This window comes from Arachis stenosperma, chromosome 5 (assembly GCF_014773155.1).
Source record: "Arachis stenosperma cultivar V10309 chromosome 5, arast.V10309.gnm1.PFL2, whole genome shotgun sequence".
NCBI lineage: Eukaryota > Viridiplantae > Streptophyta > Magnoliopsida > Fabales > Fabaceae > Arachis > Arachis stenosperma.
Window position 1 is genome coordinate 33,503,865 of NC_080381.1, and position 72,089 is coordinate 33,575,953.

The 72,089-nt window shown below is 34.9% G+C and overlaps 2 protein-coding genes, 1 non-coding gene and 1 pseudogene across 8 annotated transcripts; 1 reads left to right on the forward strand and 3 right to left on the reverse strand.

Annotated features, from left to right (window-relative positions):
• Positions 1-3,249: 3,249 nt before the first annotated feature.
• Positions 3,250-4,029, reverse strand: LOC130980670 (E3 ubiquitin-protein ligase AIRP2-like; annotated as a pseudogene).
• Positions 4,030-11,798: 7,769 nt separating this feature from the next.
• LOC130982695 (uncharacterized) lies at positions 11,799-23,848 on the reverse strand. 3 transcript variants are annotated; one of them, XR_009087193.1, is made up of 5 exons: positions 23,632-23,848; positions 20,953-21,008; positions 18,049-18,280; positions 17,779-17,900; positions 11,799-12,222 (listed from the first exon to the last, which is right to left on the reverse strand). XR_009087193.1 is itself a non-coding variant. In XM_057906756.1 (4 exons), exons 2-4 carry the CDS (start codon positions 18,264-18,266, stop codon positions 12,071-12,073), a joined length of 492 nt encoding a protein of 163 aa, XP_057762739.1. In that variant the 5' UTR covers positions 18,267-18,280; positions 23,632-23,848; the 3' UTR covers positions 11,799-12,070. The 3 variants fall into 3 exon arrangements, 2 of the variants coding, with proteins under 2 accessions (XP_057762739.1, XP_057762738.1); XM_057906756.1 differs by lacking the exon at positions 20,953-21,008; XM_057906755.1 differs by lacking the exon at positions 23,632-23,848 and having other exon boundaries at positions 20,953-21,103.
• A 9,456-nt stretch (positions 23,849-33,304) lies between these two features.
• Positions 33,305-37,732, forward strand: LOC130982331 (uncharacterized). 4 transcript variants are annotated; one of them, XM_057906301.1, is made up of 12 exons: positions 33,305-33,560; positions 33,944-34,042; positions 34,274-34,330; positions 34,417-34,467; positions 34,584-34,632; positions 34,940-35,039; positions 35,519-35,604; positions 35,849-35,913; positions 36,376-36,451; positions 36,819-36,892; positions 37,027-37,151; positions 37,403-37,729. In XM_057906301.1, exons 1-7 carry the CDS (start codon positions 33,372-33,374, stop codon positions 35,541-35,543), a joined length of 570 nt encoding a protein of 189 aa, XP_057762284.1. In that variant the 5' UTR covers positions 33,305-33,371; the 3' UTR covers positions 35,544-35,604; positions 35,849-35,913; positions 36,376-36,451; positions 36,819-36,892; positions 37,027-37,151; positions 37,403-37,729. The 4 variants fall into 4 exon arrangements, 2 of the variants coding, with proteins under 2 accessions (XP_057762284.1, XP_057762283.1); XM_057906300.1 differs by having other exon boundaries at positions 35,536-35,604; positions 37,403-37,724; XR_009087123.1 differs by lacking the exon at positions 34,584-34,632 and having other exon boundaries at positions 33,443-33,560; positions 34,137-34,330; positions 35,536-35,604; positions 37,403-37,731.
• A 22,419-nt stretch (positions 37,733-60,151) lies between these two features.
• On the reverse strand, positions 60,152-60,259 carry LOC130983471 (small nucleolar RNA R71). The gene has a single exon (XR_009087458.1). It is a non-coding gene; the product is annotated as a small nucleolar RNA R71 (small nucleolar RNA).
• Between the last annotated feature and the right edge of the window lie 11,830 nt (positions 60,260-72,089).

A 72,089-nucleotide genomic window follows, 5' to 3' on the forward strand; every position in this document is an offset into this window, starting at 1 on the left:
ATTCTCTAATATAAAGATTCAAGACAAAATAAATAATCCTCATTGATGAGTTTGGAAAACTCCAAATTAGTATTTGTGATGAGCAAACATTATTAAAATAATTAATTACAAAATTATTAATTTGATTTTCATTTAACATATGTTAATTAATAATTTTGTTTTGCAGGATTTTATATGGGCCGAAAATAAAACAAAAAATCATTGCAAGCCCAAGTGATCTATAAGTACATTCAGCATTGATGCAAAAATGTTTTATTTGTTGTGGCTGAATTATTATTCTTGTTATTGGGCCAGATTGAGTTTCTGTTACTACAAGCCCAATTGAAAGTTTTCCTATTTGTTCAATAATTGATCCAAAAAATCCATCAGAAAAGCAAATGTTGCTAGTTGGGCCAAAATGAAATCTATTGCTACCAAACCCAACATAAATGAATGATTCCATGCTTTATCCGAATCCATGAAGCAAAGAAAAAGCCTCAATGCTTCCAACGGATTCACTCTTGGAAGGATTTGAAATTTAATTTACTAGCATGGGGAACATGAGAGAGAACTTGACTTTGATTTGATGGGAATCATTATGATTAATGCTACACGCTAAACCACTAGGGAAGTAAAAGCAACCCTTCAATATGTTACATTTCATTTAATTGCTTTTACTTTAATTTCACATTCTCTCTCATCTCTTTCTTCTTCTTTCTTCGGTCATTAACCAGGAAGCCATGGAAGCTACTTGGAGCTACCGAAAGGAAGGGAAAGCAAGCCTAAAGACCATCGAGTTGATGGCACGAAAAAGAAAAAGAAAAGTATGCTGTGGCTGAGATTATCACCTAATATGGTAAGATTTGGTGAGGTAATCTCGGATCCTTCATACTCAAAAAGAAGGAAGAAGATTCGGCCAGCAAGGGAGATTCTTGAAGCATGGCTTGTCTTTGATTCTGCTCAACCACCACAGGAAGTAGCTAGAGTGGCGAAGTGATGGTTGAGGCAGAGATTGAAGCAGATGAAGTCATCATCATCATGAAGCATCAAGGGCCAGAAATCCATCTTGGAGAGCAAGCCAAGAATGGAGAGCTCGGATTGATGAAGAGTGATGATCAAGGAAGAACTAGAGGTAATTGCATGTTGGGTTTTGCAAGGGTATCTCTTCTCTCTCTATGTGGCCGAACCGGTTCTGTTTCTTGAAGGAGGAAGAAGTTGGTTTGGGTGTTGGCTTCAAGTGTGGAGGCTTCCCTCTTCTTTAAAAAGAGAGAACAGCCACTGTTTGGAGCAAGGAGTAAGATTTGAGAGTGCAAGGCACAGAGTTCTCAGAGCTACCTGAGCTAACAGATTTCTCTTCTCCTTCAATGTTTTCTGTTTAATATCTTTCTGTTTAATTTTGTCATGTCTTGAGTCTCATGAAAAAAGGCAAACAGTGAGGTTTGTATAAAAAAGCCATAGAGCGGAAAAAGGCAGAGAGTGCAAAATTAAAAGAAAAAGCCATAGATGTCTTAGAGTTCCTTTGTACATCTGTGTTGTGTTTCATGATTCTGTGGGAATCCCCTTGTAAGTTGGGTTAGCACTTTACAATTTGTAATCTGGATGATTATAGTGAAATTCCATCATTGTTGTGATGGGGACTGGATGTAGGCTGCACTGCACTTAGCAGCTGAACCAGGATATATCTGGGTGTAATCTTCTCTCTCTTCCTACTTCAATTCTATTTTTACTGTTCAGATGAAAAATCAAAAATGTCTCGTGTCAAGTGACGAGATAAAATGAAAATGTCTCGTGACTAGGAACGAGCTAAAACAGAAAAGTTTCCTCTAAGTCCAGCAAATATTAGCAAGCAAAAAAAAGGGGGCTAAGATTCAAGCCCCCCCTTCTCTTAGCCACTAAAACCATCACTCATTAATTAACTAAATCATTTCGTTTCAAATTCTTTCTACAGTTTTTCTTTTCCAATCACTATAGCTATCAGTATACATTATCATAACTACCCTTCTCATTTTCTATGCATTATTACAAGAACAAAATAATAATAATAATGTTGACTATCTTAATTATATTTTCATCTTCTTTCAGTCATCATAAATATTCTCTGAAAACAATTTAAAAATGATGAATAAGAATGAAAAATCACCCTCTTCCATTTCCTACACACAAAAAAAAAAGAAGTGGTTTGATTATGATTATGCGTGCAGCGTGCATATTACTAGTAACTTACATATACATTAACTAATTAATTAATCAGAAAAGAATAATTTAGTACCTAATGATTATGCAGCACTGTGATTTGTCATAAGAAGGTATATGAGACAATGGAAAGTGAGTGTTGTTAATTGATAGAAGCTGGCGTGAGTAGGTAACAACATTCATGATGATTATGAACTGTACTGATCATGCGTTAGACAAAGGTGAAATTACATATTAGCACCTGACAAATCACAAAGCAAAAAAAAAGAAAAAGTTAAAGTTAGAATTAGACAAAGAGGTTTGGAACCGAAAGCAAAAACCAAGAAAAGCATCAGAGTTTAAAAAAATTAATTAAAATAAAATAAAATAATCACTAATCAGCTAATTATAAATTAAAATAGAGATATTTTGCATATATTCTGATGTATTAATCATGATGCTAAATTCACAAACAATATGGTAGAGAGGAGTTTGTACAAGAATTCAACTTACTAAGCCTCTTAAAGAAACAAATAAATGAGCTACTATAACTGCAGCAACATAAACTAAAGAGATTTAATGGGGAAAAAACTCTGAAAAAAGCTGAAAAGAAATATGACATAAACTGATAAAAAAAACATTATGGCGACAAATGATTAAGGGGGAAGAAACAATGATTAGCTTCTTATGTATAGAAAAGGGGAAAAATTCCGTGTTTATTAACACAAAAATAAACTTAAAAATTCCCCCAAATTAACATTATTGACATGGAACAAGCTAAACAGCAATAGCCAGCCATGAATAAAAGGCATGAACAGCAGCAATAATCTAAGACAAAGTAGGATGATCATGAAAGAGAAAAGAAACAGGAAGAGCATGCATAATGAACAAAGAAACAGGGATAGACTGGTTTCATTGACTCACATTCGAGAGTGCCGCCACACCAATGTTTTTTATGATGGATAATGGATATCTAAAATTGAAGACAATGTTTTTGATGAATCATCTAAGAACATATTGCAAACAACTTAATTAAGCACCAATATTACAGTCAATATTGCTTTTCATTGCCTTCTTTCTCATAACAATATTCTAGTGCTAATCAACAATTAAGCATGAAAGCACCCTAAACACTGCCAAATAACATTCAACTGCAAAAATATAATATATTGATGGAGAAGCACAAAGAATCATGAAGCAGTAGCAACCAAGAAAAAGTGAGTACCATTCACGGTAACATTTCAGGCATATAGCATGGATGCAGTTAGGCAACACAATTTTACTATTCACTTCCATGCATATTCCACATTCTTCTTCTCTTTCAATGTCTATATCAGAATGTTGTTGATGATCCTCATCGTCTCTTTTTTTATACCTCTCCATACAAGCAGCCTTCTGTTTCTTATCCTCTGAATCTGTAACCCTTTTCTAAAGTTGTAACAAAGACTGATAAATTACCGCTGATCAATGCAAAAACTCAACAAATCATCCAAATTAACTGACACAATGATGCAAAACAACTTATCATACAACAAAATAGAGGAACAAATACCATAGAATTCTCTAATGCTAGCTTTCCTTTCATGAGTAGACATGGTAGTTGTTCCATCCACATATACCTGCACCATGAGAAACATTTTTCAGCCTATCCCAATTTCTCAGCTCAATATGAAAAATCCCAATAACTAATCAATGTCTGTACCTTGTAAATTAGGATTCTTAACAAGCCAAGTGCTCCAAAGAATCCGATGACGAAGGAACTGCCATCTCATCCATGCCTCCTTCTCGTCTCAACTGCTCCCCTGAGCACAGGCACTGCATCATGTTCTTCAAACTCTTCCTCTTCTTCCTCCTCCCCTGACTATTTCCATTTCCCATGCTTTCTCAACTCATCCAATAACTTTCCACAAGCCACAACCGTTGAACCACGGTCATATGATTTAAGATTTAGGGTTTAGGATTTTGGATTTAGGGTTTATGGTTTATGGTTTATGTTTTTGAGTTTTGTGTTTAGAGTTTTGGGTTTAGGGTTTAGATTTTATGGCTTAGAGTTTAGGGTTTTTGGTTTATGGTTTAAGATTTAGGGTTTAGGATTTGGTGTTTAAGATTTAGCATTTGGGTTTGGGGTTTGGGGTTTAGGGTTTAGGGTTTTGTGTTTATGGTTTAAGGATTTAGGTTTAGGGTTTTGGGTTTAGTGTTTAGGGTTTAGGGTTTATGGTTTATTGTTTAGGGTTTAGGATTTAGATTTTATGATTTTGGGTTTATTTTTTAGGGTTCAGGATTTAGGGTTTTAGGTTTAGGGTGTAGGGTTTAGGGTTTAGGTTTTATGGCTTAGGGTTTAGGGTTTATGGTTTAGGGTTTATGGTTTAGGGTTTAGTGGTTAAGGTTTATTGTTTAGGGTTTAGGGTTTATGGTTTTGGGTTTGTGGTTTAGGATTTAGGGTTTATGGTTTGTGTTTTACAGTTTTATGTTTGTAGGGTGGTGTTTAGGGTTTAGGGTTTAGGGTTTCAGGTTTTAGGGTTTATGGTTTAGGGTTTAGGGTTTATGGTTTAGGGTTTAGGGTTTATGGTTTTGGGTCTATGGTGTAGGATTTTGGGTTTTGTGTTTGGGGTTTAGAGTTTAGGGTTTAGGTTTTATGGCTTAGAGGTTAGGGTTTTTGGTTTATGGGTTAGGGATTAGGGTTTAGGGTTTAGTATTTATGGTTTAGGGTTTATGGTTTATGGTTTAGAGTTTAGGATTTTGGGTTTAGATTTTATGGTTTAGGGTGTAGGATTTATGGTTTATGATTTATGGTTTAGGGTTTAGGGTTTAGGATTTATGGTTTATGGGTTAGGGTTTATGGTTTAGGGCTTAGAGTTTATGGTTTATAGTTTAGGGTTTAGGGTTTAGGGTTTAGGGTTTGGTGTTTATGGGTTAGGGTTTAGGGTTTATGATTTTGGGTTTTGGGTTTAGGATTTATTGTTTAGGGTTTAGTGTTTGGTGTTTATGGGTTAGGGTTTAAGGTTTATAAGTTGGGGTTCAGGGTTTGTGTTTAGGGTTTAGGGTTTAGGGTTTATGCCTTAGGGTTTATGGGTTGGGGTTTAGGGTTTGTGTTTTAGGGTTTGGCGTTTGTGGGTTGGGGTTTAAGGTTTAGGGTTTATGGTTTATGGTTTGTTCTTTAGGGTTTAGGGTTTGGGGTTTTGAGTTTTAAGGTTTATGGTTTAGGTTTTATTGTTAGGTTTTAGGGTTTAGGGTGTATGTTGTGTGGTTTAGGGTTTATGCATTAGTGTTTATGGTGTAAGGTTTAGTATTTAGGGTTTATGGTTTAGGGTTTATGGTTTAGGGTTTAAGGTTTACGGTTTAAGGTTTATGGTTTAATGTATAGGGTTTAGAGATTTGGTTTACAGTTTATGGTTTAGGGTTTAGGGTCTAAAGTTTTGGGTTTAGGGTTTAAGTTTTATGGTTTAGGGCTTAGGGTTTATGGTTTATGGTTTATGGTTTAGGGATTAGGGTTTTGGGTTTAGGTTTTAAGGCTTTGGGTTTATGGTTTAGGATTTATGGTTTAAGAATTAGGGTTTAGGGTTTTGGGTTTTGGGTTTATGGTTTATGGTTTAGGGTTTAAGGATTAGGATTTATGGTTTTGGATTTATGATTTAGGGTTCAGGGTTTACTGTTTTGGGTTTAGGGTTTAGGGTTTAGGTTTTATGGTTTAGGGTTTAAGGTTTACGGTTTATGGCTTAGGGATTAGGGTTTGGTGTTTTTGGGTTGTGGTTTAGGGTTTAGGCCTTAGGGTTTATGGTTTAGGGTTTGTCGATTAGGGTTTAGGGTTTCGGGTTTCTATTTTAGGGTTTTGTGTTTGTGGGATAGTGTTTAGGGTTTAGGGTTTGGGGTTTCAGATTTAGGGTTTAGGATTTTTGGTTTATGGTTGAAGGTTTAGGATTTAAGGTTTAGGGTTTAGGGTTTATGGTTTATGGTTTAACATTTAGGGTTTAGGGATTTGGGTTTAGGGTTTAGAGTTAAAGGTTTATGGTTTAGGGTTTAGGGTTTAGGGTTTAGGGTTTTAGGGTTAGGGTTTAGGGTTTATGGTTTGGGATTTAGGGTTTAGGCCTTAAGGTTTATGGTTTAGGGTTTGTGGTCTAGGGTTTAGGGTTTATCGTTGGGGTTTGGTGTTTAGGCCTTAGGGTTTATGGTTTAGGGTTTGTGTGGTCTAGGGTTTAGGGTTTTTGTTTTAGGGTTTTGTGTTTGTGGGGTAGTGTGTAGGGTTAGGGTGTTGGGTTTTGGGTTTAAGGTTTAGGGTTTAGGGTTTGTGGGTTTATGGTTTAGAGTTTGTGATTTATGGTTAAGAGTTTAGGGTTTAGGTTCTATGGTTTAGGGTAAAGAGATTATGGTTTATGATTTAGGGTTTAGGGTTTAGGGCTTTGGGTTTATGGTTTAAGGTTTACGGTTTAAGGATTAGGGTTTTGGGTTTTGGGTTTAGGGTTTATGGTTTATGGTTTAGGGTTTATGGATTAGGATTTATGGTTTTGGGTTTATGATTTAGGGTTCAGAGTTTAAGGTTTTGGGTTTATGGTTTAGGGTTTACGGTTTAGGTTTTATGGTTTAAGGTTTAAGGTTTACAGTTTATGGCTTAGGGTTTAGGGTTTGGTGTTTTTGGGTTGTAGTTTAGGGTTTAGGCCTTAGGGTTTATGGTTTAGGGTTTGTGGATTAGAGTTTAGGGTTTATGGTTTCTGTTTTATGGTATTGTGTTTGTAGGGTGTTGTTTAGGGTTTAGGGTTTAGTGTTTCGGGTTTAGGGTTTAGGGTTTAGGGTTTAAGGTTTAGGGTTTAGGGTTTTTGGTTTATGTTTTAAGGTTTAGGATCTAAGGTTTTAGGTTCAGGGTTTACTATTTATGGTTTAGGGTTTAGGATTTATGGTTTATGGTTTAATGTTTAGGGTTTAAAGATTTGGGTTTAGGTTTAAGGTTAAAGGTTTAGGGTTTAGGGTTTAGGGTTTAGGGTTAGGGTTTAGGGTTTATGGTTTGGGGTTTAAGGTTTAGGCCTTAAGGTTTATGGTTTAGGGTTTGTGGTCTAAGGTTTAGGGTTTATCGTTGGGGTTTGGTGTTTAGGCCATAGAGTTTATGGTTTAGAGTTTGTGGTCTAAGGTTTAGGGTTTGTGTTGAGAATTGGGTACATACTCATGTATTAAATGTTTAAACCATATGCATTGATACTTTTGTATATATTTTATTTTGAAAAAAAAAAGAAAAAAGGAAAAAAGAAGGAAAAAAAGAAAGTAATAAAAAGGAGACAAAATACCCCAAAGTAAAGTAATAAGAATAATGCATATGGGATGTGAATTGAAAAGAATACATGAGTGTTTGAAAAAATGAATAATGGATAGCTACTTTTGCATTAAAATTGTATAGGTTGTTATGTGTGTTAGGTGAGAGATTACGTTAATCAAAGATTCAAATTTCAAGCTCACTTGACCATATGCATCCTTCCCTTTACCCTAGCCCCATTCCAACCTTGAAAAAGTCCTCATGATACTTACATGCATGATTAGTGCATATTATGTACCCTTTTTAGTACTATTTTCTTAGTATTTTTTAGTAGATTTTATCAAGTTTTATTATGTTTTAGTGCAAAAATCATATTTTAGATGCTATTTTGAGTTTTTGTGTTTTTCTTATGATTTTAGGTGATTTTTGGGTGAAATTGGCAAGTTTTGGCAAAGTCTGATTCAGAGGCAAAGAAAGGATAGCAAATGCTATCAAATCCTGACCTCCATGCATTCCAACGAGCATATCTTAAGCTACAGAGGTTCAATTGATAAGTTCTCAACGGTGTTGGAAAGCTAACTTTCAGGGCTTTCTAGTAATATATAATAGTTTATATTTTTCTTTTGGAATCACTGCCCAAAACGGGTGTTGAACGCCCACCTCTAAAGTTCAACGCTCAAGAAGGACCAGCCTCCAAGTTGAACACCCAAGACTGGAGTTCAACGCCCAAAGAGGAGCAAGTCCAGCGTTGAACGCCTAAGACTAGAGTTCAACACCACCCAGGGAGCAAGGAAACAGCACACTCACCCTTCTAATAGGCGTTCAACGCCCAGAAGCCTAAGTTGAAAGCCAAGCATATGAAGCACATGACTAAAATGGGCCCAAACTGGATTTTAGCACTTCTTAGCTTATTTTATTTTCTTTTTGTAATTTTAATTTAGAACAATATCTTTTAGGTTTAATCTTAGAGCTTTTTACTATAAATAAGGGACTTCCTTCCTCCTGAGGATCATGCCTCCTAGGAGGGGAGAAGCACAGGCACATTACACTACACCTTCTTATCTATTTTCTTTGTAAAGCATGAGCAACTAAACCTCCTAAGTTAAGGATAAGAGCTCTGCTCATTCCCATGGATTAATATTATTACTTTTCTACTCTAATATATGTTTGATTCCATTCTATGATATATTGTTGTTCTTCATCTTTATGAATCTAGGGTGAAACGAGAGTATGACCCCTTATTCTACATGAGCTCTTGCGAAGCCTTAGCCAGATTGTATTGAGCTACAGCTTGAGAATACATTACAGGTTCCAATAAGTTATCTGGGTTAATTGGGATACGTGACATGAAATCTCGTTAGTCATGGGTAATTGAGATCTCTATGGCATTAAGGCTAGAATAATGAGCATCATTCTCCGATCCGGAAGATCTGACCTTGTTTGTGCCATTTTGAGTAGGATCACTAGAGATTGAATTGTGTGAACTTCACCCTCGTTCATATTGAATGACCATTAGCACCGGCGTTTGATGTGGATCAGAGGAGATTAATGACCACTAGTCCCGACGTTAATCACTTACATCCTTGCCATTGAATGAATCACTCATTGTTAAAGTAGTCAGTAAGAAGTATTAATCCATAAAGATAAGCATCTCCAAGACCTTAACTGATTTCCCATTATTGTTTCTACACCAATTCAGTATTACTTTCTTTAATATTCTGTTTTATGCGCCTACAACAACCACTACCTGTTCTATTCGCCTGACTAAGGCCAGCAAGATAACTATTGCTTGCTCAATCCAATAATCCTCATGGGATCGACCCTCACTCACTTGAGGTATTACTTGGATGACCCGGTGCACTTGCCGGTTCAGTTGTGTGAGTTCAAATTTCACGCACTAATGCGTGCATTGAATAATTGTGGATTGTTAGAAGAAAAAAAATGTTAGAAAGTATGATTAGAAGAGAATTGAGTGAATCAACCCTAAACACTTGAGCGACTAGAGTGTCTATACGGTGAGGGGTTCGATTGCTCAATTCTATGTTTTCACCGGTTATTTCTAATCTTGCAAGTTGTAAATTCTTTTCAACAACTCTAATCAATTGTTGGATTTGACTTGGTTGTGATTGCTTTAGCCTTATGTTCATATATGTATTCTTAGAAATAGATTTATTTTGACCAAGTAGTTGCATGCATTTAGATAGATTGCATCTAGATAACTTGCATTGAATCAATATTATTTAATACCCTTTCTTTGTCTTTCTTTGGTTTAGCATGAGGACATGCTAATGTTTAAGTGTGGGGAGATTGATAAACCACAATTTTATGGTTTATCTTGTATTGAATTTGGTGGATTTTATCAACTTTTCTACATTTATTCATTAAAATAGCATAATTTTGTGAATCTCTCCTAATTTGTGCTTAAGAGTGAAAACATGCTTTTTAGGCCTTTAATTCACTTTAATTCCATTCGATACCTTAATGTGTTTGTTTAGTGATTTCAGGCTAAGAAGGAAAAGATTGGATTGAAGAAACGAAGAAAAAGCATGTAAAAGTGGAGAATTCATGAAGAAATGAAGTTTTGGAAATCTACCCAGTTGAGCGTACGCGTGACCTGAGATTTCGCCATGTTGCGTGTATGCATGTCTTCTGTGTACGCATGACACAAATCATGTGATTTAATTAAAGAAAATGTGGCTGGTGATTTCTATACTCCTTAAGGCCAAATCCAACTCATTTCTGAAGTATTTGAGGCTAAATTCAAGAAAGAACACGAGAGAGTAATGAGGTTTAGTTAGAAACATGTTTTAGGTTATATTCTAGAGAGAAAAGCTCTTTCTTCTCTCTAGAATTAGGGTAGGTTTAGTTAATTACCTCTTAGATTTAGGTTTTGATCATGTCTTAATTTAATTTTCCTTACAATTTCTTGTTATTACATCCTTGTTCCATTAGTTTTATTTGTTATTTCCTTTATTTTGTTGCTTTTATGCTTATGAGCTCTTGTTAATCTTGATTTCTGTTAATGTAATTTGATGTCTTTATGTTTATTGATATTTAATTGAGTTGTTATTATTGTTTTCTTGCATGTGGTAGTTGTAGATTTTATTACTCTTGCAATTTTACCATGCTTTTCATTTTATGCCTTCCAAGTATTTGATAAAATGTTTGGTTTGATTTTAGAGTAGATTTTAGCACTCTTGCCTTGAGATTGAGGACTTAGGTTCCTTGATGTCATTGATGTCTAGTGTGATAGGTAATTTAGGGTTGTTAGTTAGTTAGGATCAATTATGTCCACTTGACTTAATCCTCCGATGTTAGAAGATGACTAATTAGAATTAACCCTTTATAATTACCATGTTGTGGTCAATGATCTAGGATAGGAAACCTTGACTCTTAATCCTTGCCATGAGTGTCTTTTAGTATTTATAGTTCCTTAGTTGTAGCTATACTTTCTTGTTCATCACACTAAAAACCCCCAAAATTCCCATAACCGATAATATACACACTTCCCTGTAATTCCCTTGAGAGATGACCCGAGATTTAAATACTCTCAATTTTTATTAGTTTAACTTAAGTGACAAACAAATTAAACTTTGATTGAGAGTTGTTTTCAGTATGGATCTATACTTCAATAGAATTATTTTGTGAAAATTCTAAACCGACGATTTTTCTATATCAACCTGCAAAGACAAGGCCGACTAGAAAGTATAATACAACTCAGAAGTATACAAAATAGAACCTATTTTTCCATAAATCAACCTCTAAGAGGAATATAAAAGTATGTGTTCAAAAGTGGAGAATGTAAATACACTAAGTACAAAATGTAAAATCTAAAGGAGTATTCGCTTTCTATAGAGAGTTTGGCACGCTCAACGAGGCACTTCACGTTCTGTATTGAAAAATAAAATCCGACAACGGGTAAGAACCCGAAGGTTCTTAGTAGGATAATAATTTCAAATAGAGACTATGTAAAAAAGATATGAACCCGTTAATCAATGCTAAACTCCAAATCATTCAAGGTTCAAGCCTAAGGTCTTTCTAATCCAAATAGGTTTAAGTTACTAAGTCTCAGCTCTGATCAATTATTTATAATCTCAGCTCTTTCCAACACTAAACTATTAATTCTCTCAATATCATTATTGTTCATTATTCTATCTCAGCCCTTTTGGTCTTATCAGTTTCTAACAATTATTATTAATAACATTCAGTCTCAATGGTATCAATTATTATCATTAGTTTCAACAATCTTATTACAAGTCATCACTCATACTAGTACTTTCAATTTCTCAACCCAGAGTAAGTGAGGTGAATCACAATCCTTGCATCTACCCAGGGACTTCCAATCTTAACCCGGAGCAAGTGGGGCAAACCACAATCCTTGCACCTACCCAGGCAATTTAAATACTAATCAATACTCATTTCCATCACCCAATCATTCCATCATTAACATTTCATCAAATACAGCCCTCAGCATCAACATTGCCAGTATAAGGGATCTCTCAACTGTTCAAACACATACAAAATAATACAAGAAATATACAAATAGAGAGAACAGATAAAGTAGGTAGCTCAATTAGCATATAGATACAATTATTCAACAAGGCAAGCCAAATACAAGATGCGCACCCAACCAATACACACAAATACAGATGATGCATGCTTGTCCTACTGGCCATGAGCTCACACATCGGTTATGTTGCCAGATTGTGCAGAATTAGAATGTCCACAATTGAACCGGCAAGTGCACCGGGTTGTACCAAGTAATACCTCAAGTGCGTGAAGGTCGATCCCACGAGGATTGATAGACCAAGCAACAATGGTTGATTGATTCACTTATTCAAACAAGAAAAAAATGGTGTTTTGAGAGTTTAATTGTATTAAACAGTAAATTCAAAGAATTAGAAAGCAAACAGTAAACTTAGTGTGAAATCTACGTGAGAGAATAGTTAAGGTTTCAGAGTTGTTTATTTTTCGGATTTCTATTTCTTACCAACTATTTTAATCATGCAAGATTCAATTCATGGCAAACTGTAATTGACTAAACCCTAATTCCTTAGTGATTTAGTCTCCACTAACCTAGTTAATTGCCAATTCCTTGGTCGCTTAATTTCAATTAGAGATTTAAGCTCAATTCTAGTTTAGTAGCCACAAAAACCCTAATTACCCAAATATAAGAGGATTATATGTCACGTATCCCGTTAAGTCCAGATAATTAGTGATTTAGGAGAAATTATTTTCAAGATTTTGTCCAAGTAAATTATTTTTCCAAGGTTTAACAAGAACAGACATAGAAAAAAGGTTATCTTCTAATATACCCTAATCCCTAGGATGAAGAACAAAAGCAAATTCTTGAAAATTGAAATCAATACATTAATTAAAATAGAATGACAATAGTATTAATCCATAGAATAAACAGAGCTCCTAACCTTAACAGTGGAGGTTTAGTTACTCATGGTTCAGAGAGAAAACTAGGGTTCTCAAAAGTGTAAATTGTAGAATGAGGTGCGTAAGAGAGAAGAGAGCCCGAATGGATAAATCTTTTTCCTTTTATATCTAACCTAATTAATGTAAAATATATTTTCTAAAACTAAATAATATCTTTTCTTATAGTAAATAAAATAAATTTTTAATCAAAATCCCTAAAGGATCACGTTGCTGGCCTCTCTTGAGACGTGGGGACCACCCTTGATTCTGAAGTTGGTGTCAAACTTGGGAAAGACCAAGTTTGGCGCCACCTTGTCCGCAAGTGACTGTCATTCATATGTTGATCCCGATGCCAAACTTGGAATTCCCAAGTTTGGCGCCACCATACCAGCAACGAGTGGAGACTTTGTGATGATCATGGCGCCAAACTTGGAGATTGTCAAGTTTGGCGCCACCCCTTGGATTGCTCAGGTTCCGTTTATACCTTCTGAACTCTGTCAAATCCGTCCGAATGCTACCTAAAATAAACCAAATTGCACACAATTCGAAGTAGCATTCATAGTGGCTAAAAATACCTAAATCTTGATTAAACTTAACAATTTCAAATGCAATTTCAAATCTCCGTCGCTGTTCTCTCTTCTCTGTGCCTGCCATCGGTGCTGATCTTCATCGCTGCCCATCACCGTTCATCGCCGCCCATCATCGTTGGTGGTCACCACCCGTCGCCACTGGTGGTTGACGTCGCTCATCGCCACAGTTCCCTTTCTTTATGTTTCATAGTTACATACATTCCCTATTTTTCCTTCGTTGTTTGTTTAGTTCATCGTCTCCTTCTCTTCCTTCAAAAACCTTTCTTCCTCCAATTTTTTCCGTTCAGTTCAGTTCACTATGTTAACTTCCAAACCAGCCCCTGATTCTAATATCCCTGCACCTGTCCCTGTGTCTCTGCTGGTCATGCTGCTGGCACTGCTCCTGCTCATCCTGCAGTTGCTATCCATTCCAGTAGAATTGAAGCAATGGGGTAAATGAGCCTACAGCAAATAATAGGAGAAGTGATGAGCGGATAATTTATACGCTTTTTGGCATTGTTTTTAGTATGTTTTTAGTATGTTTTAGTTAGTTTTTATTATATTTTTATTAGTTTTTAGTTAAAATTCACTTTTCTGGACTTTACTATGAGTTTGTGTGTTTTTCTGTGATTTCAGGTATTTTCTGGCTGAAATTAAGGGACCTGAGCAAAAATCTGATTCAGAGGCTGAAAAGGACTGCAGATGCTATTGGATTCTGACCTCCCTGCACTCGAAGTGGATTTTCTGGAGCTACAGAAGCCCAATTGGCACGCTCTCAACTGCTTTGGAAAGTAGACATCTTGGGCTTTCCAGCAATGTATAATAGTCCATACTTTGCCTGAGATTTGATGGCCCAAACTGGCGTTCGAAATTAGCTCAAAACTGCCCGGCGTTAAACGCCGAAACTGGCACAAGAATGGGAGTTAAACGCCCAAACTGGCACAAAAGCTGGCGTTTAACTCCAAGAAAAGTCTCTACACATGAAAGCTTCAATGCTCAGTCCAAGCACACACCAAGTGGGCCCGGAAGTGGATTTTTATGTAATTTACTCATCTTTGTAAACCCTAGGCTACTAGTTCTCTACAAATAGGACATTTTGCTATTGTATTTTCATCTTTGGATCTTTGATCATCTTTAGATCTTTGAATCTTGAGATCACTTTAGATCTTTTGATCATATTTGGACGTCTAGTTCTTAGATCATTGGGGGACTGGCCTCTCGGCCATGCCTAGACCTTTTTCTTATGTATTTTCAACGGTGGAGTTTCTATACACCATAGATTAAGGTGTGGAGCTCTGCTGTACCTCGAATATTAATGCAATTACTATTGTTCTTCTATTCAATTCATCTTGTTCTTGTTCTAAGATATCACTTGTTCCTCAACTTGATGAATGTGATGATCCGTGACACTCATCATCATTCTCACCTATGAACGTGTGCCTGACAACCACCTCCGTGATGATTAGCCATGCTGTGACAGAGTGCGTTGAATATTTTCACTGAGAGGACGGGACTGTAGCCACTGACAACGGTGATGCCCAACATACAGCTTGCCATGGTAAGGAGTAAGAAGGATTGGATGAAGACAGTAGGAAAGCAGAGAGACGGAAGGGACAAAGCATCTCCATACGCTTATCTGAAATTCTCACCAATGAATTACATAAGTATCTCTATCTTTATTTTATGCTTTATTCTTATATCATCCATAACCATTTGAATTTTCCTGACTGAGATTTACAAGGTGACCATAGCTTGCTTCATACCAACAATCTCCGTGGGATCGACCCTTACTCGCGTAAGGTTTATTACTTGGACGACCCAGTGCACTTACTGGTTAGTTGTGCGAAGTTGCGATAAAGAGTTGAGATTGCAATTGAGCGTACCATGTTGATGGCGCCATTGATGATCACAATTTCGTGCACCAAGAAGGCAACAAAATAGAAAAAAGGAAACAACCTACAGCTCCAAAGGGTGGACCAAGTTGACGAGAGCTAGAATTTAGATGGTTTATTTCATCATTCTTTAGTTTAAAGACATGATGAGACAATGGCTTTGGTCTTTCTTTTAAGTTTTTAGTTTTTATGTTCTATGTCTTACGTTTATTTGTTGAATTTTCTATTATATTTGCTACCTTAATTGGATGTCTTATGACTAGAAAAATGATTACATAGATTATATTTTATAATTTATTATATTTGCAATTTTTTTGCATGTTGTTTTGTGCATATATATGCATTTTTTAGGTAATCCGCCATTTCCGCCATTTTTCGCAACGCTAATTATGGTGGGTTTTTGGCTCACCACCATGAGCCACCATCTGTAATAAAAAACTATGAACGCCATTGAAATGGCGAAAATGGCGGGGGGTTTTGGATTTTTTGAAAAAAAAAATTGGGGGTAATTGGATAATTTAGGAAACCCTAAGTGATACCTGTAACCCTAATTAGCCTCTGTTATCCAAAAACTTCTCTTCCTCTCTTATTCATGTCAAAAACGGCTCTCCATCTTTGTTCTATCTTCACTGTGCCTGTCGTCGGCACCGATCTTCACTGCTGCCCGTCGCCGTCCATCATCGCTGATGGTCGCCACCCGTCGCCGCTGGTGGTTGCCGCCGCTCATCATGACAATTTCCTCTCTTTTTGTTTCATAGTTACATACATACCCTTTTTTTCTTTGTTGTTCATTCAGTTCATCGTCTCCTTCTCTTCCCTTATAAACCTCTCTTCCTCCAATTTTCTCCGTTCAGTTCAGTTCACTATGTCAAATTCCATACCAGTCCTTGATTCTAATACCCCTGCATCTGTCCCTGCCCCTGTCCCTGCCTCTATCTCTGCTGGTCATGCTGCTAGCACTGCTCCTGCTCATCCTGCAACTACTGTCTGTTCCAGTAGAATTGAAGCTATGGGGGGAGGGGAATGAGCCTACGGCAAATACTAGGAGAAGACAACAAAGTAAAAAAAGAAAACAACCTACAGCTCCAAACGGTGGACCAAGTTGATGAGAGCTAGAATTTAGATGGTTTATTTCATCATTCTTTAGTTTAAAGACATGATAAGACAACGGCTTTAGTCTTTCTTTTAAGTTTTAGTTTTTATGTTCTATGTCTTATGTTTATTTGTTGAATTTTCTATTATATTTGCTACCTTAATTGGATGTCTTATGACTAGAAAAATGATTATATAGATTAGATTTTATAGTTTATTATATTTGCAATTTTTCTACATGTTTTTTTTGCATATATATGCATTTTTTAGGTAATCTGCCATTTCTGCCATTTTTGCAACGCCAAATCTGGAAAATTTTTTGCTCACCACCTTGAGCCGCCATCCATAATAAAAAACTATGAACGCCATTGAAATGCCAGAAATGGCGGGGGTTTTCAGATTTTTTGAAAAAAAATTGAGGGTAATTGGATAATTTAGGAAACCCTAAGTGATAACTATAACCCTAATTAGCCTATGTTATTCAAAAACTTCTCTTCCTCTCTTATTCATGTCAAAAATGACTTTCCGTCTCTGTTTTCTCTTCTCTGTGTCTACCATTGGCGCCGATCTTCACCGCTGCCCGTCGCCGCCCATCGTCGCTGGTGGTCGCCACCCGTCGCCGCTGGTGGTTGCCGCCGCTCATCACTACAGTTCCCTCTCTTTCTGTTTCGTAGTTACATACATACCCTTTTTTTCGTTGTTTGTTCATTTCATCGTCTCCTTCTCTTCCTTCATAAACCTCTCTTCCTCCAATTTTTTCTGTTTAGTTCAGTTCACTATGTCAACTTCCAGACCAACCCTTGATTCTAATACCCCTGCACCTGTCCATGCCCCTGTCCCTGCCTCTGCCTCTGCTGGTCATGCTGCTGGCACTGCTCCTGCTCAAACTGCAACTGCTGTCTGTTCCAGTAGAATTGAAGCAATTGGGGGGAGGGGGGAATGAGCTTACGACAAATACTAAGAAAAGACAATAAAATAGAAAAAGGAAACAACTTGCAGCTCCAAAGAGTGGACCAAGTTGATAAAAGCTAGAATTTAGATAGTTTATTTTATCATTCTTTAGTTTAAAGACATAATGAGACAATGACTTTGGTCTTTCTTTTAAATTTTTTATTTTTATGTTCTATGTCTTATGTTTATTTGCTGAATTTTTTATTATATGTGTTGCATTAATTTAATATCTTATGACTAAAAAAATGATTATATTAATTAGATTTTATAGTTTATTATATTTACAATTTTGCATATATATATATATTCAAGATTTCGTATGAGTGAGAAGGACTAATCGAAAATTTGATCACAAAATTGAATTTCTATTCAGAATAATAAAAAATAACGAGAGTTTTAAAGTAGCTATTCTAAAACTATCCTAATTAACAAAGTTGAGTTGATCTAATGGTTAACTTACTAGTCCACTTAAGCAAGTGTTGGGGTTCAAATTCCGCTTTGTGCATGCAACAACCCATTGACCAGCGGTAAACTCTTAAATAGAGATCAGTACCGTGATAGATTAATTCTTGATCTGCCGAGCTGGAAATACCGTGAGAAACCGAAAAATAAAAAATAAATAATGTGATTAAAAAAATTAAGTTGAATTTATAAAATGTCAAAAAGAAATTTAAGTATTAAATTTAAAATTTAAAATTTTAAAAATCTTTTAAAAACAATAAATTGATACCTGCGACAAGTGTCTATTAAGATTACGTTCTTTTCTTGAATCCAGGTCAAGACTTTGTGCATAAATTCTGTATATTCACCGCACAAGTCACAATCCTTTTCTGCGAGTTCTTCTGAATTGAGAAGATTATCTAGCAAATCTTGAAGGAAAAACCATATCCGCTCGTTTGAATTGTCTTTTATGTGATAACGAACTTCCATAGCTCTGGTAGCCGCCATGGCACAACAAGATCCTACGTTCAAAAACCAAATATTATTCAATATGCATGCATAACATATTTAAATCTAAATGTTCTATATTAAGTCCATAATTTTCTTTGAATAATAAATTAATTAACAACTACTGTATTAATAAGCATGTTAGTCAACACTATAAACTTAGTTATATTCTAGTTAGCTTAATTGGATTTTAAACGTGTATATAAACTAATGTTCTACAGTTAATTTAGAGTGATTAACTACTGATAAAAATTTAATTTTTGTTTTCTCTTTTTTTTTTTTTAATTTCTGTCACTTTTGTTATGAAATTGTTAACTCATAGTAAAACACAGTTATTCAAATATATGCATTTTTATTAAATTCATAATCAAGAAACTAAACTTTTAATTATAAAACTAAAATTAGTTAAAGCACTATAAGACCTAGAAAACTTGTTAGCTAATTAAATTGGACCGGATGAGTCGCCAAAAAAAAATTGGACCGATGGATTATTAATGGGTAGGTTTAGATTAAATTGTGTGCGCCCCAAGAGCCCAATGCTCACTCACATACACACATCTAAACCCTAAATACACTAATTAAACGTATGCCCAATTTGAATAAATAATTTATATAAGTTTTTTTTTAAGAAGAATTTAGAGTATAAGGATTTTTATTAAAAGCAACTTATAAATAAATTATTTTATATTTAAATTTTTAGTTATAAAAGTATTTATTTTAAAGTTGTAGCGTTTGGGATAAATAACTCAAAAAAATACAATTCTTTTACACAAGAAAATAGATATTAAAATAACGATGATAACAAATATTTTTCAATATTAAATATTAATTTTACATAACCTAATCACTAAAATTACAATCAATTAGGCAATTGATTCTTTATTTATTCTCTTATTAGTTCCATTTTTTCTAATGCTTTCAGCATTTAGTTCTTCCCACGTAATATCATTAGAAACTGATTCTTCTACTTTACCTCACCGATAACGGTGTTGTTATATGTGGTGAATAGTAACAAAATTCTAATTCACAATAATCTTAATGGCAATGCCAAAGAAATTATTGTGTAATTAGTATTTGATGTTTTATTGTGTATGATATCGTAGGTGTAGATAAAAAAATAAATATAAAATGTGTGTCAATGTATATTTTGTTGCTGTTTTTCATTTTTTCCTCCTATTGAAACTTCCTCCTCATTTATAGGTCAATAATTTGCTATAATTAACTATAAAAAATAATAGTAAGCTATATAAAAATAAAATCACATATAAAAAAATAAAATTAAAACTGAGATTTTATACCACTTAAAATGTTAAATACAAATTTAATAATAAAAATAGAATAGTATAATAAAAAAATAAAATACCTGAAAAGAATATATACAGTAAGTAGTTTACATAGAACATGATCTAAAAATAGTGGTGGAGAGTCAATAATTTCACCAGATGAATCATTATATAAAAATGATGATCTTTAAAATTGTGTCAAACACACATATTGTAATTCTTCATAATTAAAAAAAAAACTTCTGTTACTCTTCAAACGGACTCGTAATCTCCTCTAAAGACACACATCAGCTCCTAAGAGAGGATGGCACTGCATATTGTATCAGAATAAGTAGGGGCGGAGTTTAGTTCAGACAAGGGGGCCATGGCCCCCAAATTTTTTATAAAAAAATTAGTAGTACTTTTTCAAAAGATAAAAAATAGTTCAATTGGCTTAAATACTTTGCTATAACTTAAAGTATCCAATAAATTCAATAAGCAATATTCTTTCTATCTTGAAGTTTAAATATAAAAAATTAGATATTTTTATTTATTTAATTTAATATTATTTTATATTTTACTATTTATTTAATTTAATTTTTTGTATGATAAAAAAATAGAATATTCAATAAATATTAATATTATTGTATTTGTATAAATTGATAAAAAAAATTCAATAAATATTATAAATTTTAATATTTATTCTTCTAATTTCTTCTTTACATATTTTACAGGATATATATTCAATTTTTTATATAAAATAATAATAAAAAATTAAATTGATACATTTTTTAAGAGGAAGGCTAATATTTAAGAAGAAGAACATATAAATTTTATAATATCAAAACATGTAGATAGTTCTTCTATTTTAATGAATCACGAACAAAGTGAGATACAACCTTCAAAAATTTAAAAAGTTACATCTGATGAGTTTGACCTTAATTTTTTGAAACGAGACCCTGGAAAATAGCTTTAAATTTGGCAATATCACCTAAACCAAAGAGACAAGGTTAGACAGGCTTATTTTAAATGGGTCCATATTAAAAGCATCTTGACAATTATCCTCTATTTAGCTTTTTCAAATTTTATTTCAAGTTCCGTCACTATCCATAAGAATTGTTACTTAAATTATACTTTATATATTATGTACTTTGTATGTACTCTCATTCAAAAATAATTATAATAATAAATCTATTATTGATAAAAAAAAATAATTTAAATAACAAGAACGGTTATATATAATGCTTATTGAGATGTTATTTTTAAATGGAGATAGCTATACATAAGACCATTTGTTAAAAGTTTTTGGGTTCTGTAGGTGACTAACACTCGAGTTTATGGTGAATATTATAGACATTATCATGTACATTTGATTATACTAAAATATAATAAGAATATAAAAACTAAAAAAGTTTTAAACTTACCACAATCTTCTTTGAGTTCTGATTCCTGTTAACTTGTGGTGAGTCCTCCAGATAGTCTTAATAAGAGGTTGAAATCAAAAGTAATAATTAAACAGAAAACTTTTAAATCTTTTAATATAGCATAACATTGTAGCTTAAAAAATGTTAAATAATGTTTATTGACTATTAACAGCAAGTCGGTTATAAATATTATCTCAAATATTTCTAAAATCGGTGTATTTTTCTTTTTTGATCCCATAGTATTGAAATAGTACTACACAAAAAGTAGAAGAAGATAGAAGAAAATAGTTTAGTATATTAACAAACTAATATATATTGAAAATTGTAAAGCATTGACATCATTTTTATCAATTATTAATTAAAATATAATTTTTGTTTCAAATATAAAAACACATTATACTAACTATTTTCATTAAAAATAAACTCAAACCAAGAGGTCATATTCGTCAATTTAATGGGAATTTTGAAACTTTAAATAATAGTATAACCAAATTAATGAATTATGTATATAAGTTTTTTTATTATTCATATTTTTATTATTCATATTTTTTTATATGTGATTACAAGATTTTTACGAATATATAGACTAAGAATACGTTAAGAGTACGTTCGTTATGGAATAATATCCTAATAGATTATACTGATTTTTTTTAATTCTCTTTAATATTTTTTTAATTTTGTTCCCTAATTGTAATATTCTAATAAAATAATTTTTGAACATGTTAAACAATTTTTAATCAAGTCACCAAAAAAATAATTTTTAAACAAGCTAACAGACTCAACAACTCAAGAAAAGAAAAATCAATCTTATAATTTTCAAGAAATCGCTGGAAATGTTAAATTAACAAATTGCTAATCAATCAAAAGGGTCAAAACTCAAAAGGGGACTAAAAAATTCCATTAACAAACTTAAAACAACAAAAATTTAGAAAATAAGAACAGAAGAGACTCCCAATTTAAATCCATTGAAGAACTAGTAGAAGAATGGTTACCAGCGAAGAGAAGACCGGGGAGCAGTAGAATCGTTTGCATAGAGTTAATGTCGGAGGTAAGGGCAAAGTCCAAGCGTTCACAACGGCTACGAGAATAGGGCTGAGTCGATCGGGTTCGACGAAGTGTATGTTTTGATTAGAGTTTGCAAAAATAAGATTTTGTATAAAATTGATTTTAAAAACTTAAATTTTGATAAAAGTGAGTTGGTATTAACGTGATTTATGTTTTGTAATTTTGTATCAAAATGGATTATACTAAAATAAATATTGTTTAGATTATATCATTTAAAATTATATTTAAACAAAAATTATTAAAAAAGACATGAATTTATATAATTTAAATCTATATTATTTTAACACTTTTTTACTATAATTACTTTTGAAAAGAATTTAAATTTATGTGTTGAGATTTAGTACTTTTTTTAATTATAATTTGTTAGTACTCTTCTTTAGTACTCTTTTTGTATTTAATTATATCTTTCTAATAAAATTTATATTATAAAAATTAATAATAATAAATAAAATATATATTAATTTAAGAATACATAGTAAAAAATATACAAAGTCAAATAAAAAATAAAGTTCTATAAAAAATACGTATTAATAAAAATGATTAAAAAAATATATGAATAATGAATACTAAAAATTCTATTAAAAAATACTACATAAGGCAGCGTAGACATTAAATTTGTGTACCTCCAATTTGGTAAGAGACTAAGACACAACTTGTGAGACATTAATTTTTTACTCTTTTACCTTTATTGAAATTTTAAAATTTGTCCTCTTATCTCCCCAAACCTTTTTTTTTTCTCTTCCTCTTTTAGATTCAATAACTAAATTTATCTTTCTATTTTCTTCAAAAAAATTATACATTTAATTTTTATTTATTTAAATTTTGATTAATCTTTGATAAATTTTTAGCTTTAGTTTTTTTATTTTTTTCAATATATATATATATATATATATATATATATATTTAATATTTGAATGATAATTTAAGATGATATTAGAAGAAATAAAAAATACTAAAAGAAATAAAATTCAATGGTGATGACATGTAGTGTTTGGGATAATGAATGTACAGTAATAATAGTAAAACTTGTGGTAGAATGAAGGGTAATTCAGTCTTTTTAAAATATGTATGTCTTGTTCTTTATTTTTACCAAACACAATACATAGACACAAATATTTTATATCCATGTCTTTAATGTCTATGTCTTTGTGTCTATGTCTCATCATATACATCAACCAAATGGAGCCTAAGTAAACATAAAAAATTCTAAACAAAAATATCCATACTATTAATAAAAAATATATAAAAAATTGATAAAATTAAAAATTAACCAAGAGTAGTAATAATAATATTAAAAAATATTTGTTTGTAAAGCATAATCATGAAAAAAATTCAAGAACTCTAATAATTATTTTTGGTAATTTTTATTGTAGATGAAATTAAATGGCAAAATTAATAAAATATCAAATAATTTTTTAATTTATGAAGTGAATGTAAAAGCCAAAAGACAAAAGTTACAATTTATTATTTCTGATGAACTGGGATTCAAATCTGTTTAAGAAAAATAGCCAAACAAAAATAACAGCGTTCAAGAAAATTGAACGTACTTTTTGTTTTTGTGCTTCCAACGTATTTACCAAACCAGAAGAAAAAAATATGCAGCCAGGGACTCACCAAAAAGAATCAAGCAGACGATACGGTGAGAGGAAGAATCAAGAAGACGATGAACGGAGAGGCTAAGAATTTAGAAGAGAACGGCGTCTGAACCACAGCAACAGATTTGGTCAGACGGGACACCGGTGACTGGGACAGAGTGCGTCACTGTCTGTCAGTGAAGATGAGAGAGTTTGAAACTAGAGAGAGAGAAAGAGCGAGAGCGAGACCGAGAGCAACCTTGGTGCGAGTGAAATCAGGGTTCTGGAGTTAAACGACGTCATTTGGGATTTATTTAAAAAAAAAATTTTATTTTTTTCTAAGATTTTGTAAAATTTAAAAAAATATTTCTAAAACTAATTTGATTTGTCAATTAAATTTTTTTTCCATTATATTTTTGTTTCTAGGTGTATTTGAAACGAATTAAGCATAAAATAGACTTTGAGAAGTAGACCGAAGACCATGGTGAAAGTATTTAAAGCACCACCACAAGAAATTATCGAAATAGCTATTGATTGGTGGTTGCTAAAACCTTGATCGCTAATTAGAAAATAGCGATCAACTCCGGTTGTTAACTGTTAGCGACCGATTTTCAACCAATGCAACCAAACTAGTACCAAATAATACTAGTTGCTAAATCGGTCGGTCATTAAATGGCAACCGATTTTTTGGTCGATAAAAGAATCAATCGCTAAATAGCAATCAATTTTTCGATCGCTCAATTGATCATTGATGTTTGATCTAAAAATGTAAAATCAGTCGCTGTTACTAATTTTCTAATTATAATTTTTTACTAATTTCACATATAATACTATTAAAATTTAGTTTTCATAAATAATTATATTTTAACAAAATATAAAAAAAATCAAATATAGAACAATTTTTTAAATAAATACAAAAATAGTCAAATATCTATATAAAAATTAAAAAAATAATTAAATTAACCCCTTCATCCTTCCAAATCAGCTCCATAACCTCAAATTGGTAATTTAATCTTCTTTCAAGTTGTAGAATCTAAAAAGAAATAGCCCAAGTAAATAAGCAAAAATATTTTGAATAGTCAAACTATAAGAAAAAATAACAAAAAAATTGTTAAAAAAATATAAATTTAAAAAAAATTATAATAAAAAAACATTACAATATATCCTGTTATAAAAAAATTTTATAACAAAAATAAAATTATTACAATACAAAATAATATTTTATAATAAATATCTTTAATATAGAAATTAGAATTTGTTAAAAAAATAGTAATAAATTTTTATCTTTAAAATACTTTTCACAATAATATAATTTTTTTCTATTTTAAAATTTTGTTACAAAATATAACGTGATTTTGTATATTTTTTTATTCCTTTAGTTACAAAAGGATAATATTTATTTTGCAACAATTTTTTTTAATACAAATTACATAATAATTTACCAAATTTTATTTTTTTTAATTAATTGATATATTAATTTAATCAACATTTATATAATATATAATAACATAGATAATTCAAAGATGTTTCATTTAACTAAGATTTTTAAAACAAAATAACATTAAAGTTAGTTCTATAAGTTCAACTACAATACAAAAGTTCTACATGGATTAATATCTCCACGAATCAAAATATTCTTGAGTCTTGTAACTAACATGTTGTCATCATTTTGCCATTCCTAAAAATATGAAAAACCAAACCAAAAATTAGAAACATAAAATTACATTCATTACAATTTTTCTCATTCACTTTTACTCAAAATTTTTAGAAAAATTCAGCAGAAATTTACCTAAAATTTGGATATTTTTACTGTCTACGATTTCATAAATAATCCATTCATTATTTATTTCTCAATTATTACACAATTAAATTTATCAAACTAAATAATAAAATATTTATCATTTCTCAACCATAACACAACTAAAATATAATAAATAGATCCATATGCGATTAGAATAGACATCAGAATATACTTGCATTAAATTTTATTTTGATCAAAGGAGCTATTGTTCATGTCAATTAGCTATTAGTTATGCTTCATAAGTTCCAAACTTGGGCACTTTAAACAAGATCATGGCATTCACCACATCTAGGAGGTATATTCCAATTTCCCATAATATGAAATCACACATTACACAACATAATAACTAACAAAAGTCATGGCACAATGAAGTTCAACAAAAAAAATTACAACACAATAATTAAAGTCATGAAAAGTTCAATAGTCAACCCAACGAAAGATAAAAACTAATTTAAACTATGTCCAAACATAATCAAAAATCAATTAAATCCCCTTACCAATTAGTGAATTAGTGAAGATGAGTTAAAGAAAATTATATTTTATTCAACATTAAACACAAATTTTTTCACTATCAAAACAAAACTCAACAATAATGGCAGCATATTAGTTTCTCACTAGAAAATTTAGTACTTCTTCTGATGAGGTGAATGAATTCCAGCTAATGACACACAAGCTTAAAACAAAGTTAGTTACATAAATACAAAGCAAGAAATGAATAAACCAACCACAACCAAAATAGTGGTGAAAATAACACTTGTGTTGGTGTATGTTAATGATATAATCATTATAGGAGATTCTGAAATTCAGGTAAAATAAGTGATTAAAAAGTTGAATGCAAAATTTGCACTCAAAGACATTGGCAATTTTCATTATTTTCTTGGAATTCAGGTGGCTAGAACAAGTGATGGAGGATTGTTTCTCTCTCAACAGAAATATATCAATGAGGTATTGAAGAAAGCAAATATGGAAGGTTGCTCAAGTTGTCACACTTCTCTGCGCTCAACAGTAAAATTGTCAGCCTTCAATGATTCCAATTTTGGTGATCCTCAGCTTTACAGGTCAATTATTGGCAGCCTGTAATATCTAATAATGACCAGACCTGAGATCTCATACAGTGTACATATGATGTCACAGTTTATACAAGCCCTCTAGACACCCACTGAAAAATAGTGAAGAGAATACTCAGATACTTCAGTGGTACAATAAATCATGGGCTGCACTTGAAGAAAGCCAACTCTATCGAAATCACAGCCTACAGTGACTTAGATTGGGCTGGAGACCCTGATGATAGGAAGTCTACAAGTGGGTATTGTGTATTCATTGGTTTAAATATGGTTTTCTGGGCTTCAAGGAAGTAGACAGTAGTAGCAAGATCAAGCACGAAAGCTGAAACTAGGAGTATGACAGACTTGGTAGCTGAGTTAATTTGGGTGAAAAATTTAATGTCTGAGCTATAATTTCTATCAAAAGAGGCACCCATGGTCTACAGTGATAACTTAAGTGCAGTCCTACTTACTGCCAACCTAATCCTGCATTCAAAATCCAAACATTTTGAAATAGACCTTCATTTTGTTAGGAATCGTGTAAATAACAAAGATATTAGAGTAAGTCACATTTCAGGAATCATGCAAATGGATGATGTTCTAACAAAAGCTGTGTCCTCTGAGAATTTTCTTCGCTTCAGGGGTAAATTGAATATTGAGGAGCTTGACAATACAACTGAAGAATTGAAGGAAAGAGACAATAATCAGCAGAAACAGCAGAACAAATAAGTAGAGATGATGATTAAAGCAAGATAACACAAGAAAAAGGTGACAGTAAAGATCATAATAGGAGTGTTTAAGTTTAAGTAACTGCATTTACTTGAGTTAGTTAAAATGTAACTACTGAGCTCTGTTTCAGTTAACCTTGCACTCCAAATAATTAGTCAGCTATAATAATTTGTTAAGCTGCTAAACTGCTGTTAGAATTGGTTAGTGCTGGAATATTCTAGTGGCTGGTACTCTAAGTTACAACTATAAGTAGCAACACTCACTACTATAGTAATCACTTTTCAGAATACACAATTACTGATTCACATTTCTTACTCTCTTCTTCTTCTATTCTCTAGTCTTCTTCTTCAATTCTCTGAACCTTCAACCTAAGTTATTGATACCTTTTAAAATTAATTTAATTCAATTACTAATATTATGACATATAATAAGGGTAAATTACCCTTTAAAACGAGAAGGATATGGTAGAATTCACTTAAAAATTATTTTTATTTTTCTAACAGGGACAACCGAATGCCAACTATTAGAATATATAAAACGATGCATTATTCATGCAAATCAAACTTGGTCTTCTGGATATCTCACATACACTATAAAGGTTGACTTATATCACAGCAAGTGTGTTCTCAGTCTTTCCTCTTCAGCTTCCTCTCAGTTAATCTTTTGAAACTAATATTTAAGTTGGGTTTCGTTACTAAAGTTTCCATTGGTGACAAAATCTGGATACCGATTGTTCAATTAGAACCAGATAAAAAATTTCAGATATACGGAGATCTCCGTCGTATTGTTAATTTACCTTAAGATGCCGAGATATATCATCATGCACCATATATATATAATTCATTGTCTCCAATTATACATGGGCCATTTCTAGTATGTCTATATATTACTGTAATTTTGATAATTATAATATTTTAAAAAGAGTTATGAAAATTAAAATAATAATTTTTATTATTTAATAACATTTTTAAAAAAATATTACCAAAAAAAAAATTATTAAAATATAATAAAAATATAATTTTAATTATAATCATGCTTGCATAATTATTGTAATTATTATAAGTATAAACATACAAAAATCCACCAAGATATATAAAATCAGACTCGTTTATTTTCTCCGAAAATTCTGACAACATTGGATAATAATAATATGCATGATTGATCAAGTAAAATAACTACGTAAAATAATAAGTTGAAATATAAGATGCTGCATGTGGTGTCATTGTATAGTTTGAGCCGACTGTGTCGAAAAATCTTCGGAAAGAAATCGTGTTAGTGATATTCTGTTGAAAGTGTGATCCATGGAGATAAAAAGACGCATGAACACAGCATGTGAAAAGATAAAAACAGATGTGTAATACGTTATTTTTCATATCCATATTAGGCATTTTTTGATCAGTTGGCGCAGACTGAGGACCAAATAAGCCTAAGCACAAGGCCAGCTACCCACTTGTGTGTATATATATAAAATAAGAGTACCATTTAAAAAGAATTTTTAGAATTTTTAATAATTTTTATTTATTTAAAAAAAAAAAGAAAATTCATGTAAAATTTGTTAGTGATATTGTCTAAGATACCATTTTTTTAAGGTTTAAATTAATAGAAAAAATAAAATAAATAATTATATCTTTAATATAAAATAAAGGATATATATATATATATATATATATATATATATATATATATATATATATATATATATATAAAGGTATTTATTTTTGATACAATGATAAATTCATACGTATTGATACAATAAAAATGTCGACAAATTAAAACACGACACATAAATTATATTTTCTACGTTAGTAATTTATTTATTTTTTTAAATATATATTATATCAGTACTTTTATTAAACTACCTTTATACTTTATTAAACTTAAAAAATATTTTTTATTTAATTTTATATAAAGACTTAAATATTTTTTTATATTAGACAAAAACTATCCTAATCTTTTTAATTTAGTCAAAATTCAATTAATTTTAATTTGAAATTTTAAAATTTGAAACAATTTAAAAATCAAAAGTTCAAAACAAAAACATATATAAAAAATAAAAAAATAAAAAAAAGTGTTTGATCTAAGATTAGAGTTCAGCGTTCTTCTTCTCTGGTCAAAGAAGAAGAAGAACTCAGTTCCTCCACGTCGTTTTCTCGAATAGCTCAAGTAGTGTTGTTGAATTTCACCTTGTGAATAATGATGAATCTGTCACTGATTTTAATTTTGAGTAAGGATCAGAAGGCGTGATGGTATCGAGATGGCTGTTCGGTTGGTTTTCGTCGCATATACAACCTATCTTGTCAATGGTGTTGTAGGTGGATTTGTTGCTGGTGCAACTGTTTTGGGTTACAAAGGTAATTTTTTGCTCAAAACTATTTATCTCTGTTAGACCATAACTTGCATATGTTAAATCTATATTTTAAAATCTCACGTATGGAACAAGGTCGCTGATTTGTCGATAAAAATAGTGAACAAAACTCAATGGTGCCTTGATGGATTTTACCTATAATCTAATTAGATATGATAGTGAAGTATCAGGTGCACTACTGTATCAAAATTCAAAAAATGCATGGAAAATTTGAAGGAAGTTAATCAAGGTGCTTGAAAATACCTCATTAAGTTTGAGCCAGAAACATGGGTAAAGGCTTACTTCTCACATGATCCAAAAGTAGATAACCTCACAAATAATATGCGTGAGGTCTTTAATGCAAAGATCGTGAACTACAGATGCAAGCCTATTCTAACTATGTGTGAAGAAATCAGGTGTTATCTAATGACGAGGATGGTGAACCGCAAGCGAGTACTAAATAACCATCCTAGCAAGCTAGTACCAGTTCAACAAAAGAGGATGAAAAAGCTCATCAAAATTAGCACTAAATGGATGGCGAAATGAATTGGTGCAACGAACAGAAGAGGTTTGAGGTGAGCTGCAAAGCAACTAAAATGGATGTAGATCTTATTAAGCATACTTGCTGATGCAACAGATAGCAATTGATTGGTACCTATTGTAGTTACTTTTATCAATCGTAAACCATTTCATTATTTTCCTTTGTTATCATAGTCTTATTTTTCTTCATTATTTCAGGCATGTCTTGCATACATGTACTTTTTGTCATTAGGAAAAGACGTGATTTGCCACAAGATTATGTGCACCCCTGACTATGTATAAAGTCAATACGAAGGACATATACACATTGCATTAAACACGTATCAAGTGCAGAATTTTGACCAAGATCTGAATTCTCATAGTTAGATCCACCCATAATCAAAAAACCAATTGGACGGCCTAAGGTTCACAATAGACAGAAGGATCCAGTTGAGCCATTCATGCGAGGAGACAAATTGAAGAAATCATTCTTTGTCTTACAGCAAGTGTGGTGAAAAAGACCACAACTACAAAACTTGTAAAAGAGCTCCTTTGAATCTCAATTGGAAGTCAAATATAAAGAAGCCTAAGAAGAAGGGAGCTAGCACTTCCCAATCACTAGTGATGCTTCCATTGTCACAATCAGCTCCCCCACCAGATGTCAGTTCACTTTAAGGATTATAACTTTTTTTGTGTCTATATCATAAATACTTAGGGATTAATCTGTCTTAGTATAATATAAATTAGGGATTATTTTGTCTAAATAAAATATACAATAGGTAATAATCTGTTACACTTCTATGCCCAAGATACTTCTAACAGCCAACTAGGCAGCTCAACAAACCAGCAACAGCCTACTGTAATGATGCATTGTTTTTCATTGTCATTGTTTGATAAATTTATTAATTAAATTGTCGTAACATGAATTGTTTTGTCATGTCTTGGTGTCTCTAATCCAGGTTCTAAATGTGGCTGTCCCAAGTTCTTTAAATGTTGCACTAGATCTAACAATAACAACAAGGACCACACTTTTGATAGTACCACCAAGGCCAACAGTTACTCAATCCAAGCCACTAGCCCTCACATCAACCCCTCCATTTAAACCTCCAAAAAAATCTCCATCCATGGTTAATGACAAAATTCAGCCAAAACAATCAAAGTTCATACCAAAGTCAGAAAGTTCTTAGGTCACCAGCTCCACTTGCCCAAGATCTAATCCCATTTAACACACAGCATGCAACACAAAGTCAAGATACTCTACCAACAACATTACAAAGTGCATCAACATCCAAGGAGACATTAGCAGCTGCAAGCACTGCTACAACCAGGTTGTTCAAGTTCATTCCCAACCCACCATCCAAGAAGACAAAGGATTAAAGAGTTGTGCCTTTATGTTGTTTTGGACTAAATGTGTGTTTTTGTAATAGTTTATGACAAATTTCAGATACAATTGCCTTTTTTGTTACATGTTTTGTGTTACTGATTTTTTGTCATAGTAAACTTATTAATGGTAACATGCCATATACATATATACATTACTGGCAAATTGGTTTTCTTTTTTTTTTTTTATCAGTTTTAGATTTGGATGTTTAATCACAACTTTAATGTCAGTTCTTGAATGTTTGTTTAGTTGTTGTTTTGTCAATTTTAATTTCATACATACATTACAACATACAGGCTATCAATGATACAGGGTATTTAAATCATTTATACAAATGGCATATTTCATTTGTCTTGGAAAAAGTCAACACATTTATCTTGTTCAATCATTGATCAATTACTACACTTTATGATGGTTTCAGTGGCTAAGAGAAGGGGGGTTGAATCTTAGCCCATTTTTCACTTAATAACACTTGCTGGTCTTTGACACAACTTCTGGAGACTTTTTGATTTTTGTCTCATACACAGCCACGAGACTTTTGCTTTTTATCTCGTGGCCTGGCACGAGATATTTTTCAGTTTTATCTACTGTGCAGCAGAAACAGAAATGGAGTAGAAGAGAGAGAAAATTACACCCAGATATATCCTGGTTCAGCTGCTAAGTGCAGTGCAACCTATATCCAGTCTCCACCATAACAATGATGAAATTTCACTATAATCATCTTTGATTACAAACACCAATTTTTCCTAGGAACTACCCTTCCTATCCACAACAAGTCCATAATCTAAACCCCAATCCTGAACTTGACTTGGTCACTGCCAAGCTTTAAACTACTAAGTGCTAACCCAACTTGCAAGGGGATTCCCACAGAATCATGAAACACAATACAGATGTACAAAGGAACTCTAAGGACATCTATGGCTTTTTTCTTTTAATTTTGCACTCTCTGCCTTTTTTCGCTCTATGACTTTTTCTTACAAACCTCACTGTTTGCCTTTTTCCATGAGAGTCAAGACAGACAAAATTAAACAGAAAAATACAAAACAGAATACATTGAAGGAGAAGAACTTCTGTTAGCTTAGGTAGCTATGTGAACAGTGTGCCTTGCACTCTCACTCCTTGCTTCAAGCCCTGGCTGTTTTTCCTATTTATAGAGGGAGAAGCCTCCACGGTTGAAACCAAAAGAACCAAGCTAATCTTCTTCTTCTTCATGCAAACCGGTTCGGCCAGAGAGAGAGAGAGAGGAGAAGTAACTGAATGCAATAACCAACATGCAATTACCTCTGGTTCTTCCTTGGTCACCAATAATCATCAATCCGAGCCTTCCAACTTGCCTTGCACTCCAAGATGGACTCCTAGCCCTTGATGCTTCATGATGATAACAGCTGCATCTGCTCCATCCTCTGCCTCTTCCATCACGTAGCCACTGTAGCTACCTCCTGTGGTGTTTGAGCAGAATCAGAGACAAGCCATCCCTCCAAGGATCTTCTTCCTCTGACCGAGATCTTCTCTTCTATTTTTGGTATAGAGAGATTGAGCTTACTTCACCAAATCTTACCTCCTTTGGTGAAGATCTCAGCCCCAACATACTTTTTATTTTCTTTTTCTTGCCATCATTACAATGGTCTTGTAACTTACTTCTCCTTCTTTTCGGTGTCTAGCCATAGCTTCCATGCTTTCACTGTGTTGATATGACCGAATGAAGAAGAGAAGTGAGAGAGAAGAAAGAGATGTTATCACTACAAAATTTTTATTAATTGGTGGAAGTTTTATAATGGAAGTTTTTAAAAACATCCACAACATCATTTATTTGTAGCAATTTACAAAATCTCCCTAAATAAAAATCTCAACATTTACACAAAATTAAAACACCCACACATCTGAAGTCCACCTAAACACTCAAAGCCCATACCAAAATAAAATGTTGGCTTAGTTTCAAGTGAGGGGAGAGTGAGCAAGACCTATGAATGAAAACCCTAAATTGCAGCATCATCGTCGCCGTCGCCGTCGCCGTCCCCGCTTCTCCGTCATCGCCATAGCCACAGCCACAGCCATTCATCTCCTTGCCGCTAGTGCCAATGCCACAATGTGCTTCGACAATCTCTTTTTCCGTTATCTCTTTCGTCAACTCATCTCCTCAGGCCGCGACGTGGTAATTTTTGAGATCTCCTTCTGCGTTCTTTTGTGCATTCATTCAGATTTGCATTTCTTCTACATTCTTCCGTCGAAGCTTTTTTGTGACTTGTGATTTCCACATTAATTTAGTTTGATTGACTACTTCTTTGATTTCGGATTTGACTTGTTACTTTTGCGATTATTCAGTAACTTGATGGCAATGCAATTAGTAATGTTATTTTTGCTTATTAATTTCGCGACAAAATTTTTGATATAGTGCAAGGAATTTTTGCTAATTTTTAAATTTTGATTTCGCGACACCCTTTTATTTTGATACTAATGTATATATTTGAAATCCTGATAAATTGATTTTATTTAGAAACATCTATGTTGCTTACTCTATATTTTTTTTTCATATAGATTTCTCAGGCAAGAAAATTTGATATCGAGAAAACAAAGCTAATGTGTGTTAACATGCTCAAGTTGAGGAAGGAATTTGGTTCAGACATTATTGTAGAGGTATTGCTTTGAATTCGTTAGATATGTCATATTATCATGATGGAAGGAACTGTGAGTGGAATCGCAACTGCCGAAGCTGAAATGGCTGGTAAAGGTGCAGCTGATGCTGTTGCTGCAGGGGCTGAAGCTATTGTGGCTTCGCCCAAAACGAGTGATAGTCCCAGTTTGAGCAAGTTGTTTAGCGGTAATTTGTTGGAGAAATTTACTTTGGACAACTCCACATACTCGCAGGCGCAAATCAGAGCTACTTTCTACCTAAAATTCGAGAATGAGAAGTTAGATCAAGAGGTTTGATCATGTGCTTTGTAAACAATTCAATGTACGTTTAGTTCTGAAAATATTGCTTATATTATAGTTGTTCTATTTGCCTGTAGATAAGGATAAGAATGATTAAGATGGTAGCTAAAGGTTTGGCTACGTTAGAGGTATGTTTGTTGTGCTTTAAATTTTTGTGTTGGTTGAAAAATTGTTGAATGGTGTGATTTTTATGATTTTATTGATTTTCATTGGTGGAGTTAATCTTGTTGTCCTGCATGTGCAGGTTTTTCTCAAACACTCTGGTTCTCTTTTTATGTATGCGGGTCATGAAGGTGGAGCTTATGCAAAAAATAGTTTTGGAAAATATGTATCTTTGTGACATATTATGTATATTTTGAAATTTTTTTGTTTCCTTATTTACCTTATGTTCGTTGTTTTTTTCTTGAATAGTAGTCATGCAGCAACGTGGATAATGGTCATGCCTTAGGGCATGATAGTTTTCATTCATAAATAAATAAATTTACTAGGAGTACATTCCATTGGCCTCCACTTCTCCCTCTACTCATATCCCTTTGTTATGCTTTCTTTATGCGGTTAATATTTTTATTTATGGTTTATTGCTCTTTTCCATTGTTGCAGATATACTGTTGTTGGTGTATTTATACTTAGGCGGATGTTTCGCGAGGCTTGGGGAGCTGCGGCTTCTAAAAAACAAACTGAATTTAATGATTTTCTTGAGGTAATTTTAGAAATTAGTATAAAATTGAATAGCATCTGGGCTTTGTGGTAGTGGCAAACATGTTTGGAAATGCAATGATTATCAAGCATGGAATTAGAAAGAAAATGCAATATTCTTCCCCCCACCCCCTTTTTCAGTTTTTACATTTTTCTTGAGTTTATTCCATTAAAACATTTCCATGGATGCTTAATTTATTAGATTAAGAATTCTTGTATTTTCTGTTCCAAACATTGGGCCACTTTGTGCAAATTAAGAGCTTTTTATCTGAAAAAATTCATGCTGCATGTCCTTGTGTAATTTGTACTGTTTGAGCATAGATACCTTAGTTTGATATTGTTAATTGCTAACTATCTGCTGAACCCACTTTGCTCTTTCATTTTTGGGTAGTATATATACTAATTTACAATTGTTTGCAGAATTAATTATGCAGTGATTTACTAATGATTTGCGTACAAATAATGTGATGGTCTTTGATTTAGGGTGTGTTGTTGTATAGGACTTTGATTTCAAGGAAATCAATGAAGTGATAATCCTTCCTTGAGCCTTAGACTACAACAAAATTCATGTGAGTATGAAGAACTTTACCTTACATCTTCTTGTATTTGTCATAAAAAGTAGGTACAACCTGGTAACTAAAACTTGTGATTTATCCGCAGGTTCTTGGTAACTAATATGATACTAAATTGCTTGAAAAATGGCTTTTTTTAATTCTTGCTCGACTTTTGTACATCTTCAAATCGTAATCGAATAAAAGGAAACCGAAAAAATAATAAGGTGTATGTTGTCATGTTTACTCGTATGCAATGCAGTTACGTCATGAGAGGATTGATGAAAGAATGAAGGCTTGCAGGAATTAGTTTTCAGCATCAATAAGGTTAGTGGTTTTAATTTCTATGCATTGGTATTACAAATTTTATAACTTGAATATCCTTGGTTTGCTTAGATATTGTGAATCTATGTTGTTGTAGACAGACAGAAACATTTATAGCCATAGGTTTTAAGCATATTGAAGAAGGTGAGAAATTAGCGGTTGGCTTTTGATACCTTGTCCAATTGTACAAGATGAAATTGAACCCCTAACCTAACATTAAGTCTCAAATAGATCATGCTAGCTATGTTTAAGCATAAAATTTTCATTTTTTTTCTAAATAAGTCAAATATGAGTAAATTTGAATATTATCTCTTTACTCATGTTGAACCTCCTTGTTAATTATGTGTGCTTCGCCGCTAATTACTCTTGATTGTAGCGCACAATGGTATATGTATATATATAGGCTTGAAGAGATATGATTCTAGTTCTAACAGACTAATAAATCAAACAATTTTGTTGAATCAGGATGAGCCCCCAAGTGAAAGGAAGATTGCCAAATTGTGTTAATATGCTGCAAAAGAATCCTTTTCGGATTCCAAAGGTATCTTTTCTTTTTCATTTCATTCATATAGAAGTTTGAGAAAGGCGGGAAGGGGAATAATATGAATATCCTTCAATTAATTGAATCTGTTGCTGAAGTTCATGAAATCTACTTTTCTTGCTAGATAGCTCTCATAGTGTGAAAATTTCTTGTCTTGTATAGTGTGAAAATTGGAATTGTCTCTCATAGTGTATAGTGTCATGTTATATGCTGCTAATTTTGTTGTTAAAGCTCAGTTAAAGCTTGATCTTTGATGATAGTCTTAAGGTACTTTGGTCATGTGTAATGCCCTTTTATGACAATCAATATATATATAAACAAATTTGTATATCTTCAGTTAATTAAAGAATTTGTGTTTTATTGTCAGTTTGTGATCCAGTGATGGGTGACGAAGGAAAATTTTATGTTCCTCAAGAGCTAATATCAGTTTATTGTGAAAAGGTAAAACTGTTTAGCAAAGATGTTTCTGCAGGTGCTCATGTGCAAATAATATATACAATGCATCAAGTTTAAAGAATATAAATCTTTTAAAGAATATAAATCTTTTAGTTCAATTATTTATAATTTGGAAACAGGCACGACAAGCCTATCTTATTGGCAATAAAGCCCTAGCAAAGGAACTTAATGCTAAAGGGCAAGTGCACAACATGCATATAAAAGCAGCTCATGGAAAAGCTCAGGAATCTATTTATCGCCAGAGGTTTGTTATTCCTAAATACTTTCATATCTCCTTTATTCATACTAGTTTTCATTAAAATGGGGACACATATGATGTCACATTGAAATGTCTTGCTTGCCCCCCCAGAGCCTGTTTATACTGATGAGAAAGTTTAAGAGCTGGCTCTAATCTTATCCCATTTAAACTTGGTTTTACTTATTTATTCTGTTTATGTATCTATACGAATATGTCAATTTTACTTGTATATTTATTCATTGTGTTTATTATTGTAGGATTCAATCTGAAGATGATGGCCGAAAAGCTTGTAATTTTCTTCATGAGGCTGGACCATCAAAGGTTTATCTTTATATTTGTCCATGAAAAAGCTCCTATTTAGACAAGTGTTACAACTATGCATATTTTATTATTTACGGTATAGTTCAGTTTTTGATAAGTTTGATTGTTATGTATGTATGAATGTTAAAGCTTTTGTGAAGCCAAATTTGGATTGAGTTCAGCTTCTATTAAGTATTAATCAATGTTTTGCCTTTCTTATGTGATTATCGAAGTATCTCTCTATTCTTTTATATAGTTAATTAGAACAATACCATATGGAATTATGATTAGAACTATTGACATTGAGAATTTTTTATATATAGATTTATGTTTTATATTAAGGAATTGTTATAAAAGATTTAGTTTTTAAATTTTGATATTAAAAAATAAATTTTTAATTTGAGAATATGTAAATGAAATAAGATTAATGAATAATTTGAAATTAAAAATAAATAAATAATTATAGGGTTTGCGGAGGTTTAAAAGTCTCACAAAATAGTTATTTTTTTAAATTAAAAAATCAATTTGTGGGGGTTTTAAACTGTCACAAAAGTGATTTAAAACTCCCACAAAAGTGTAATATAAAACCCCCCATTAAACACATACAAAACCCCCACTGAATAGACTGTGGAGGTTTCTAAAAATCTCCACAAAAGACCTCGTGGCACCTCAAATATTGGGAGTTTTAGAAACCTCCACAAACCATTTGATGGGGGTTATAAACCTCCACAAATAGAAAAAAAACCTCCACAAATAAATAAAAATCTTGTAGTGTATGAACCATAATCAATGCAACAAAGAGAGAGAATAAGAGTAAATTAATTTTCCCACTCCCTTTGCTTTAGGTAGCGTGTAACACTTAGTGCTGTCCAATCAATCCCTTTTTCTCTTTCCTATTTCCAATGTCTGCATTAACTTCACTTGATAAAATTTGACTTCCACCATATGGTAAGAATGAGATCCGTTAGAAGCATGCAACATAATTAAAGGAATGGGTTTTATTAAGTTAAAGAAATGCATTGTGCCCCCATCTTCTTTGGTTTCGGACTAGCCTCTTTGTTGGGCTTTTAATTTGGTTTTCTGGCCCGATTTCATAACAAAATATTCAGCCACAAGGATCAAAATAATTTTATATCAATGCTGATCATTTTTAATCAAATTGGGCTTGCTGTATATTTCTTTTCTTTTTGGCCCAGAACAAAATTCTGTATAACAAAATTATTTAAATTAGCATATATCAAATTAATAATTTTGCAATTTATTGTTTTAATAATATTTGATCATCATCAAATTAAATTAGAATTTTCCAAACTCATCACTTTAAAACAACTACACTCAAGATAATTAAAACAACACAGATGCACCATCTTATTGGTTTTTTTATCTCTAAAGCAACAATTCTCTTATCCAAACATGTGATCATATTTCTCATGTCTTAGCTTATTTTTTATGATGCTCTTTGTAACACCCTAACTACCAAAGCTCACGCTTCCGGCTGCGCAACTCTGATAGCTCGGACATTACGACGACACTTATACTAATTAATACTAAAATATGAGCTTGTTTAAAGCTTTAAACCGCAACACCGCTCCCAAAAATACTTTCGTTCGACAAAGAACATCCATAGATACCATACAACTTACAAAAACTCTTAGAAGATACATCCATATATATACATATATATACATAAGTAATATTACAAACATTAACCAATACAATTCCTATCCCTCTTACAGAATATATCAAGATAAAGGCGAGGGTACAATAAATAATAACTAAGGTCATACAGAGCATCACAACAATAACTAAATAAATTCTTCGTAACTTCTGCGCCCATATCCTGAAAGGGGAAAAAATGTAAGGGGTGAGAACATCATCCTCGAAAGGGTTCTCAGTAGAGGGTTTTTGGGAATTACTGTAATAGGATACATGAAGATAAACCATACCAGTGATTATTAACCATCTTATGCCTCTTTTCAAAACAACAGTTTACAATAAAAGTAAAGTCAGAAATCTTTTCTGAAAGAGGAACCGTTCAATTCTCAAAACATCAAAGCATTCCAAAGGGTCTATCTATACTGAGCCAAAATAACCTTTCATATCTTATTCCAAACCAGAACCACAAAACCGAAATCAACCATCGGTCCATTTCATTCAACCACGGCCCTAGGCCCAAACAATCCAACCACAATCAATCCACCACAATCCAACATAGTTCCAGAAGCAAACACAAGTAGGAAGATGCAAACACAAACAAACAGTTATTGCAAGTAGAACAATTAGCAGTTAATCACATAGGCAAACCAAGTACAATATGCATACCCAAACAATGTCACATAGATGCATATGATGCATGCCTGTCCCTAGTGGCTGATGATATCATCTGTCGGTTACCAAGCCAACCCGACGTGTCCGGTAGCTAACCCGGATACAGTCTCTCTGTTGCGCATTATTATCATTAGAGGGTATCTGCGCCCTGTCGCCATTAGAGGGTATATGCGCCCTGTCGCCATTAGAGGGTATATGCGCCCTGTCGCCATTAGAGGGTATCGGTGCCCTGTCACCCTTACAACCAGAGAGAAAACACAAGCATACTCTCTTACAACTTTCATCTCAGCCATTCGGCTTAATTTCACGAATCATTCAATTGCATACATGCACATATATTCAACCATGGATCACCATCCATCTCAGCCATCCGGCTCACGGTTCAATCCAGAACCAACCAATTTATCAATAAATACAGCCCTTCGGCTTAAATTCATAATTCATAGCCAGCCACACGGCTTATAACTCATTCGGCAATCAGCCATAAATCAATATCACACACAGCCATTCCGGCCCATAACAAAAACAGTACTTCCATCATTCAACATCATCAAATTCATAAAACCGGCATTTAAGCCATAACTCACTTTTCTCAAGCCATTTCACTTTGAAATCAAATTTTTAACTCTTTTCAGCCTTGGCTTTAAAGATCTCATTTCTCAAATCATCTCAGGCTCATAAGCCAAATTTACTCAAAGTGATTTCTCTTTTAAAACAAAGCCACTCTCGGCATTCTCTTTCCAAAACTTCCAAAACCATGGCAAGTTAAGGATTTATTTCAAAGTATTCAAAACCACCCATCCAACAATGAGATTTTATAACAAAAGTTTCTCGGCAGAGTCCCAAGTCTTTAGGGAAGGCCAACTTACATCAATTCCTCAAAATTCATTGAAACTCTTAAAATCATAAATTCTTGGTTCAAGTAAATAAAACTGAATTTATTATAAAACCGATCATACAAAATCACAAGTTCCAACCCGGTCCAAAAAATCAACTCATTTGAAACGGAACCGGTTCATTTGAATCAAACCACTTTCAGGTTTCTTTTTGGAACCCATTTTTCCAACTCTTCCAAAATGCCTCAAACTTGATTACTCAATCAAAAGTCTAGGTTCCTTTAAAAATCACTAAAAATTCCTTTTTATATTGAAATCAATATTAAAGCATCATTCTTTCCTTCAGTGACTCAAACGGTAAAAATAGTTCAGTTCTAAATAAGCCGAACTCAATGTATAAGGTTCATCAAATGAATTAAGCTTGAAAACATAAATATCCTTTTAATAAATCAATAATACAATTTCTCAAATCCAACCCTTTTTTAATAACTTTTCAAACAAGACTAGGATTTTGCAGAAATTTCGGCAGCACCTCCCCTAAAACTTGGACTTTTGCCACCCGGTTCGGGTCCCAACTAAACCATTTCTCATTCCTTTTCAACAGCTCAAAACCAGAAATCAATTTAAAGTAAGCTAAATCCAACAATCGCCTCAGTGGCGTACCTCAAGGAAATCATTTCAAAATCAACTCAATATCAATCAATATAACTCATTTCCAAAGCTTTAAAGAAACGGTTCAATAACAACTCATTTGTCCAAAACCAAATCAATTAAAATAAACCAAGTTGAATTCAAAAGTGCATTCGACTTTTCACATCATTAAAATAATTGGCTCAAATCAAATCAATCCTCATGGATTAAACTCAAATTCAGATCTTTAAAGAATCAACTTCAACATTACATTTCACAAGCCGCACAACAAATTCAGCCAAACCAACATCCAAAATCATTCGAGTCAATCAAATAATACATAAGGCAGATACAATCACTAAATACACAATATCTCACATCAGTATCCATATGTAATAATTCCAATACATAAAACATAGTTTTTGGAAAGCGCCCCTACCTCAAAACGCAATTCCATAACCCAAACGCGTCATAGAGTCCTTTCCGCCTCGACCCGAGATCAACAATCAAAATCCCGGCAGCCAATACCTCGGTTTCAGGCCACTTTCGCAACAGTCTCAACACTCTAATCGCAACATACAACAACCGAAACTCAATCGTATAGCAATTAACGCCACAAACCTCAGTGTGAGATAACAGAATAATAACGAAAGGGCTTTCAAATCGAAACGCTTACCGAACCGAAGAAGGAGCGGCTGAACCGAAACAACGGCGGTCTCTGAACCGATTCAGCAGCAACCCGGCAGTCAGCCCCAAGCAACAGCGACGATCTGAACCACACGCAGCGACGATGAAGTTCCAGGAAACTCAGCAGAAGGAAAACTCAACTTAAAAGCCTTACCGGCAGTGGAGCTCGGTGGCGGCAGCGGCGCTCCCGGTGGTTGAAGCCCGGCCAGAAGCTCCGGCGACGTAGCAGCAAGGTCTCAAGTGGCAGAAGCTGAGTCCGGAGTTCTGGCGGTGCTCCCAGAGGTCACAGAACTTCTCCCGGCGGCCGGAATCACGGAGATACAGCTCCCTCCTCCGGCAGCAACACCTGCAGCGGTGGACGGCAGCAAAAGGACCAGCCCCAACTCGCGACGCCATTTCCTTCTCCCTTCATATTTGACGGCGGCAGCTCCAGCAGGAAAGGGACCCTCGGCGCGGTGGTGAGGCGCGACGCCGGCACAGTCCTTTCCCTATCCTCCCCTTCTTCCTCGCAGTGACAGGGCGTGACTATATCTCCAGGGACGAGACGACAATGGCGGCAACAGTAGAGCTCCTCACGCGTGGCAATCTGCCGGCGAGGCGCGGTGGGTTGGACGGCAGCGCGGCGGCACGCTCTCTTCTCTCTTCCCTTGCGTGACATCCCTCAAGGCGTGAACGACGGCGCGCTGTCCCCTCTAATCCTCCACCGCGACTCAGTCTCCCTCTCCCTCTGTTAGCGACGGCAGCGACCGTGAAGTGCGGCTCGCGATGAGGCGCAGTGAGGACGATTGGCGGCGCGGCGACACGGCTCCCCACGCGCAGCGATCTGGCGACGTGACGTGATGGCAGCTCGCATGGAAGTCAGCGACGCGACGGCGGTGGTGAAGCCCGACGCGTCGGCGCAGTTCTCCTCCCTCCCCTTGTCTCCTTCTCCTGACGCGACACAAACTCCCTCTCCCTCCTCTGCTTCTAATTTCGGTTTCTTTCATGGCAATGGGAAGCCATGAGTGTTGCAAGCTGTTGGGGAAAGGGGAAGATCTGCTGCTGTAGAGTGTGTTGGTTTGAGGAAGGAGAAGTGTTGCTGCTGCTGTTAGAAGAGAGGGGCGGCAGCAGTTGGGGGAAACCGGGCCGGGTTAGGGTTTCCTAGGTTAGGGTTTCATTTTTGAAAATTAGGGTTAAGGGCATTATGGTAATTTCACATTAAATTGGGAATAATATAGTAATTGAAACTCAAATTAAATCCAACACTATTTGTACATAGAAAATACTATTTGCTCATCAATTTTACAAATTATTTTCAATAAAATGCCCAAATCCAAAAATTAGAAATGGTATACTTAATTTATCCATTTTTCCAAAATAGCAGTAATAATATTTAAAATATTACTTATCTAATCCAAATCTTATAAAATCCTTATTATTTCATAACTACCAACTTTATAAATTTGAATATAGAAAATAATCCAACAATTGTGAAATTGGATAAAAATCATAACTTATCTCAAATCCAATAAATCAAAACTTGCCTTAATTATCTTTAATAAAATAATTTCTGAAATTAAGGCTATAAGCAACTATATGATTTGAGACTTACTCATAAAAAGACTTTTCAAAGGTTTTGGGTCTTACACTCTTCAACATATTTAGTATCTTTCTCTCCCAGATACCTTGTATCAGTCATTCCAAGTCTTACAATGTGCTCATCAAACCACAAAAAACTTACAATATGATTGTCTTATCTACACATCAGTCCACACAACTAAAAAATAATCCGGTATTTAAGGATAAACCCTAATACAAACACAACTAGTTGCTTTACTTACCTTATAGAATGGATACGCCAAAAAGATTCTGTTAGGATTGTTGCTCGTCTTCGACATGAACATGATTGCATATACTACACAAAAGTACTTTAGTGAAACGCCATCTTTCTCATCTCTTGTGTTAAGACCCGAGTTTGCAGTGGACTGGTTTTGTCTTTCTCCACCTCCACTTCTTCTTGAGCTTATTGATACTCCGTCACATGTCATGAGACGAAATGCTGTCTCCTTTTCGTTCACCTTTTCTATGCATTCAAAAGATTAGAGCTGATAAATTTGAAACATTGAGGCTCTTGGTAAACGGCGTGGGGTTTTGGAATGGGAGGATATATATATCCTATTTTGAAAAGGTCCATGTCACATGTGCTCTCGTAACGGACATGTCAGCATAACGGGAGCTATGTCAGACTTTTTTGTTGGTTCTAATAGAGTCACTTCAACGGAGAAGTAAATTTGTCTAAATTTTAGAGGGGTCAAGGACGTAAATGTCTTTTTCAATCTTTAGGAACGAAAATGTCCGTAGAAAAAAATTAGGGACCTATTTATCATTTTTTCAACAAATAAATTACACAAGGCCATCTATTTCTTGGAACAGGCCCTAAGAGGTTGGTTTACACTTGTAGCAACCTTAAATCAATTGGCTTTGTTAATATTAAATCAGATATTTTTCTATTTATTAATCAATTATATTCCTCTATTACCTATTTTCTTATTCTTATGGATGATATTATAGTGACTGGTAACAATCTTACTGTTATTGATTCACTAATTTGTAGGTTGAATACTCTATTTTAATTTCTTAGTTTATGCACTCTTCAAAACTGCATCATTGGTCTGCAGTCAAGCAAATTCTCCAATATGTAAGAGATAGAGTGAATCTGAATATTGTGTTTAATAAACTGATATCAGGATACTTGAATTTTCAGATTTCAACTGTGGTGCATGCAGATTTTGATAACCGTAGATCAATCAGCGGATATTATATCTATATGGGGAACAATTTAATAGTACGAAGTAGTGGAAAGCAGTCAAAAGAAAAGTCCTACCTATGTTTGAGAGGGCGAGTGGGGGGTTTGTAAAAGGAAAGGATTAGTTGTGAAATGGTTAGAACATGTTATATGTTGTTATAACTAATCTTTCTACTCTAGCTGTGTTGGTTATATGCATAACTCTGTATATGAAGGTTTAGCTACATATCAATATAGGAAGCTCTCTCATTATTAATGGTTGACTGGTTGTACTGTGAACATAATCACTTCTAAAAAATTTTCATCTCAATATGATTCTACTTTTAGCATTCACCTTTAACCTTTACACATGTATATACAACCGTTGTAAAATCTTGAATTTTGATTGGCTCTAATAAAACATCAAGACTAAGATCTTACATAAATTTTAGCTAAGGTCATAGTTTGGGTCAAGGTCACAATTCACTATTTTTGTCAAAAAACCACTACTAAAGTCTATGCAAATGGGGTGCGATAAGAGAATGAGATAAAATTTGATCTATTTATCTTTTGGTTATAAGTTAAAGTATCATTTTAATCTTAAATACGTGAAGTAAATATCAATGATATTTTTTATTTTTTAAATTATATTTCAAAAATATAAAAAATGACTCGATGTTAGTTATCTTTACTTTTTTAAGCCCAATAAAAATATTATTAGATGGCATAAATTTTCTCCCACTCTAATTTTTTTCTATAATTTAGAAGAGAAATCTTAATCTTTTTAGACAGAAATATTGTGACGATAATGTAGAATGAGAAAATATCCGTAGTATCCTAAATCTTTTATAATTTATTTTTTTATTTTTATTTTTATTTTTATTTAATTATTTTAACTATTTATCAAATTTATTCAAGTAATACCATAAGAATATATCACGCGCAATATTTGATAAATTTTTCACCATTGCATTATTAGTAAGTTTTAGTTATGTTAACGGTGAGATAACATTAAGTCGTTTTTAAAATGTTTGATATACAAATAAAACAAAAGAATTTCAGAAACATGTTGATTGATTGGATTGGAAATGTGTTAAGTTAACTCATGAGTCAATTTGAATTTGACTCGTTAATAGTTTGATATTATATTTGTAAGCTGGAATTTGAATTAATTGTGCTCATAAATTAAATGAGCCGAATTTAAGTTTGGACAAATTCAACTCATTAGTTCGTGAGTTAGTTCGATTATATATATATATATATATATATATATATATATATATATTATAATAATTTTTTATATATAATTTTAATGTAAGACATGAATAAAATTTTTATAATTGATAGATAGTTAATATAAAAAATTAAGTTTTTTAAATATTTTTTAATATATATAAATTATGATTTATTAATATAGAAATAGATTATGTATGTTATTTGAGTTAGTTCGTGAACTTTAATTTTGGTGAGGAAAGCTTGAGTTTAAAAAATAAGCTCGATTATGAATCAAGCCATGAGCCAAGCCTAGTTTTCGTGAGTCGAGCTTAAATTTGATCTAGATCGATTCAACTCGACTCACTTCTAGTCCTATATATTGATAGTTAATATAAACATTTGGGACAATAATGATATTTTATTTTTTATTTATGAAAAGAAGGTTTAATTACTCTATTGATCTTTATAGTTTTGCAAAATTTTCAATTAGGTCTTTATACTTTTTTTTCCTTTTAATTGGGTCACTACTGCACCAATTTTTTTTCAATTAGGTCCCTCTTGGCATTAGTTCGTTTAATTGTATAGGGATCCAACTAAAAAAAAATGGTGCATAGACTCAAATAAAAAAAAAAGTGTAGGGACTTAATTAAAAAAAATTTAGTGTAAAGAGTCAATTAAAAAGAAAAAAAAAGTATAAAAACCTAATTAAAAATTTCGTAAAACTATAGGACATCAAAATAAGTCTCGTATTTATTTTGAATATTTTTTATTAAACTTTATATTTAAATATAATTAAAGTTTAGATAAAGATTGGTGTCTAAGTTTTTACTTTCCCGTGCGGACCAATGCACAGCCAACATGCTGCATGTGTGGCGTTGTCGTATAGTTTGAGCCGCCTGTGTTGAAAAATCAATCGAAAGGAATCGACTGTAATGGTGAGAGTGTGTGATCCATAGAGATAGAAAGATGATTGAACACAGCGGTGTGAGAAGAAAAAAGAACTGTATAGTACGTTAGTTTTCATATCCATATTTGGCATTTCTTGGCCACTTGGAGGAAGAAATTAAATAAGCACAAACACAAGGCCACTTGCCCACTTGTTTCTTCGTTTTCATATTATTGATAGCCATTTCTAGGTGAGTAGACGGTTTACCTACAGATCAGAGAAGATAGGAAAATACATAGGAAGCTAAGGGCTGTGTTGAAATATACAAAGAAACGGGGGATGAGGAGGGGTCCGACTTACTAAATTCAAGCATTTTCTTTCAAAATAAATAAATAAATAATGTAAATTTGTTAGTGATATATCTTGTTTCAATTTTTCGGTTAAGGCTTTATTCTCTAGCGTAAACTACCAAAACTGGATCCAATTTTTTAAAAAGCTGATAAAAACAAATTTTACTTTTGATAATCACAAATATTTTAAAATATTATAAAACACGATAAAATTTTAAAAGTCTAGAATTTGATATTTGTTAAATTAAAAAAAAAAGAATTTTAGCATAAAGTTAATACAATAATAGATAGGTAAATATTAAGCAAGAGAAGGAAAAATTTAAAGAAAAAAAAACTAATTACCGTTGGTTGAAAAAATTTGATTGCAAGTATATTTCTAATCTTATAGTCAATAATTTTGTATCCATAGTTATTACAAGAGATTTTAAATATATTTTTATGATAAATAATGTGTTTTAAAGAATTTAATAATAATTTTATCGAAATCTGTTTTTAAGAAACAAGAAGTTATTTTTACTATTATTTGATTCTTAACAATTATTTTTACTATAATCATCATAAATATAGACACACTAAATTAAAATCCACCATTATATATGAAACCAGACTCGTTTATCTTAGCCATCAGAGAACTTGCCATATATGTTTTATTTGAAACATATATAATCTAACCCAATACTTATTTAAGATTTATTTAGGGTTAAACCCATAAAATTCGAGCAAAGCAGCTTAGGACACAATGTAGAAAGCTTTGCGGATCTGCTCTTTATCGTCCTTTGAAAGGTCCACCTTCCTTTGCTGGTCCGGCAAAATGGAAGGATACATGACGGATTCCTTGTGAGACGAGTGGTTTCATATTGATGACGATAGCTATTTTATTTGTATGTTTGGGTAGATGAGAGTCTTTGAGGAATATTGTGAGCACATGTTGGAGATGACAAGAGTATTTATAGAGCATTAGAGGAAGACGACCATGAGGGTTCCACGCATATGCATGGGTCTTCGTCAACTGCGAAATTTCATCACACTTCACCTAGCTAATAATTTAATAATTTAATATGAAGAAATGATTTTTCAACACCAAATTAATTAAATTGAATATATTTGAAACTGAAAATTTTAGAAACCACCAGTTTTTAGCAATTGTAAGCACAAACATCAGATTATCTCCAATAAATAAATTTTATTTATTTTTATGTATATAAATTTTAATAAATACGAGTATAAATATATTAATTTATATGTATAAATTACGCTAATAATAAATATAAGTATAAATAATATATTTTATGTGTATAATTTTTATAAATATGGGTATAAATCATGGACAAATAGTTAAATTCATCTCTAAAAGTTTACTTGTTTTTCAAATTAGCCATTGAAATTTTTTTTTTTAATCAAATTCGTCTTTCAAAAATTTTATAAAATAATTGTGTTAGTCTTTTGGTTTTTTTTTTATTAACGATGCAAAAATTTGTTAATTGTGGTATATTTAGTGATATTACAACACATATAAGAGTCTTAATTGATTATTAACATTATAAATTTATAAAATTAGATCAAATTAAAATTTAATTGAAGAAAGAACTCAAGGCATTAGAATCCTTTAATTTTGAGTTTATTTAATCTAATTTTATAAATTTATCATGTTAGCCACCAATTAGAACTACTAGCATTATATAAAAAATAATAATATTTATAAGAAAAATGTTACAAAAAATGTCAAATTTGTTACGATAGAATTTTGTAATGAAAAAAAAATTGTTATAGAGTTGTTGCAATATGTTCGATTACAAAAAGTTTTTCTTGTAACACAAAACAAAATTATTACAATACAAAAACTAAAATTTGTTAAAAAATTAGTAATAAATTTGATAAATAAATTCTTTTTTATAATAATTTAAATTTTTTTATCATAACATTTTTTAAAATACTATTTACTTTTGTAAGATTTTTTATTCTTTTAGTTAAAAAATAGAAGATTCATTTTTCAATATTTATTTAAATAATTAATTGATATATCAATTGGTTTTTTAAACTGGTTACTGAACATTTTTACATAATATATAATCATACAGATAATTAAGATATCTTACATATAATTAAGATTCTTTTACAATAAAATAAGTTTTATAAATTTAGCTAAACAATTTTTTATAACATGAAATTTGTATCATGTAGAATTTATAATTTTTGTCTCTTTTTAGTATGTTGCCATCAATTTTATACCCTTGCAAATATAAACAATGAAAACTAAAATTAAAAACAACACATACATAAACTATCTTCATCAAAATAAAAATTAAGTTAGAACACTATAAGTTAAAATTAACTAATTTTTTTCTTTTATCATATATTCTCAAAGTTCAGAATCAACTAATCAAAAATAAAAATTCTCAAATTATCAAGAATATTCTCTCTCCTCCCATACTTATCGACGTTCCAGCGGTGGCAGAAGCCCTTTGCTAACAAACACTTCCACTACAAGACAGGTGGAACATATATATCAGTAAAAAATTACAAGCCGTTTATCTAACTGCCACAAATAGCAGAGATAACAGCAGTTGGTATCAGAGCACTTTTATGTGCTGTAGAATCTGATTGATTAGCAGCTGTTTCATGAAGAACTGCTGTTAATTAGAATACTTTATCATAATTTATTCAATCCTCTATATCTTCTAACTAATAATCTTTCCAGCAGAAACCCATGAACTGAGAGTAGTAGTGCGCAAAATTTCAATTCGTTGCTCCACCGTGTGCATTTGCTTCCCATGCATCTTTCTCTCCCCGACGTCAACCTTTCGCCTCTCCTCCACCGTGTGCATTTGCTGTCCATGCATCTTTCTCTTCCTGACGTCAACCTTTGGCCTTTCCTCCACAGTGCGTGAAACCCCTACTCCCTCCTCCACAGTAAGCAAAATCCCTATTATACTCCACTGTGCTCTTCTGTATGGTCGTGGAGTTGCGTGGCTGCCATTGATGAGCGGATATTTTATACGCTTTTGGGGGTAATTTCATGTAGATTTTAGTATGTTTTAGTTAGTTTTTAGTATAATTTTATTTATTTTTAGGCAAAATTCATATTTCTGGACTCTACTATGAGTTTGTGTATTTTTCTGTAATTTCAGGTATTTTCTGGCTGAAATTAAGGGAGCTGAGCAAAAATCTGATTTAGGCTGAAAAAGGACTGCTGATGCTGTTGGATTCTGACCTCCCTGCACTCGGAATGGATTTTTTGGAGCTACAGGAGTCCAATTGGCGCGCTCTCAATTGGACGAGAAAGTAGACATCTAGGGATTTTCAGCCATATATAATAGTTCATACTTTGCGCGAAGATAGACAATGTAAAATGGCGTTCAACGCCAGTTCCATGTTGCAGTCGTCTGGCGTTCAGCGCTAGAAACAGGTTGCAAGTTGAAGTTCAATGCCAGAAACAGGTTACAACCTGGCGTTCAACTCCAGAAACAGCCCAGGCACATGAGAAGCTTAAGTCTCAGCCCCAGCACACACCAAGTGGACCCCAGAAGTGGATTTTTGCACCAATTATCTTAGTTTACTCATTTTTTGTAAACCTAAGTTATTAGTTTAGTATTTAAACAACTTTTAGAGACTTCTTTTGGATATCATGACATTTTTAGATTTGAATTTTATACTCTTTAACGGCATGAGTCTCTAAACTCCATTGTTGGGGGTGAGGAGCTCTGCAGCGTCTCGATGAATTAATGCAATTATTTCTATTTTTCCATTCAAACATGCGTGTTCCTATCTAAGATGTTCATTCGCGCTTAACTATGGAGAAGGTGGTGATCCGTGACACTCATCACATTCCTCAATCCATGAACGTGTGTCTGACAACCACCTCTGTTCTACATCAGATTGAATGAGTATCTCTTAGATTCCTTAATCAGAATCTACGTGGTATAAGCTAGAATCGATGGCGGCATTCATGAGAATCCGGAAAGTCTAAACCTTTTCTGTGGTATTCCGAGTAGGATTCTGGGATTGGATGACTGTGACGAGCTTCAAACTCACGAGTGTTGGGCGTGATGACAAACGCAAAAGAATCAATGGATTCTATTCCGACATGATCGAGAACCAATAGCTGATTAGCCGTGCTATGACAGAGCATTTGGACCATTTTCACTGAGAGGATGTGAAGTAGCCATTGACAACGGTGACACCCTACATAGAACTTGCCATGGAAGGAACTTTGCACTTTTGCATGAGAGAAAACATTATGTTAAAGGAATTCAGAAGACAAAGCATCTCCAAAACTCCAACATATTCTCCATTATTGCACGCTCTTTTATTTCTTAGTAATTCAAACTGATAATTATAATTGATCTCCTGACTAAGAATAATAAAATAACCATAGCTTGCTTCAAGCCAACAATCTCCGTGGGATCGACCCTTACTCACGTAAGGTATTACTTGGACGACCCAGTGCACTTGCTGGTTAGTTGTGCGGATTGCAAAAGTGTGATTGCAATTTCGTGCACCAAGTTTTTGGCGCCGTTGCCGGGGATTGTTTGAGTTTGAACAACTAAAGGTTTATTTGGTTGCTTAGATTAAGAATAGAGTATTGATGCTATAGAGTCATTAAATTTGAGTCCTTTAGTTTCTCTTCAAAAATTTTTCAAAAATATTACTTTTCCTTATTAATTTTTAATTTTTCGTGAGTTAGTGTCTTGTTCTAAGTTTGGTGTCAATTGCATATTTTATATTTTCCTTTTAAATTTTCGAATTTGTGTTCTTTGATCTTTAAGTTGTTCTTGTTTATTTTTCTTGTTCTTTTCCAAAGCATTAGTCTTCCAAAAATATATATATATATATATATATATATATATATATATATATATATATATATATACCTCTTCAAAATAAGTGTTACCTTTACTGCCCAATTGGCTAGAGCGTTGGTCTATGTTCTTGGTAATTGGGTATCTTCTTTTTAAAATCTTTTTCAAAAATAATTTTTCTTTGATTGAATCTTGTGCCAAACTTTAAGTTTGGTGTTTTATTGTTAATCTTTTTATAATTTTCGAAAATTTTATTGAAGTTTTCTAAAAATTTTAAGTTTGGTGTTCTTTCTTTTGTTCTTATTGTTCTTGTGAATCTTCAAAGTGTTCTTGAGTCTTCTTTGTATTTTGATCTTAAAATTTTTAAGTTTGGTGTTCCTTGGTGTTTTTCCTCCAAAATTTTTGAAAACAAGGAGGATTAGATCTAAAAATTTTAAGTCGTGTGTCTTTTTTGTGTTTTTCTCTTTCATCATAAAATTAAAAATTCAAAAAAATATCTTCTCTAACTATTTTTAAGCCACAATTTCGAATTTTTTATATAAAAATTCAGATTTCAATTTCAAAAATATCCTAACCACTTTCTCTCTCCTCATTTTTTTTGAAAGTTTTCAAAAAAAAATAATAATAATTTCAAATTTTTATTTTTTATTTCGGAAATTTATTTCTTTTTATTTATTATTTTAGTTTTTATTTTATTTTATTTTGTTATTTCGGAAATTAATTTTTTTATATAATAAAATAAATAAAATTTAAATCCACATTACCTCCTTTACTCCAACATGGACCTAAGTGGAAATGAACAGTCCAGAAGGACTCTAGGGTCATATGCTAATCCCACTACTGCTTCATATGGGAGTAGTATCTGTATACCCTCCATCGGAGTCAGTAGTTTTGAGTTGAATCCTCAGCTCATCATTATGGTACAGCAAAGTTTCCAGTATTCCGGTCTTCCACAGGAAGAACCTACAGAATTTCTGGCACAGTTTTTACAAATTGCTGACACAGTACATGATAAGAAGGTAGATCAGGATGTCTACAGGCTATTACTGTTCCCATTTGCTGTAAAAGACCAAGCTAAGAGGTGGTTAAATAACCAACATAAGGATAGTATAAAGACATGGAAACATCTGTCAGAAAAATTTCTGAATCACTATTTTCCTCCAAAACGGATGACACAGTTAAGGCTGAGCATCCAAGGCTTCAAACAAGGAGATAATGAATCTCTTTATGATGCTTGGGAGAGATACAAAGAGATGCTAAGAAAATGCCCCTCTGAAATATTTTCAGAGTGGGTGCAGTTAGACATCTTCTATTATGGGCTTACAGAAAGAGCTCAAATTTCTCTAGACCACTCAGTTGGTGGATCTATACACATGAGAAAGACAATAGAAGAAGCTCAAGAGCTCATTGATACAGTTGCCAGAAATCAGCATCTGTACCTAAGCAGTGAACCTTCCATGAAAGAAGAGGCTAAAACAGTTACTGCTGAACTGAGTCCTACGGAACAAGTTACTGAATTCAATCAGCAACTGGATTTTCTAACAAAACAACTAGGCGAATTCAAGGAAATACTACAAGAAACAAAAATGGCTAATATGAATATGGAAGTACAGTTGAAGCAAACAGAACAGCAGTTATCAAAACAAATAATAGAAGATTGCCAAGCAGTTCAATTAAGAAGTGGGAAAACATTAAATACCTCACTTCAAGATAGCAGGAAGCCAAGAAATGAGCAATCTAACCAAAATTCCTCTGAGGATAGTAAGAGCCCAGAGAGGAATAATAGAACGGGTGGAAAGATGGCGTTGAACACCCAAACCATGCTCAGTCCTGGCGTTCAACGCCAGAAACAAGCAAGGATTTGGCGTTGAACGCCCAAAAGGAGCACAGTTCTGGCGTTCAGACGCCAGAAATAAGTAAGGAGTTGGCGTCTAACGCCACTCCAGCTTCCACCCTGGCATTCAAATGCCAGTGGGGGATCAGACACATACAAGTACTGATAATAACCCATCTAAAAAGGCTTCTCAACCCACATCTGTAGGCAATAAACCTGCAGCAACTAAGGTTGAGGAATACAAAGCCAAAATGCCTTATCCTCAGAAACTCCGCCAAGCGGAACATGATAAGCAATTTACCTGCTTTGCAGACTATCTCAGGACTCTTGAAATAAAGATTCTGTTTGCAGAGGCACTTGAGCAAATACCTTCTTATGCTAAGTTCATGAAAGAGATCTTAAGTCATAAGAAGGATTGGACGGAAACTGAAAAAGTTTACCTCACTGAAGAATACAGTGCAGTCATTCTGAAAAGCTTACCTGAGAAGCTCAAAGATCCCGGAAGTTTTATGATACCATGCACATTAGAGGGTACTTGTACCAAGCAAGCTCTATGTGATCTTGGGGCAAGTATCAACCTAATACCTGTATCTACTATCAAAAAGCTTGGTTTGACTGAAGAAGTCAAAACAACCCGGATATGTCTCCAACTTGCTGATGGCTCCATTAAATACTCATCGGGCGTGATTGAAGACATGATTGTCAAGGTTGGGCCATTTGCCTTTCCTACTGACTTTGTGGTGCTAGAAATGGAGGAGCACAAGAGTGTAACTCTCATTCTAGGAAGACCTTTCCTAGCAACTGGCCGAACCCTTATTGACGTCCAAAAAGGGGAAGTAACCCTGAGAGTCAATGAAGATGAGTTTAAGTTGAATGTTGTCAAAGCTATGCAGCATCCAGACACTCCAAATGACTGCATGAGCATTGATATTATTGACTCTCTGGTAAAAGAGATCAATATGATTGAGAGTCTCGAATCAGAACTGGAGAATATCTTTAAAGATGTTCAGCCTGATCTGGAGGAATCAGAGAGAATAATAGAACCTCTGAAAATCCTTCAGGAAGAGGAGAAACCTCCTAAACTCGAGCTCAAACCATTACCACCATCCCTGAAATATGCATTTCTGGGAGAAGGTGATACCTTTCCTGTAATCATAAGCTCTACCTTAGAGCCATAGGAAGAGGAAGCACTAATTCAAGTGCTAAAGACACACAAGACAGCTCTTGGGTGGTCCATCAGTGATCTTAAGGGCATTAGCCCAGCCAGATGCATGCACAAGATCTTATTGGAGGGTGACGCTAAGCCAGTGGTTCAACCACAAAGGCGGCTGAATCCAGCCATGACAGAAGGAGGTCACTAAATTACTAGAGGTTGGGATTATTTATCCTATTTCTGATAGCCCCTGGGTAAGTCTTGTCCAAGTCATCCTTAAGAAGGGTGGCATGACAGTGGTTTATAATGAAAAAAATGAACTGGTTCCTACAAGAACAGTTACAGGGTGGCGTATATGTATTGATTACAGAAGGCTCAATACAGCTACCAGAAAGGATCATTTTCCTTTACCATTCATAGACCAGATGCTAGAAAGACTAGCAGGTCATGAATACTACTGCTTCCTGGATGGATATTCAAGTTATAATCAAATTGCAGTAGATCCCCAAGATCAAGAGAAAACAGCATTCACATGTCCATCTGGAGTATTTGCACACAAAAGGATACCATTTGATCTGTGCAATGCACCTGCAACCTTTCAAAAGAGCATGCTCTCAATTTTCTCTGATATGGTGGAAAAATTTCTGGAAGTCTTCATGGATGACTTTTCAGTATTTGGAGACTCATTCAGCTCCTGTCTTGACCATCTAGCACTTGTTCTAAAGAGGTGCCAAGAGACTAACCTGGTTTTAAACTGGGAAAAATGTCACTTTATGGTGACTGAAGAAATTGTCCTTGGACACAAAATTTCGAACAAGGAAATAGAAGTGGATCAAGCTAAGGTAGAGGTAACTGAAAAATTACCACCACCAGCCAATGTTAAGGCAATCAGAAGCTTTTTGGGGCATGCAGGATTTTATAGGAGGTTTATAAGGAATTTTTCAAAAATCGCCAAACTTCTAAGTAATCTGCTAGCTGCTGACACGCCATTTATCTTTGATAAGGAGTGTCTACAGGCGTTTGAGACTCTGAAAGCTAAGATGGTCACAGTACCAGTTATCTCTGCACCAGACTGGACATTGCCTTTTGAATTAATGTGTGATGCCAGTGACCATGCCATTGGTGCAGTGTTGGGACAAAGGCATGACAAGCTTTTGCACATCATTTATTATGCCAGTCGTATTCTAAATGACGCACAGAAGAACTACACAACCACAGAAAAAGAGCTACTTGCAGTGGTTTATGCCATTGACAAGTTTAGATCCTATTTAGTAGGATCAAAAGTGATCGTGTACACTGACCATGCTGCTCTTAAATATCTACTCACAAAGCAGGATTCAAAACCCAGACTCATCAGATAGGTGTTTGATGAGCGGATAATTTGTATACTTTTTGGCATTGTTTTTAGTATGTTTTTGATATCTTTTAGTTAGATTTTAGTACATTTTTATTAGTTTTTATTTAAAATTCACTTTTCTGGACTTTACTATGAGTTTGTGTGTTTTTCTGTGATTTCAGGTATTTTCTGGCTGAAATTGAGGGACCTGAGCAAAAATCTGATTCAGAGACCAAAAAGGACTGCAGATGCTGTTGGATTCTGACCTCCCTGCACTCGAAGTGGATTTTCTGGAGCTACAGAAGCCCAATTGGCGCGCTCTCAACGGCGTTGGAAAGTAGACATCCAGGGCTTTCCAGCAATATATAATAGTCCATACTTTGTCCAAGATTTGATGGCCCAAACCCGCGAAGCAATCCGGCCTCAGGAATTCCAGCGTTAAACGCCGGAACAGGAATAAAAGTTGGAGTTAAACGCCCAAACTGGCATGGGAGCTGACGTTTAACTCCAGAAAAGGTCTCTACACGAATTTCCTTGATTGCTCAGCCCAAGCACACACCAAGTGGGCCCGGAAGTGGATTTTTATGTCATTTACTCATCTATGTACTAGTTTTCTATAAGTAGGACCTTTTACTATTGTATTAGGGAGCTTTTAGAGACTTTGGTAGCTATCTTCACTTTTATGCTATCTTAGATCTTTGGGAGGCTGGCCATTCGGCCATGCCTGGACCTTATGCTTATGTATTTTCAACGGTGGAGTTTCTACACACCATAGATTAAGGGTGTGAAGCTCTGCTGTACCTCGAGTATTAATGCAATTACTATTGTTCTTCTATTCAACTCCGCTTGTTCTTTATCTAAGATATCACTCGTTCTTCAACCTATGAACAAGGTGACTGACAACCATTCTTGTTCTACAAGCATCTGAGGCTTAGTGAATATCTCTTGGATTCTTCGGAATCCTCGTGGTATAGGCAGGACCTGATGGCGGCATTCAAGAGAATCCGGAAGGTCTAAACCTTGTCTGTGGTATTCTGAGTAGGATTCAATGATTGAATGACTGTGACGTGCTTCAAACCCTGAGGGCGGGGCGTTAGTGATAACGCAAAAGAATCACTGGATTCTATTCCGGCCTGATTGAGAACCGACAGATGAATTCCGCTATGCCGTGACAGGACATATGCAATTGCTTTCACTGAGAGGATGGGAGGTAGCTGCTGACAACAGTGAGACCCTATACGAGCTTGCCATGGAAAGGAGTAAGAAGGATTGGATGAAGGCTGTAGGAAAGCAGAGAGACGGAAGGGAAGGCATCTTCATACACTTGTCTGAAGCTCATACACCAATGATATACATAAGTATCACTATCTTTATCTTCTATGTTATTTTCGTTCATCACCATATATATCTGAGTTTGCCTGACTAAGATTTACAAGATGACCATAGCTTGCTTCAATACTAACAATCTCCGTGGGATCGACCCTTACTCACGTAAGGTTTTATTACTTGGACGACCCAGTGCACTTGCTGGTTAGTTGTGCGAAGTTGTGTAATGCCATGGTATTGAGCGCACCAAGTTTTTGGAGCCATTACCAGGGATTATGAGAGTTGTGAAAAAGTATAGTTCACAATTTCGTCGACCAAGTTTTTGGCGCCGTTGCCGGGGATTGTTCATGTTTTGAGCAAGCTTTTGGTAACATCAGAGCCAAGATCCGGCAACAACATCAAATTTTTGGTGTTATTGCCCGGGATTGTTTAGGCTGGACAACTGACGGTTCATCTTGTTGCTTAGATTAGGTATTTTTTTCGAAATTCTTGAAGGTGAATTCTAGAGTTTCATGATGATTTGTTGAAATCTGGCTGGCTGAGAAGCCATGTCTAATCTGATTGGACCGAGGTTTCAACTTATCACCACAAGAGCTTGTTGATTTCGTATCAATCTTGCTTTTGGAGCAGTGATTTGCTAAGGCTTGGCTGACCTTTGGTCATGTCTAGTGTTTTGGACCGAAGCTTTCTTTGAAAGCTTGGCTGGCTGTGAAGCCATGTCTAATTCCTGGACCGGAGCCTTAGACTAGCATTGCACTGATTCCTGGAATTCTCATTAAGAATTTTGATGTTTTCACTTAAATTTTCGAAAATCAAAAGAAAATTACAAAACCATAAAAATCCAAAAATATTTCTTGTTTGAGTCTAGAGTCTCATCTTAAGTTTGGTGTCAAATGCATGTCTTTGTTATATTTTTCGAATCCATGCATATATTTTGTGTTCTAATCTTTGAATTCTATTGACTTGAAGTATTTTTTTTTGTGTCTCATATGCATTCTCATATTGTTAGTGTCAGTAGTACACAAACTGCTAAGTTTGGTGTCTTGCATGCATTGTTATTTGATTCTTGTTGCATTTTGATTATTAAAAATCCAAAAATATTTTTAATTTGTGTCTTTTCAAGTCAATGATACAAAGAATTGAAGATTTAGAACATACTGCAGAGGAATTATACAGAAAAAGCTGAGCATTCAAAAATGCCCAGTGAAGAAGGCAGACTGGCGTTTAAACGCCAGCCAGGGTACCTGGTTGGGCGTTTAACGCCCAAAGAGGTAGCATTTTGGGCGTTAAACGCCAGAATGTATACCATTCTGGGCGTTTAACGCCAGGATGGTGCTAGGGAGAAGATTTTGTTTTCAAATCAATTTTTTCAAATTTTTTCAAAATCAAATCTTTTTCAAATCAAATCTTTTCAATCAAATGTTTTCAAAATCAATTTCTTTCCTTTTTAAAGGATACTTACTAACAATTAATGATTTGATTGAACATCTCAAATTTGTTACCTTTTCTGTTGAGAAAGGTTTTTAATGTTTGAATCATATCTTTTCTTGTTAGGCAAGTCATCAATTTTTAAAATCATATCTTTTCAAATTGTTTTTAAAATCATATCTTTTCAAATAGTTTTCAAATCATATCTTCTCAATCACATTTTTTTTTCATATCTTCTTAACCACATCTTTTTCAAAATAACTTTCAATCAAATCTTCTTAATTTCTAATTTCAAATTCTTTTGCAAAAATCACTTAATTTCTTTTCCACTTTTATTTTCGAAAATTAATTAATGTTTTTCAAAATAATTTCAAAATTTTTCACTTGATTTTCGAAAATAAACTTCCCTCCTTCCCACATCCTTCTACTTATGGAGTGCCACTCCTTCTCAATGCACAATTCGAACCTTATCTAACTAAAGTTCGAATTTATCTTCTCCTTCTTCTTTCTATTTCTCTTTTCCTCTGACACTTAAAGGAATCTCTATACTGTGACATAGAGGATTCCACATTTTCTTGTTCCCTTCTCTTTCATATGAGCAGGAGCAAGGACAAAGGCATTCTTGTTGAAGCTGATCCTGAACCTGAAAGGACTTTGAAGAGAAAGCTAAGAGAAGCCAAAGCACAACTCTCTTTAGAGGACCTGACCGAATTCTTCAAGGAAGAAAACATGGCAGCAGAAAACAACAACAATGCAAACAATGCAAGGAAGGTGCTGGGTGACTTTACTGCACCTATTCCTGATTTTTATGGGAGAAGCATCTCTATCCCTGCCATTAGAGCAAACAACTTTGAGCTTAAGCCTCAATTAGTTTCTCTAATGCAACAGAATTGCAAGTTCCATGGACTTCCAATGGAAGATCCTCATCAGTTTTTAGCTGAGTTCTTGGAAATCTGTGACACAGTCAAGACTAATGGGGTTGACCCTGAGGTCTATAGACTGATGCTATTCCCTTTTGCTGTAAGAGACAGAGCTAGGACATGGTTGGACTCACAACCTAAAGAAAGCCTGGACTCTTGGGAAAAGCTAGTCAATGCCTTCTTGGCAAAGTTCTTTCCACCTCAAAAATTGAGTAAGCTTAGAGTGGAAATCCAAACCTTCAGACAAAAGGATGGTGAATCTCTCTATGAAGCTTGGGAAAGATACAAACAATTAATCAGAAAATGTCCCTCAGACATGCTTTCTGAATGGAGCATCATAGGTATTTTCTATGATGGTCTCTCTGAACTGTCCAAGATGTTTTGGATAGCTCTGCTGGAGGATCTCTTCATCTGAAGAAGACGCCTACTGAAGCTCAAGAACTGATTGAAATGGTTGCAAATAACCAATTCATGTACACTTCTGAAAGAAATCCTGTGAACAATGGGACTAGTCAGAAGAAAGTAGTTCTTGACATTGACACTCTGAATGCCATTTTGGCCCAGAATAAAATATTGACTCAACAAGTCAATTTGATTTCTCAAAGTCTGTCTGGAATGCAAAATGCACCAAACAGTACTAAGGAAGCTTCATCTGAGGAAGAAGCTTATGATCCTGAGAACCCTTCCATGGAAGAGGTAAATTACCTAGGAGAACCGTATGGTAACACCTATAATTCTTCATGGAGAAATCACCCAAATCTTTCATGGAAGAATCACGAGAGACCTCAACAAGGTTTCAATAACAATGGTGGAAGAAACAGGTTTAACAATGGCAAGCCTTTTCCATCATCTTCTCAGCAACAGACAGAGAGCTCTAAGCAGAATAATTCTGACTTAGCAACCATGGTCTCTGATCTGATCAAAACCACTCAAAGTTTCATGACTGAAACTAGATCTTCCATTAGGAATTTGGAAGGACAAGTGGGTCAGCTGGGCAAGAAAATTACTGAACTTCCTCCAAGCACTCTCCCAAGTAACACTGAAGAAAATCCAAAAGGAGAGTGCAAAGCCATAAACATGGCCGAATTCTGGGAGGAAGAAGAGGCAGTGAACGCCACTGAGGAAGGCCTCACTGGACGTCCACTGGCCTCTAATGAGTTCCCCAATGAGGAACCTTGGGAATCTGAGGCTCAGACTGAGACCATAGAGATTCCCTTGGACTTGCTACTGCCTTTCATGAGCTCTGATGAGTATTCTTCCTCTGAAGAGGATGAGTATGTCACTGAAGAGCAAGTTGCTAAATACCTTGAGCAATCATGAAGCTAAATGACAAGTTATTTGGAAATGAGACTTGGGAAGATGAACCTCCCTTGCTCACCAAAGAACTGGATGACCTGTCTAGGCAGAAACTGCCTCAAAAGAGGCAGGATCCTGGGAAGTTTTCTATACCTTGTACCATAGGCACCATGACCTTCAAGAAGGCCTTGTGTGACTTAGGGTCAAGTGTAAACCTCATGCCCCTCTCTGTAATGGAGAAATTAGGGATCTTTGAGGTGCAAGCTGCAAAAATCTCACTAGAAATGGCAGACAACTCAAGAAAACAAGCCCATGGACTTGTAGAGGATGTTCTGGTTAAGGTTGAAAACCATTACATTCCTACTGATTTCATAGTCCTAGAGACTGGGAAGTGCATGGATGAATCCATCATCCTTGGCAGATCATTCCTAGCCACAGCAAAGGCTGTGATTGATGTTGATAGAGGAGAGTTGATCATTCAAGTGAATGAAGAATCCATGGTGTTTAAGGCCCAAGGATATCCCTCTATCATCATGGAGAAGAAGCATGAAGAGCTTCTCTCAAAACAGAGCCAAGCAGAGCCCCCACAGTCAAACTCTAAGTTTGGTGTTGGGAGGCCACAACCAAAATCTAAGTTTGGTGTTGAAACCCCACATTCAAACTCTAAGTTTGGTGTTGGGAGGTTTCAACAAGGTTCTGAGCATCTCTGAGGCTCCATGGGAGTCCTCTGTCAAGCTAATGACATTAAAGAAGCGCTTGTTGGGAGGCAACCCAATGTTTTATAGTTAACTATTTTCTTTTGTTATTTTATCTTTTTTGTAGGTTGATGATCATAAGAAGTCACAAAATCCATTGAAAAAGCAAAAACAGAATGAAAAACAGGAAGAAAAACAGCACACCCTGGAGGAAGAACTCACTGGCGTTTAAACGCCAGTGAAGGTAGCAGTTGGGCGTTTAACGCCCAGTCTGGCACCATTCTGGGCGTTTAACGCCAGAAAGGGGCACCAGACTGGCGTTAAACGCCAGGAAAGGGCTAGAACCTGGCGTTAAACGCCAGAAATGGGCACCAGCCCGGCGTTTAACGCCAGAAATGCCTCAAAACGTGGATTTTGATGCCATTTGGTGCAGGGATGACTTTTCCTTGACACCTCAGGATCTGTGGACCCCACAGGATCCCCACCAACCCCATCACTCTCTCTCTTCTTCCCCCATTCACCAATCACCTCAACACCTCTTCCCCAAAAACCCCTCACCTATCAAATCCCATCTTTCTCTTCACCACTCACATCCATCCTTCATAAAACCCCACCAACCTCACCCTTCAAATTCAAACCACTTTCCCTCCCAAACCTACCCTCAAATGGCCGAACCTTTACCCCCCTCTCTCCTATAAATACCCTTCTTCAACCCTTCATTTTCACACAACCTAAAGACCACTTCTTCCCCCTTTGGCCGAACACACTACCCTCCCCCTCTTCCTCATTTCTTCTTCTTCTACTCCTTTCTTTCTTCTTTTGCTCGAGGACGAGCAAACATTTTAAGTTTGGTGTGGTAAAAGCGTTGCTTTTTCGTTTTTCCATAACCATTATGGCACCAAAGGCCGGAGAAACCTCTAAAAAGAGGAAAGGGAAAGCAAAAGCTTCCACCTCCGAGTCATGGGAGATGGATAGATTCCTCTCAAAGGTGCATCAAGACCACTTCTATGAAGTGGTGGCCTTGAAGAAGGTGATCCCCGAAGTCCCCTTTTTACTCAAAAAGGGTGAATATCCGGAGATCCGCCATGAGATCCAAAGAAGAGGTTGGGAAGTTCTCACCAACCCCATTCAACAAGTTGGAATCTTGATGGTTCAAGAGTTCTATGCCAATGCATGGATCACAAAGAACCATGACCAAAGTGTGAACCCGAATCCAAAGAATTATCTTACTATGGTTCGGGGGAAATACTTGGATTTTAGTCCGGAGAGTGTGAGGGTGGCGTTCAACTTGCCTATGATGCAAGGAGATGAGCATCCTTTCACTAGAAGGGTCAACTTTGATCAAAGGTTGGACCAAGTCCTCACAGTCATATGTGAAGAGGGCGCACAATGGAGGCAAGACTCAAGAGGAAAGCCGGTTCAATTGAGAAGGCATGACCTCAAACCCGTGGCTAGAGGATGGTTAGAGTTCATACAATGCTCAATCATTCCCACTAGCAACCGGTCCGAAGTTACCATAGACCGGGCCATCATGATCCATAGCATCATGATTGGAGAAGAAATAGAAGTTCATGAGGTTATAGCCCAAGAACTCTATAAGGTGGCGGACAAGACCTCCACTTTGGCAAGATTAGCCTTTCCTCACCTCATTTGTCACCTCTGTTATTCAGTTGGAGTTGACATAGAAGGAGATATCCCCATTGATGAGGACAAGCCCATCACCAAGAAAAGGATGGAATACACAAGAGACCCCTCTCATCAAGAAATCCCTGAGATTCCTCAAGGGATGAACTTTCCTCCACAAAACTATTGGGAGCAACTAAACACCTCCCTAGGAGAATTAAGTTCCAACATGGGACAACTAAGGGTGGAGCATCAAGAACACTCCATTCTCCTCCATGAAATTAGAGAAGATCAAAGAATCATGAGGGAGGAGCAACAAAGACAAGGAAGAGACATTGAGGAGCTCAAGCACTCCATAGGACCTTCAAAAGCAAGGAAGAGCCGCCATCACTAAGGTGGACCCATTCCTTGATTTCCTTGTTCTTTATTCCTTTGTTTTTCGAATTTTATGCTTTATGTTATCCATGTTTGTGTCTTATGATCATTAGTGTCTTAGTGTCTATGCCTTAAAGTTATGAATGTCCTATGAATCCATCACCTTTCTTGAATAAAATGTGCTTAATTGAAAAAGGAAGAATTGCATGAATTTTGAATTTTATAATAGTTTAATTATTTTGATGTGGTGGCAATATTTTTGTTCTCTGAATGTATGTGTAAACAGTGCATATGTATCTTGAATTTGTGGTTCATGAATGTTGGCTCTTGAAAGAATGATGAAAAAGGAGACATGTTACTGAGGATCTGAAAAATCAATAAAATGATTCTTGAAGCAAGAAAAAGCTATTCAAAAAAAAAAAAAAAAAAAGAGAAAAAAAAAACCGAAAAAAAAAAAAAAGAAAGAAAAGAAAGAAAAAGAAAAGAAATAAAGTTGTGATCCAAGGCAAATAAGAGTGTGCTTAAGAACCCTGGACACCTCGAATTGGGGACTTTAGCAAAGCTGAGTCACAATCTGAAAAGGTTCACCCAATTATGTGTCTGTGGCATGTATGTATCCGGTGGTAATACTGGAAGACAGAGTGCTTTGGGCCACAGCCAAGACTCAATAAATAGCTATGTTCAAGAATCATCATACTTTACTAGGAGAATCATTAACACTATCTGGACTCTGAGTTCCTAAAGAAGCCAACCATTCTGAATTTCAAGGGATAGATTGAGATGCCAAAACTGTTCAGAGACAGAAGGTTAAAAGCCCCGCTCATCTAATTAATACTGATCTTCACAGATGTTTTTGGAATTCATTGCATATTCTCTTCTTTTGATCTTATTTGATTTTCAGTTGCTTGAGGACAAGCAACAATTTAAGTTTGGTGTTGTGATGAGCGGATAATTTGTATACTTTTTGGCATTGTTTTAGTATGTTTTTGATATCTTTTAGTTAGATTTTAGTACATTTTATTAGTTTTTATTTAAAATTCACTTTTCGGACTTTACTATGAGTTTGTGTGTTTTTCTGTGATTTCAGGTATTTTCTGGCTGAAATTGAGGGACCTGAGCAAAAATCTGATTCAGAGACCAAAAAGGACTGCAGATGCTGTTGGATTCTGACCTCCCTGCACTCGAAGTGGATTTTCTGGAGCTACAGAAGCCCAATTGGCGCGCTCTCAACGGCGTTGGAAAGTAGACATCCAGGGCTTTCCAGCATATATAATAGTCCATACTTTGTCCAAGATTTGATGGCCCAAACCCGCGAAGCAATCCGGCCTCAGGAATTCCAGCGTTAAACGCCGGAACAGGAATAAAAGTTGGAGTTAAACGCCCAAACTGGCATGGGAGCTGGCGTTTAACTCCAGAAAAGGTCTCTACACGAATTTCCTTGATTGCTCAGCCAAGCACACACCAAGTGGGCCGGAAGTGGATTTTTATGTCATTTACTCATCTATGTACTAGTTTCTATAAGTAGGACCTTTTACTATTGTATTAGGGAGCTTTTAGAGACTTTGGTAGCTATCTTCACTTTTATGCTATCTTAGATCTTTGGGAGGCTGGCCATTCGGCCATGCCTGGACCTTATGCTTATGTATTTTCAACGGTGGAGTTTCTACACACCATAGATTAAGGGTGTGAAGCTCTGCTGTACCTCGAGTATTAATGCAATTACTATTGTTCTTCTATTCAACTCCGCTTGTTCTTTATCTAAGATATCACTCGTTCTTCAACCTATGAACAAGGTGACTGACAACCATTCTTGTTCTACAAGCATCTGAGGCTTAGTGAATATCTCTTGGATTCTTCGGAATCCTCGTGGTATAGGCAGGACCTGATGGCGGCATTCAAGAGAATCCGGAAGGTCTAAACCTTGTCTGTGGTATTCTGAGTAGGATTCAATGATGAATGACTGTGACGTGCTTCAAACCCTGAGGGCGGGGCGTTAGTGATAACGCAAAAGAATCACTGGATTCTATTCCGGCCTGATTGAGAACCGACAGATGAATTCCGCTATGCCGTGACAGGACATATGCAATTGCTTTCACTGAGAGGATGGGAGGTAGCTGCTGACAACAGTGAGACCCTATACGAGCTTGCCATGGAAAGGAGTAAGAAGGATTGGATGAAGGCTGTAGGAAAGCAGAGAGACGGAAGGGAAGGCATCTTCATACACTTGTCTGAAGCTCATACACCAATGATATACATAAGTATCACTATCTTTATCTTCTATGTTATTTTCGTTCATCACCATATATATCTGAGTTTGCCTGACTAAGATTTACAAGATGACCATAGCTTGCTTCAATACTAACAATCTCCGTGGGATCGACCCTTACTCACGTAAGGTTTTATTACTTGGACGACCCAGTGCACTTGCTGGTTAGTTGTGCGAAGTTGTGTAATGCCATGGTATTGAGCGCACCAAGTTTTTGGAGCCATTACCAGGGATTATGAGAGTTGTGAAAAAGTATAGTTCACAATTTCGCGCACCAGTGTTACTTCTGCAAGAGTTTGATATAGAAATAAGAGACAGAAAAGGGACAGAGAACCAAGTAGCAGATCACCTGTCCTGAATAGAACCAGTAGAAGGGGCGTCCCTCCCTCTTACTGAGATCTCTGAAAACTTTCCAGATGAGCAACTCTTTGCCATCCAGGAAGTGCCATGGTTTGCAGACATTACAAACTACAAGGCAGTGAGGTTCATACCCAAAGAGTACAGTAGGCAGCAATCAAAAAAATTGATCACAGATGCAAAGTACTATCTTTGGGATGAACCATATCTCTTCAAGAGATGTGCAGACGGAGTAATCCGTAGATGTGTGCCTAAAGAAGAAGCACAGAAGATCCTCTGGCACTGCCATGGATCACAGTATGGAGGACATTTTGGAAGTGAACGAACAGCCACAAGAGTCCTCTAATGCGGCTTCTACTGGCCTACTCTCTATAAAAACTCCCGAGTGTTTGTACTTAACTGTAACAGTTGCCAAAGATCTAGCAATCTGCCTCACAGTTATGCCATGCCTCAACAAGGGATCTTGGAGATTGAGTTGTTTGATGTATGAGGTATTGACTTCATGGGGCCTTTTCCACTATCATACTCAAACACTTATATTCTGGTGGCAGTGGATTATATATCCAAATGGGTGGAAGCTATTGCAACACCCACTAATGACACTAAGACAGTGCTAAAATTCCTCCAGAAACACATCTTCAGCAGATTTGGTACCCCTAGAGTATTGATCAGTGATGGGGACACTCATTTCTGCAATAAACAGCTTTACTCTGCTTTGGTTCGTTATGGAGTTAGCCACAGGGTAGCCACTCCATATCATCCACAGACAAATGGGCAAGCTGAAGTCTCTAACAGAGAACTTAAAAGAATCCTGGAACGGACTGTAATTAACCGTAGAAGGGATTGGGCAAGAAGCTTGGATGATGCTATGTGGGCATACAGAACAGCATTCAAGACTCCCATAGGAACTTCTCCATGCCAGCTTGTGTATGGAAAAGCCTGTCACTTGCCAGTGGAACTGGAACATAAGGCCTACTGGGCAACCAGGTTCCTAAACCTTGATGCCAAGTTAGCTGGAGAAAAACGTTTGCTCCAGTTAAATGAGCTAGAGGAATTCAGACTCAATGCTTTCTGATGAGCGGATAATTTGTACGCTTTTTGGCATTGTTTTTAGTATGTTTTTAGTATGATCTAGTTAGTTTTTAGTATATTTTTATTAGTTTTTAGTTAAAATTAACTTTTCTGGACTTTATTATGAGTTTGTGTGTTTTTCTGTGATTTCAGGTATTTTCTGGCTGAAATTGAGGGACCTGAGCAAAAATCTGATTCAGAGACTGAAAAGGACTGCAGATGCTGTTGGATTCTGACCTCCCTGCACTCGAAGTGGATTTTCTGGAGCTACAGAAGCCCAATTGGCGCGCTCTCAACGGCTTTGGAAAGTAGACATCCTGGGCTTTCCAGCAATATATGATAGTTCATACTTTGCCCAAGATTTGATGGCCCAAACTGGCGTTCAAAATCACCTTCAGATTTCCCAGCGTTAAACGCCAGAACTGGCACCAAAATGGGAGTTAAACGCCCAAACTGGCACAAAAGCTGGCGTTTAACTCCAAGAAGAGTCTCTACACGAAAATGCTTCAATGCTCAGCCCAAGCACACACCAAGTGGGCCCGGAAGTGGATTTTTATGTCATTTACTCATTCCTAAGCTACTAGTTCTCTATAAATAGGACCTTTTACTATTGTATTTTTATCTTTCAATCTTAGAAGCTTTTGATCATGTTTTTATGATTGAACCCTCTTTGGGAGGCTGGCCTCACGGCCATGCCTAGACCTTGTTCTTATGTATTTTCAACGGTGGAGTTTCTACACACCATAGATTAAGGTGTGGAGCTCTGCTGTACCTCGAGTATTAATGCAATTACTATTGTTCTTCTATTCAATTCCGCTTGTTCTTGTTCCAAGATATCACTTGCTCTTCAACTTGATGAATGTGATGATCCGTGACACTCATCATCATTCTCACCTATGAACGTGTGACTGACAACCACCTCCGTTCTACCTTAGATTGGGTGAATATCTCTTGGATTCCTGATACACGATGCATGGTTGATCGCCTGACAACCGAGTGCTCGCCTGACAACCGAGCCAGCCATTCCGTGAGATCAGAGTCTTCGTGGTATAGGCTAGAACTGATGGCGGCATTCAAGAGAATCCGGAAGGTCTAACCTTGTCTGTGGTATTCTGAGTAGGATTCAATGATTGAATGACTGTGACGTGCTTCAAACTCCTGAGGGCGGGGCGTTAGTGACAGACGCAAAAGAATCACTAGATTCTATTCCGGCCTGATTGAGAACCGACAGATGGATAGCCGTGCCGTGACAGGGTGCGTTGAACATTTCCACTGAGAGGATGGGAGGTAGCCACTGACAACGGTGAAACCCTTGCATAAGCTTGCCATGGAAAGGAGTAAGAAGGATTGGATGAAGACAGTAGGAAAGCAGAGAGACGGAAGGGACACAGCATCTTCATGCGCTTATCTGAAATTCTCACCAATGGAATACATAAGTATCTCTATCTTTATCTTTATGTTTTATTCATATATCATTCATAACCATTTGAGTCTGCCTGACTAAGATTTACAAGGTGACCATAGCTTGCTTCATACCAACAATCTCCGTGGGATCGACCCTTACTCGCGTAAGGTTTATTACTTGGACGACCCAGTGCACTTGCTGGTTAGTTGTGCGGAGTTGTGATAAAGAGTTGAGATTGCAATGAGCGTACCATGTTGATGGCGCCATTGATGATCACAATTTTGTGCACCAAGTTTTTGGCGCCGTTGCCGGGGATTGTTCGAGTATGGACAACTGACAGTTCATCTTGTTGCTTAGATTAGGTATTTTTCAGAATTCTTAAGAGTGAATTCTAGTGTTTCAAGGTGATGTTTTTACCATCACCAAAGCTGATTGATTCTCATCAATTTAGCTCTTGAATGCAATGTCCTGCTGAAGCTTGGCTAGCCATGTCTAATTCCTTTAGACTAAAGCTTTAAACTAACATTGCATGATTCCTGGAATTCTCATTAAGAATTTTGATACCTTTATTTTCTTTTCCACTTAATTTTCGAAAAATCCAAAAAAATTACAAAATCATAAAAACAAAAAAAATTTTGTTTGAGTCTAGAGTCTCATTTTAAGTTTGGTGTCAATTGCATGATTTTGTTCTTCTTGCATTCATTCATGTGTCTTAAGTGATCTTCAAGATGTTCTTGATGATTTCGTTGCTCTGATCTTTGAATTCTATTTGACTTGAGTGTTTTGTGTTTCTCATATGCATTGTCATCTTGTTAGTGTCAGTAGTATACAAACTGCTAAGTTTGGTGTCTTGCATGCATTGTTATTTGATTATTCCTCATTATTAAAATTCCAAAAATATTTTTTTAATTTGTGTCTTTTCAAGTCAATAACACAGAGAATTGAAGACTCAGAACATACAGCAGAGGAATTATACAGAAAAAGCTGGGCGTTCAAAACGCCCAGTGAAGAAGGACAGACTGGCATTTAAACGCCAGCCAGGGTGCCTGGCTGGGCGTTTAACGCCCAAAAAGGGGCACTGATGAGCGGATAATTTATACGCTTTTTGGCATTGTTTTTATATAGTTTTTAGTAAGTTTGAGCTACTTTTAGGGATGTTTTCATTAGTTTTTATGTTAAATTCACATTTCTGGACTTTACTATGAGTTTGTCTGTTTTTCTGTGATTTCAGGTAATTTCTGACTGAAATTGAGGGATTTGAGCAAAACTCTGAAAAAGGCTGACAAAAGGACTGCTGATGCTGTTGGATTCTGACCTCCCTACACTCGAAATGGATTTTCTGGAGCTACAGAACTCCAATTAGCGCGCTCTCAACGGCGTTGGAAAGTAGACATCCAGGGCTTTCCAGCAATATATAATAGTCCATACTTTATTCGAAGAATGACGACGTAACTCGGCGTTGAACGCCAAGTACACGCTCCTTTCTGGAGTTACACGCCAAAAAAACGTCATGATCCGGAGTTAAACGTCCAAAACACGTCATAACTCAAAGTTCAACTCCAAGAGAAGCCTTAGCTCGTGTATTGATCAAGCTCAGCCCAAGCATACACCAAGTGGGCCCCGGAAGTGGATTTATGCATCAATTACTTACTCATGTAAACCCTAGTAGCTAGTCTAGTATATATAGGACATTTATCTATTGTATTAGACATCTTTTGACAGTTTAATCTCCTTGAATATTCGGTCACTTGATCATGGAGAGGGCTGGCCTCTCGGCCATGCCTGAACCTCTTTTGCTTATGTATTTTCAACGGTGGAGTTTCTGCACACCATAGATTAAGGGTGTGGAGCTCTGCTGTACCTCAAGTATTAATGAAGTTCTATTTTCTTTTATTCAAATCTCTCTTATTCTTATTCCAAGATATTCATTCGCACCCAAGAACATGATGAATGTGATGAGTCAGATAACCCTCATTATCATTCTCACTTATGAACGCGCGTGATTGACAACCACTTCCGTTCTACATGCAACAGAGCTTGAATGCGTATCTCTTAGATTCCCCAACAGAATCTTCGTGGTATAAGCTAGATAGATGGCGGCATTTATGAGGATCCGGAAAGTCCAACCTTGTCTGTGGTGTTCCGAGTAGGATCCTGGGAATCCGGAAAGTCTAACTTTGTCTGTGGTATTCCGAGTAGGATTCCGGTAATGAATGACTGTGACGTGCTTCAAACTTGCAACCTGCTGGGCGTTAGTGACAGACGCAAAAGAATCAAGGGATTCTATTCCAGTAGGAGCGGGAACCAACCGGTGATTAGCCGTACTGTGACAGAGTGCGTGAGCATTAGTTTTCACTGCGAGGATGGGATGTAGCCATCAACCATGGGTGATGCCTCCAGACTGATTAGCTGTGCGAGTGACAGCCGCATAGGATATTTTCCCGAGAGGAATGAAAGTAGCCACAGCTGATGGTGAACCCCTATACAAAGCTTGCCATGGAAAGGAGTAAGAAGGATTGGGTAGAAGCAGTGGGAGAGCAGGCGTCCTTGAGCCATACAGCATCTTCATATACTTAACTGATATCTCTACTAATGAATCTGCATAAGTATTTCTATCCTTTTTATTATTTAGTTTATTATTTATTTATTATTCCAATAATCACAATTACCCTTTAATCTCCCTAACTGAGATTTACAAGGTGGCCATAGCTTGCTTCATACCAACAATCTCTGTGGATTCGACCCTTACTCACGTAAGGTTATTACTTGGACGACCCAGTACACTTGCTGGTTAGTTGAACGGAGTTGTGAAAATAAACAGTGCCCTAAGAGTATATTCATATAAGTACAAAAGAACAGGTGATCACAATTTCGTCCACCAAGTTTTTGGCGCCGTTGCCGGGGATTGTTCGAGTATGGACAACTGAAGGTTCATCTTGTTGCTCAGATTAGGTAATTTTCTTTTCAAAATCTTTTTTTTCAAAATTTTTCTTTTATTTTTCGTGTTTTTAAACTTTATTTTCGAAAAATAATAATAAAAATACAAAAAAAATTAGAAAATTAT

Bases quoted from the DNA above. Each gene is read 5' to 3' on its own strand.
- LOC130982695 (XM_057906756.1), bottom strand. From the start codon at position 18,266: ATGGCGGCTACCAGAGCTATGGAAGTTCGTTATCACATAAAAGACAAT. The intron at 17,901-18,048 runs GTATCAATTTAT...CGGTATTTCCAG, and splicing joins TTAATAGACACTTGTCGCAG to CTCGGCAGATCAAGAATTAA. The intron at 12,223-17,778 runs GTAAGTTAACCA...TGTTTGAATAAG, and splicing joins ACACTTGCTTAAGTGGACTA to TGAATCAATCAACCATTGTT.
- LOC130982331 (XM_057906300.1), top strand. From the start codon at position 33,372: ATGAATGAAAACCCTAAATTGCAGCATCATCGTCGCCGTCGCCGTCGC. The intron at 34,043-34,273 runs GTATTGCTTTGA...ACATACTCGCAG, and splicing joins GTTCAGACATTATTGTAGAG to GCGCAAATCAGAGCTACTTT. The intron at 35,040-35,535 runs GTAATTTTAGAA...GTTGTTGTATAG, and splicing joins AATTTAATGATTTTCTTGAG to GACTTTGATTTCAAGGAAAT.